Raw genomic sequence first — 72,089 nt, 5'->3', positions numbered from 1 at the left:
CGTCTGTGAATCGGTACTTCGTACGCAGCATCCCCGTATTTTGTTGGTTATATTGTGATACAAAGTGAGTTTAGTGCGTGTTTTTCGGAATAATATCAACTGAATATGTTGAAATTTTCTTTCGCGTGTGAAAAATAAATTCTTTTGTTTTTTGTATGAAGTGATTTTAAATTTTAAAAATAATTAATATGGTATCAAAAATAAATATAAAGTGTTTGTTAAATAACGTGCAATCTTTTTAAATGTGAATTGAAGAAGATTATTGGCAAAGGCGCTTTAACTATCGCTATGGAGACAGCACACAATTGGTAAGTTTTCAAATTGTTTTATATATGTATTTTACTTTATTTAATTATGCCTAATTTTTTTATTTTAGTGTAGTTTGTTTATTTTAAATAACATATTCATTTTTTTTTTTGGTTTCAGTCAAGGTAGGAGATTTAATTTAACCCGCGGAGATTATTTACCTGTAAGCATGTTTTATTCATTTTTTATATTTATATGAATTTCGCTAAAGCTTTACTAATATTTATTATTATAATATTTCAACGAACAAAAAATTCGTATTTACATTTTTCATATATAAGTAATTTTAAAGGTTTCCGTATAAGATATTTGCGAAAATACATATGCACTTATATTATATTAGTGTAGAAGTGTCTACAAAAATACTTTCCCTCGTGGCGCATGTTTTCTTTCATAGTTGTTCAATTTTTACGTACATAGTGGAGAGAGTGAAGAGATTGAAGCATTTCCATAAATGGACTGATCGCGTAGCAAGAATAACGATGGACGAAAGAAGTGCTCGAATGGTGACCAAGAGAATTTAAAATAGTAAAATGAAGACTGCAAGGAAGATTGGTACACGAAATTAAGAAAATATGTGGCAGACATGAATGAGAGTTGCACAAACCAGAGACGAATGGAATTGTGTTGGAGAAGCTTTCATCCAGCAATGGATGATGAATGGCTGTAAATGATGATGATGATGATGTAATGGCGAAGGTAAATATATTGAAATGGCAACGGGCGAATCACGTAGCCAAAAGAACTAAAAATAAGTGCTCGAATGATACCCGAGAGATTTTTGATCAACGTTTTTTGCCAATGATGACACTCAAAGAAGTGTGAAGTGTGTATGTACATTTGTATGTTCGGCTTAACGATGAAATAAAAGAAACGGAATACGTCAATGTGAAGTATGACAAAAAGTAGTTGACATAGTGGTGAGAGTGAAGAGATTGAAATGGCAATGGGTGGATCACGTAGATGGATGAAAAAAGTGTTCAAATGGTACCTGAGAGAACATTAAAGGTTGCAAGGATGCAAGGTGGATTAAATTACAAAAATGTATGGGATGAGATGGATGAAAGCTTAAAACAGAGACGAATGGAAGCGGTTGGAGAAATCAACCAGCAGTGGATAGCGAATGGCTGTGAATCATGATGATGTTCAATGGCTTCCAATTATTCTTGTCATTGACCTTCTTTTATTATCTAAGTTCTTTTTAATATTCACAAATCTAAAATGCACTATTCTCAACTCAAAATTTTTAATCATTAGGTAAAATAAATAATCTTAAAAAATTACAATGTTTCGATGCGTTCCGCAATATACTTTTTTACAGTATTAATACTATATAATTTATATATATACGTATATACTAGCTGAACCCCGGCATGCGTTGCAATGCCATAATGACGCATGCAATTCCCGTTCCCGTTCCCGTTCTCTTTCTCATTCTCGTTCCCGTTCCCATTTGTCGGAAAAACGCAGGCATCGAACACATTTGAAATTATTGCATTGCAATGACACTCATTCCCGTTTTTTACCGTTTTTTTTCACAGTAATCTTCCCGGACATGCATACAACAAATCCTGAAAGTTCCATCGTAATCGGTTCAGTGGTTTAGGAGCTTATTCGAGACACACACACAGACATTTTTATATATATAGATTTTGATTTTTATATCAATTTTTCGGAACCAAATTCTACTGCCGCGCCGCATCTTTCTCAGTTGAGAACATAAAAAGCTTCCAAAATATATGTAAATAAAACCTTTTTCGTGGCCACTGTGTATGTCATTGCTTAGTACAAAATGTCGCCGGATGATCCGTCATCGTTAAATTTTAACGGAGTATAAAATTTATTGCCAAAATACGGCCCGAGTCCGATTTCGCATGACAGATACTGATTTTATAACCCTTAACCCTTTAAATGCGACCGGCAAGCTGAAGTTAGCAGCGCATAAAGATAAGGAGAACGTATTCCACTCATCAATAGTACCTTTATATTGCAGCAGCGAGCTTTAAACGATACTTGGCGAACTCGCTTCGATTCGATCAACGACTCTTCAACCCTTTTGCAACCTTGCATAGTAAATTTTCGAATCGTCAAAATTGCGTATGAATCCACCTGCACGTGTGCCGATGCACCATTTTCACGTAAGGTCGGAAGTACGTGGGGATTTATTGAAAATAAATTTGGCGCTTACCCCAATGTGCCCTAGCCTAGTGGGTCTGGCTAGAGAAGACAATTTCCCCTCCCCCTCCGTCCATTGAAATATATAAAAGCGTCTGTAAAGATGGGTGGTGGAGAAAAAGGAATGGGTAGCTGAGGAGACGGTGGGTAGGAGATTCTACTTTATAGCCGAAGTAAAGCCCTAAAGTGGCCATATAAGTCACTAGGCCGCACACTTAGAGCTTTAAGTCTGGAGCGCTATCTCGATATTTAAATTTGGCCGAGGCACACTGTCCTACCCCTCCTGCAATACTTTTTGCTGACTACCAAAGTTAAGAGGATGGGGGGAGCAGACACCCCCTAATAGTATTTTCTTGAGACGGTGTAAAAAATCTGTGCTGATCTTGAAAGTTGCACCTAGAATGCTCTTCCCCCACTTCGTTCAAATTTATCAAGCCACTTCCTGGAAAATACGATGATTGAATTATACGTAGAACTATAATACATCTGGGGATGAAAGATAAACTTAATTCAGTATGTAAATTTGTGTCATTTCATTAGTAACAGTTTCTCCAATTACTATCGTACTCTCATTACTTTTGTTTTTTTGTAGATTTGCTTGCATATAAATAATTTTATTCACTGATAGTGTTATTTTTAAGCTACAAAACGAAGTGGAGCTGTTTGCTTCTGTATCTCAATTTACGCTGATGCAATCGACCCTGAATCAATCCGTCAAAACAAGCCATTTTCATCACATTCCCTTTCCCTCTTTAAACATCTCATCCAACCAGTTACGATATTAAGACGCAATATACATACATACATATATGAATCATTAATAAGCCTCTCCAGTACAATACAAGTTCCAATATTTGGACATTTTTCGGTCATCTAAAACTGTGTACTCTCTACCCAGACTTGGAACAGGATGTAGTTCTAAATCGAAATTTCTGAGGGTGTTATGAAGTGTTATGAATTCAAAGTAATATTTCCTAGTTAGAAGTGAGTGATTCATTGGTAGGTTTTCATCCGACTCGGAGGGCCGTATACAAAAGAATTGCCGCTTTCGAATAATCAGTGGGTTCGTGATGGTACCTATATTAACCTATGGATACCTCGTTTCGAAATGAGAGGGTTAAATGGTTAAAATGGAAGGGTAAGGTTCGCGGCGGTTTCAAGTCGGCACTCGTTGCCTCATCAGCCCCCCGTTGGGCGACCGCAACGATGCGACTATTAAATAAACACGTTGACTAATTGCATCTGCTTGCAGGTATTTTTTCACGTCAATGCAACCTTTTGTTGGCCCGAGAGCTGGGCAGGGATCAGCAACCGGTAGGTTCATTGTAAAAAACAAATCCGCTCGGAAAATCAGCATGTTGGCGAAAGGTTTAATTTGACTAATGTTGGGCATAATTTATTTATTTATTTTTATTTGAATACTTTTTGATACGTCCATTTTGAACTTAGGATGTACTTAACTTTAAAATATGTTATATTTAAAATCAAAGGTTGACTATCGCAGATTGTGAGCACGCTTTACAAACGCTTCCATTTGTATCACAATATGAAAATGTTCTCCTTTTCAGTATAAAATTTATTGTGCGATATTAACGAGACGAGCTACCTTACAGATTAATTTTATGTTAAATTCAAATCCTCGTTATAATAATCGTATAATCGAGATATAATTAAATATCAGAATTGTAATTTGTATAATCGGTTGTTTCGAAATTTATATTAATTTGTATCTCTCTTGTGATACTTGCTATTGCGCGTACTAATTTAGTAATTGAATACTGATAAAATAATTGTTATCGTTAATGAATATTACTCGCCAATGAGTGGATTTTATATCCATCGAAAAACACCTGGAAAAACTTTTTTTTATTATATTAAATAACATTAGCTGATTAAACGTAAATATTCACATAATTATAAAGTATTCAAAACTAAAAAAAACGTATAAGTTTAGTACCTTTCTGTGCAAAAAAATGTGTTTTAAATTAAAATAATGCAAAATCTGCGAGGTTGATAATTGTAAGCTATAAAAATAATTTAATCGTGTAATTTAACGTCGAATAGTATAATATAAAATAAGTGCAAGAAATGAAAAAAAATAACGGCCGAAGAAGAGCCGTCATTCCAAGGTGGATTTCATTCTCACATTGACCGTTGAGCGCGGCGTACTGAATTTCCCCTCTATCTAGCAATTATGAAGCACGTATACAAGGGGCTTCTCGCGAAAATAATTATTTATATTGATATTCAATCAATGTTTTTATTTGGTAATGACAGCATTCGAATCGTAGAGGTGTTGATGAGGAATACATAATATATGAAGACCCTGAATTCAGTATATTTGGAGAAATAAAACAAAATATAAATCCTGGTCACTCTCTAACCATCACAGTGCGGCAAGTGTTAATCAAGGCTACAATTCAATATGAGAATGTTATGTTCGTTCAATTTATTATATAAATGTAATGTGGATATCATCATCATCATCGTCATTCACAGTCATTCGCCATACACTGTTGGTTGAAGGTATCTCCAACATGCTTCCGTTTGTCTCTGTTTTGGGCGACTCTCATCCATCTCACCCCATAAATTTTCCTAATTTTGTCTACCCATCTCCCCTGTGGCCTTCCTTAAAGCCTACATATTTTTTTACATTCTCTCGGATACCGTGACACGCCCATTGCCATATCAATATATGTATGTAGTTACTATCGCCATTACATCAACCACCTTTGTCATACTTCTAACCAATGTATTCCGTTTTCTATATCTCCTCGTTATGTCAAGTATACAGTTTTCCACACTTTTTTAGTGCACTAAACCTTATATTGTGCATGTATAGGAACTGAATCATCCTCATCGTGAGGCATTCATCTATTTATGTGTATAATAATTTGGCCAAATTACCTCAAGTATTGGATACTCAATGTATGGAAATACAATTATTTGTTTTTAGAATCTGCTTCAATATGTTTCGTATGCATCACATGTACGAATGTTGAGCAGAAACGAAAAAAAATTTAGGCTTTAACATCATCGATCGACAGTTCACCATCGCTGGTGAGAAGCGATTTCCATAAGTGCTATGCAAATTCGTGCCACTTGTTAAAGATGTCATTAATTCCTACAAGTTGTTTTCGTGCAAGTGAGCTGCATAAAGTATTTTAACGCCTCTCATAAATGTCATAACTCACTTCTGCCGGTTAAGTCCTACAACCGACCGGTTGGCTACTTTAAAATTTATGTAGATGTATGTAGTATCACCGATTGTGGCTTTCAGCGAGCTACTGCTTCATATCAAGTTGTGTCGGTTTTTGAGAAGTGCTGGCGGCACTAGCTCACCCAAGAGACTCGTCAATAGCATTTGAACTAATAAACATTGAACTATGTCTCACGTGCACGTCTTGGGAATTGGGTCGTGGTTTGAACTCGCCGACATTTGGCACTCGAGACTGTCGTTACGACTCCAGTTTAGTCGTGTGTGTCCAATGGGGGATGCAGTCTCAGTCAGAGTTGTTTGACTTACTGCACCATCTGTATGATAATTTTGGTTAGTCAGAATTTTACATTATTGCGTCATTATAGCCACAAAGTTGCCTCGGACGGCATATTATTTAGCTCATTATTATACTGGCAGATCTTAAACTCAATCTCAGTGAACCTCGATTAATGTTTTTAAACAGTTTTTGGAAAGATAGAATTTTTTGATCTAATATTATAGATATATTTGTTGTCAGATTTGAAATCACGATACAGATTCATTATAATTCCGAATATCTTGAAATGCAACCTGAGTGGTTCTGTATACATACATATGTCACAGTGAAATTATAATTTCACTGACGTTTCAGTGAAATCATAACCAGTTACATTTTCACTGGGTGTAGTTCAGTGAAATCATATCCAATTACATTTTCACTGGCCCCTATTAGTGAAATTATAATTTTTGACAGTTGGATGATAGTGCGTCGCCGATACGAATCGCGCCACCCCACGTCACAACCCCGCTCCTCTCCATCCCCACTCCGATGCCGAATTCGCGCTCACACGCCCTTCTCGCAACCCCACTCCTGTTCATTCCCAGTCTCCTCATGCTCCACTATCTGTTTCGATTTGGCTTTTTTTGATGCCGCTTGTGTGGGATTGGATGAGGAAGCAAACACACCATAATATCTAAACAGCCAACACTTATTTATTTTAGGTAAGGTTCGGTTAGATTTAGTTGGGGATGGTTTTATTTATTTAAGATTTGGTTATTGGGTTGTTAGTACGATTATGATTCGAATTCGTACGTTGTAATTCAAATTGAAAATTCACTGACATTGAGAAGTAAATTTGTAATTATATTGTTACATTCATAATCACTGCTTGAGTCAGTGAAAATATAATTTCACTGACATTAACAGTTTCACTGTGACATATTATATATGTAGTTACATATATAGCCCGTTGTATAGTTCGGTGGTTGCGTTAATGCTAAGCACCAACAGGTTCCCTAGTTCGAGTCTTGGGTTGACCTTGATTGAAAATAATTTATTCCGAGTATAAAGGTGGTACTGCTGGTCAGATTTGGATATTTGCGATTCCAAGTCGATCGTTTCCAATCAGAATTTTACTAGCCAATTTATCTGATTTCATTGTTGAGACGGATCCTAATCAAAAATAGACAAAAAAAACCTTCTACCTACTATTTTTTCACACCATTTGAATATGATTTCAAAATTATAATCTGTAAATTTATATTTGTACAAGTTTAATACCATAGACATTTCTCCGAGAAAAACCGAAATTGCATCATGGAAAAATAGAAATATGCTTATAGAAAATAGAATTCATATGATTCTCAAAATGCTTAAAATATCACGATCAAATTGACAGCGCAATTAATTGAGTTCTCATATTAATTGAGTACTCTCCGAGTATAAATAAAGTCGATACATAAAGATTAAAGCTTAAAATCGCTGTGAAATATTAATTTTTAGCTCACATTTTTCTTTAATTAAAAAAAAAACTAGCGTCCAATTTTCTGCATACGTATATATATATATATATATATATATATATATATATATATATATATATATATATATATATATATGTATATTATATTTCGCTTACATTGATAATATAAAAACCGCGTGTTTGTACGACGGGGTCGGTATTTTGGTATTATTAATTAATTAATTCACAGGTATTTCTGGATGCATTTGACTTGCAAAATAGGCGTATGCAAAATTTTACACACACGTACACACACTTAAGTCATATGTACATACATGCACATGTGCGAGTAAAATATTGCTTTTTGAATTGCGTACGAATATGAATACTCAAACTTTTTGCTTTATTTAAATTTCGAAGCAAAGTTATCCCAGAAAAAACGTTTATTTTTTATTCGCAAATAATTTGATTATAATTCCATACGAGCTTTATTAAAAGTTTAACAAGAAAACCATGAAAAATATTATAAACCTAAAGTAAAACTCATATAAACCCTACTTTTAGGACCACATGCAAATCGACTACATTTGAGAGATTGTATTAAAATATTTAAAATTATATATCAAAGATAAAATTCTATTTTTAAAAAAACATATGATAAACAAATACAAATACAAATATAATACAGTATATCATAATGCAAAAATATCGGCAAGGTAACAATAAATTAAAATTTTTATTTTCTTTTCCAAATTTTAGCATAATAATTCTTTAGAAACACAATAGCATTGAGAGACTTATCCCCTATATGGATGAAATTCTAAATCTAGCCAAATTTCGGTACGCCGTATCGTTTTCGGTATTTATTTTCAGTATTTGCAAAATCCGTTCCATTGTTCGCAGTCTTTTCAGAACTCACAAGTCGTAAAATCAAGTTCTCGAACAAACAAGGTCACATATGAATCATGTAAACGCAGAATCTATAAATAACACATACGTATTTGGATATTTTCAATGTATCCCGGATCCCGAATCCGTGTTAATTTGTAGTGCTGTTTACGTGCAGTTGTCGGCTTGACCTGTGCTTTTTGCCAAACACGGATAGCAGATTCGTCCAATTTACCTCTCCTCAATTCGACCTAAATAAGTCCTACATACACAAATACGCTTCAAATTCAATTATTCGTTTTTTTTAATTTAAATATCATTGCTGGAATTTTTTGAAAAATCGTCCAAGCTATGCGCGCGCTTGATTTAGTATCTCATCGTGGTGATTATGGATAGTGATTCTGAATGCAATTTCTTTTCCATGCATTCGACACAATACGTATTCAATGATTCGGGAACTCCCCGCGGGTTCGATAACTATAACAGACCCTCGTAAAATACGCCGTTTTGGTGTACAGGGCGTCACAAAAGTAACGTGGCATCCCGTAGCGCTTAGAATCCGAGGGCCGCGCATAAAATCTCGTTCGCAGCGTGCGGTGACCACCGCTTCCGCCATAAAACGCGGGACAATTATTTATTGTTATTTATTATTATTTTATTGGACCCCCACACTTCGGGCCGCGGAACAATCGCACGCGAGTACTGCGTGCGTGTGCACCTGACGTTTCTCACTTTTATTAACGAAAACGAAAAGTATTGCATTTTCGTGGCCCATAATCATTTTTTTGGCATTGTAATTTTAATGTGGGCTGTTTTGCATTTGAAAATAATAATTGCTAGATTATTATTTACGAAAAACTTCAACTGTGCTAAGAGTGTCAAAATTTATCGTCACCACGTATGTACATATGTATGTATGTATGTATGTACATACAAACGTTTTTAATTACTTTTAGTATATGAGCCGTTATAATTGAAAGTGGCATAAATTCACTTTTCTTCATTTCGAGAAATATTTCGCAAAACATTAAATATATTTTTTTTGTTTCGCAATATTTAAAAAGTATGTGGCTATTTGTACATACAGCATCAACGAATTATTGGCTATTTGTACATACAGTATCGACGAATTATTGACTATTTTTATATACACTATCGACGAATTATTGGCTATTTGTACATACAATACATAGTACATAAGAAAATTATAAGAATATTAAAAAAAAAATTGTATTTGCAGATACCCGAAGAGTATGATGTAAATAAACTATTTTTTGAAGGAAACAAGAATGGTAGAATATTTTCCCAAAATAAAAAAGATTCTCTTGTAGAATATTTTAGTAAAAATTGGGATTCGTGCAGGGAAATGTGGGTACATTGTTTTCGAAAGTATCTCCCAATGATGGGTGATTCTACAACAAATAATTCTTCGATACTGTATGTACAAATAGTCAATAATTCGTCGATACTGTATGTACAAATAGCCAAATCCATTTAAAAATACTGGTGGTCTGAAATACATTTATTCTGCTTTTCCGAGATTCTGAACATATCGGATTAAAATAAGTGATAGCAATTTGGGAATTAAGTGTTTTTAGAACTGAAAATTTGACTTCCGCCACTTTCAAATATAATGGCTCATTAATGTAATATTTATTTCATTAAGAGAGAGACATTTTATTTTACATCGCTTATTTTATATTATGAATCGTTTTTTGTTGATAAAATGAAACTTGAATCTTATAGTTAGCCACAAAGCTATTATGAATTTTAAGTAGATTATAGCATTGAAATGAACATACGGCCTTACATACATAAATATGTTGGATGAAGGCCTCTTCAATACGCTTCAATTTTATTTTTGTTTATGACAACTCTCATCTATCTCATCGCACATTTTTTTATATCCTCTGTGGCCTTCCTTGCACCCTTTTACAATCTCTCGGACAACATTCGAGCTCTTCTTTCGCCCATATATCGTCCATTCTTCTAGCTACGTGAACCGACCATTGTCATTTCAATTTATTTACTCTCTCCATTATATGAACTACATACTATGTACATCCACATATCATCATTTAAAGCCATTCACAATCCACTGCTGGATGAAGAATTCTCCAACACACTTCCATTCGTCTCTGTTTTGAGAAACTCTCATCCATCTCACCCCACTAATTTTTCTAATTAAGTCCACCCATCTTCTTTTACATTCTCTTGGGTTATATTCCAGCACTTATTTTGTCCACCTTTCATCCATTCTTCTATCTACGTGACATACCTATTGCCATTTTAATCTCGACACTCTTTCCAGCATAGAGCGTTCTATTCTTCTTTGGGTATTTCATATAATAGAAATTAATTAAGACTTTTATAACGATTTGAGAACACCAAATACGGCGATTCTAATCTGTAGATTTGCATAGTTTATCTAAAAAGTGATAATAATTAGGTAGGACATACTAGACAAATTGTTAATAAAATATGAGACCGTGTAGGATTAATTTTAAAACTTGATAGGTGTGCTGAATTTTCCACATTTTCTTTGATGAATTTTCCGAGCTTGCAGACGAGACGATTAATCGAACCACATTGACGTTTAATACGACATTTCACAAATAAACCAAGCATTATCAATTTACACTCGGTCAAATCAGACCCTCATCTTTACGGCAACATCTTAATAAACAATACGGAACAATTCCCGATCGATAGAATTGTATTACAGTCGGTTTCACAACCCCAACTTCACATCTGTACACCGTCGACGTACGTACATATATTATGGATATCGACGTCTTTCCGGCTGATTGCTGCCGTTTATTATACACATATGTAGAGTCACAGGTACGTATTTGTAGATTCGCACTTACAAATCTACATATTATACATTCGCGAAGCACTGGGACGCGTTGTTTGTAACATTCGGGCCGCAAAGTCCAGGTATGCGCATATGAAATACCTCGGTATGTTCGCGTCCGTCGACCGAAACAAATATCCGACCGACCCCAACCCCCCCGGCTGCCATGGGTGTCGGTGTCAGGGGGTCGTGGGGGTGTGGGGGTCGTTTAGGGTCTTTTATCGGTTCGTGGAAGAGATTGTTCAAGCTGTGATCTGAATCGTTGACGCGCGTCATAAATCAAAAGCGTTTTGACGCGAGACGGCACGTGAATTTTCACCGACGTTAAATGATGGCCGTGCATTTTGCGGGCTGTTGCGGAATCGAAATGAAATAAAATTGTATGTATGTTTGTGTGTGTGTGTACAAATGTATATATGTATGTATAGTGGAAATGTGTAAAGTTTTATTCTGGTTGATTTTTTTCAAAACTGATTGACAAACCCTTCGGTCCATATGCTATGTCGCTTCTCTTAAATTTTTTAAATAAATATTAGGTGATTTAAAATGTACGGTTAAATTTGAATGATTGTATTTATCTATTTTATTGTACAAATATCATATTTCTGTAAATTTTTAATTTATGTAATAATTCAATATATCGATGGTTTGGTGCACAGATATTGTGTGTTCATTTTTGAATATAATATTTATGTACCAAACTATCGATATAATAATCATAATGTCTTACACTATGTGTGATATAATATAAGAGAATTTCATAACAAAGTACAATATTTTGAATATGTATTTATATACAATCGATTTCGGCTAAAATGAATTCCGAATTTTCAACTATAACGAACTTTCGTGATCCTAGTCAAAATTACTTAACATCAAAGTTTCATTACAAGGAATATTCTGTACATAAATTGAAATAATTAAATAAGTTTGTTCTATAGAAATTTTGCTGTATTTATTTTGAGTAATATATTTATAAATAAAATAAGGGTTTTTTATATGCCGATATGATACTTTCTTTGATATTTATTTGTATAAAAAATGAAAAATCTTATACGGAAAATGTATTGTTTATGCATTTTCTATATATTGTTTATCATTTTCTATCTGATGTATTTTCCGCCTTTTATTCTACTCTTTTTTTCGACCCTTTAAGTATGTATTTTCTTCGCGAAAAAAATGCAGTATAATCTACATATTTCATGTAAATAAAAAAATTATATATCAAATTTGATTTACCGGAAGTGGGATATTTTCCTCGTTTAAACGTCAAATATGTTGTTACTACCACACGATTTATTTCACACTACTGAACGCTGCTGAAAATTTATATTTGCATTCTTTATGTACTATTTCATATTTGATGAGGTTTTGGCTAAATTTTTTTAATTATGATCTTTCTAGTGTTTTTAAGTAATAAAAAAGTTATGAAAAAAATCCGACAGCCGGAAGTAGAACTTTTGTATTACCGAAAATCGAAAATGTGTAACTTTCCCTACATACTACATATATTAGCGATCTGATGAGATCGTTCACATAGTCTTAATATCGAATTTGCTTTTTGACACTTCTTATATTTCTCAAATGCATAGATAAAGTCTTGAACTGGTCACGTCTATATTCATAATGATTTTAAATAACAAAAAAAAATTAACAAAATTCGACAACCGGAAGTAGAACTTTTGTCTAGAGTAGGTTTCCCTACTTTTGCGCTCAATTTGTATCGAAAATGCTCTCATAGCCGGTATATGTGGATGTGTACATATGTATGTATGTTTCATTATCGAATTTTGTTTTTTATACTTCTTATATTCCTCAAATACATAGTCAATGTCATGGTTTGGTCACGTCTGATTTTTTTTTATTTGCTCTGATATTTAGTATGCTTCAGAATAAATTAGGGTTATTTCTTCTGAACTATGTTGTTTTATATTTATGTATGTATACAAAAGTTTAATATTTTAAGCAGAAAGAATTATTCATTTTAAGTTTGGACCATTGTAGCATTACAGGAATTCCTAAGACGCCACAATGGTCAAAAATATAACAGAAAAGAAACAAAATAATAACCAAAGAAATTAGACATGACAAAAACAAAACATATATGTACATATATACAAACAACACATTTAACACAATCATTAAAATAATAAGCTATATAATAGCGGATAATAATAATAATAATAATAATTACAAATTATAAAAAACAACAAAGAAGAGAATGTCTTATAAAAGAAAAAAGAGAAAAAAAAATAAATATAAACTTATGTACATACATATGTACATATATACACAGAAAAAATACATTTAATATATTTAGACATGCCCTTTAGATTTTACATACATATATTTAGTAGATATAAAAATATGTAGTATAATTTCATTTATAGAAAATGAAATATAATATAATAGAAAAACCAATTTATATATGTATCAACATATGTAAATATGTAAAAAATGTCTAGTGCTTTTGATTTCTAAATGCAAAGTAATCATAAAAAAATTATTCTATATAACTCTAAACTGAAGCTATTATTTGTTTTCGTAAAGTCAACATTTGTAGAACAAATTCAAACATGTTATACAATTTTAAAACGTTAATTAAATTGTATAGTCGTGTTGGTTTTATCAAAATAAGTTTGTGCAGTCATGCTCTTTACACCCGTTTCTCCATTGGTGTTTGCTAAATTTGTTTAAATATACGAATCGTAGAGCCTTACGCTCGCGAGGAAATTAAACAGGCGAAACCTTTCCTTGATGGTGTTGTGCAAAACTTACACGAAAACTAAAGCGAAAACGTTTATGGCGCGAAAATGTGCCGAAATAATTAAAATGCCATTCGGATTCAGTTCAAGTGTTTCTGAAACGCAATTACGGGAATTGAATCTGAACGAGTCTCGCAGAAGTCTATTGAATTTTCACTGAATTGGTGGATATACATATTTGTGTGAACTTCACTAGCTAGCTGCATTCCATATCGCGGTTGGGCGTCGATTGACCGCATTGTCCGCGTCCATTTTGATATATGCCCCTCGACCACATCTCAATTCGTTAGTAAAAATAAATAAAAAACGAAAAATAAATGCGGTAACATCAATTTGGTCGGTTAACAAACACGCCGAATTAAACCCTTAACGGCGCCCGGTAATTTATCGACTCGGTTAGGTACGTATATGTACATATATAATATCTCTGGTCGACCTACCTACGGTGAATATCTATCTGGTGAGGTATAAAATTTGATGGCGGGCTTTTCCCTAACGCCTCGCTTAACGTCGATGTCCAGTGGCGTTAAGCGCACCGCGCCATTATCATGTAAAATAGCCCGTTCCGTTTCATTGAATGTAATTCCACGTAATTTGTGTGAATTATAGTCGGTCGAGTGGGTTTCAGGTGAATACGGGTGTGTCTCACTTAACGTATCATACACTTTCATTCGGATTTCTAATGGGAATGTATCAAATGCATAATAACGCACGCACCCGCGTGATATGTAGTAATGAAAGGGCAGGATATTTTTATACAATTTGTATCTACATACATACATACATATCACTAGGTTATACTTTTGTATTCAAATTAGGTTTAGATTTGTTCACTTTTTACATTTCTTATGGTTTGAACACCCATCATCGCTTTCAGAGATCAATGGTGATGAAAGTCGATTGACGTATTAATGCAGTATATATTTCAAGTTTAATTTTAATATCAATTTATTTTCAAAACCACCCGTTGAAAAGTCAGCGGGCTAAATATTGGTAGAAAATAAAATCAAAGAAATTTACAAATGGAAAGCAGCTAATATATTATTATGAAGGATTACACCGGGCAACAGAAAAAAATTAGCGGAGCGGAAACTAATCAATCTACATATACTAATTTTAAGCCAATTAATTCGAATACGGCAATAATTTTTGTTGGCTTCTTCTCGTTTATGAGATATAAGCGTTTAAAAAATTTTTTGGCTTTTGCAGTCTTTAAATCAAAATCTAGTATTGCTGTGCCAATAGTGAGTACTGGGATTTATAGTCAGATGTTTTTTTATTGATTGTGATTTTTTATTGCTTTAAAATACTTATAATTAATTATCTAGCGAATTTTAAACGTTGAAAATATACTTTTTTCTTACACATGTATATTCTGACCTAAAAATCGCTATATATGTATGTAAATAATTGTAAACATTTTAAAGCAATATAAAATTACAATCAATAGAAAAAACATTAGAATATTGATTCCATACTCACTTGTGGCACAACAATATTACATTTTGAATTAAAGACTGCAAAAGCTAATATGTCAAAATTTGACGTTTTTCAGACGCTTATATCTCATAAACGAGAAGCTAACAAAAATCATCGTCATATTCGAATTTAGTTGATCAAACTTAGTAAAGATTGATTAGTTTCCGCTCTGGTTAGAAAAAAATGTGTTTTTTTGTTGCTCAGTGATATCAGTCACTTTGATTTATTACAAACTTTAAAACTGCCCTGATTAGTCGAGTTTTATTGGCATCTCAACTTTTCAGTGCTCTCGGGAGGTTAACATATTACAGAATGGTTGATTTTGATATCTAATTATTATTAAAATTAGTTAATATCTGTTAATATGTACATATATACAGTTTCAATGGCTTTTGATGGCTACTCAACCTGCCATTTTATTTATATCATTCACAAATGTATGCACATTTACAGATCCCGGCTCAAAGGTGCAGCAAGCTAAGCACAGTACCCATTTTTCTTTTTTTGATTATTAAATTGAAAAAAAATTGGCTCTTTTGAACTTATAAAACGGGTCTACGTGACGAGACAGAATGTTAAATTACACAAAACACAAATATCGGAAGGCAAAGATCGAAAATCGAAAGATCTTAAATCGAAAGATCAAAAAAAAAATGGTGCATGGTAAACGGTACATACTCACTTAATTTGCGCGAGCAGGATACAACAGGAACAAGAGGAACATGCTTTTCCTCCCGTATTCTGCGCGCGCACATTAATTCGGGAGGAAAAGCCTGTTCCGAATAAAACTGTTGTCGGTAAAAATGGTAATTTGGAATTGTATTTTATATTATATAGAAAACCGCTGAAACATATGTATGTATATATACATACATATATATCAGGGATTTTGATTTGCTTCACAAAATTAAATATCTTAACCAATCATATTCGAAAGAAAAAATGTCACCCTATAAAATACTTCAATTAATTGTTGAATGTAAGTTAATGTCTTCGTTACCGAATTTATTCATAGTTATCCGTATTTTATTTTATTTTATTTTATTCATTTTTGTACATGTACATATGTATATGGCTTGTACATATACATATGTAGTTATTGTAGGATTTGATTCTGATCAGTGAATAGTGTGATGGCATCGTTGTAAGAAATACTTGAACATTAAATATAATATTATCTTACGTGCGTATATCAAATGAGATTCACATTTGTAATCTCAAAAATATTCGTTAAAAAATGATTGACGTTTAGGCATTGTAATTGCTTCTTGATTGATAGGAGGCGATAATTTAACCTTTAACGTATCAATTAATAAAATACATTCACCGTTTATATACATATGTAATATTCAAAATTACATTTGTGTAACATTAGATTAGACGTGGTAATTAATGGGAGATATAGCTTGTTTTAATTTGCATTTTTACAGATGGACATTCGGATAGAAGTGTAATACAAATCAATCTACGCCTTTTCGGCTACGTTTTCTAGTATTGATAAAATCGTTACAGTTGTATTGGAGTTTTTTTTTTCGTTTTGGTAAAAGCTGCGTATCTGGCAATAAAAGCGCGCCTTATAAATAACGTACGAGTAAAAAAAATCCGTTCAGGTGAAATAAAAAATACAATGGTATTCTGTTGTGTGGGGTAGTCTCGTTTTAAACAGTGTTTATTGTTTATTGGCTACTAAATTACACGGCCGGTCAGATCCAATCTGGGTTTTTAATTAAAATATTATGTCCGTAGTTAATTGGTTGGGGAGGTGAGGGAAATCGATGGTAGCCGCCTTCGACCAGCGGCGCCGAACCTTTTTTTTTTGGTTGGACGACGGCCGCATGATGTGTGTGTGCAATTGCCGCTGCACAATTGCAATAAAATGGTCGTTTAAATTGGTATCTGAGAGCTACAAGAGATTTTGCACGGCTCGGTCGTTAATTTTGTTTTGCAGCTGTTGCATGACTTTGTATTGCGTTTACATTTTGTTTTTTATTCATGTTAAATTTTAGCCATTTTTTTTAATTATTTGATATACTTTTTATGGGATTTGTTCGCATTTGAAGCTATTATTATTTTTTTATCTACTAATATTTTTTTATTTATTAAAATTTTCATATTTTTTATGAATGCCAATTAATTATTTCATTAAATTTTTTTATGATATAAAATTATTAAAACGAAACATTTTCCTCAGTAACGAATACTTACGCCATCTATGAATAAAAAGAAACCTTTTACATTTTTATCATATTTTGTTTGAGTAGTGTACATATATGTATGTAGATGTCACTTTTAAATTAAATTTTATAATAAATGTATAGATGTCTCTTTTCATTCGAAACGGATATAAATAAATTTCTGAGGAATAAAATGATAAATTTTTCGTTTTATTAATGTACCAGTTCTGTACATAATTGTTAAGATTTCTTTTAGTTAAGACTTTATTTTCAGTAACATTTAGTATATAGCCAAACAGCTAACAAGTGAAACAAAGTAAAACTTGTAAAAATAAGAATATTTCAAATGCGTTTTATTTAAATAAAAACACTTTATATTTAACAGTTTTTTTTTATTAAAAATTTACAAATATATTTACCGAACAAAACAAAAATAAATATATACTACAGTGTGCACTTTCGTTTATAATATTATTTATATTGTAAATGCAATACAATTACGATAATGTAACTGTCGACATAAACTGTACAAATTAAAATCACATGTTGATATTATAATGCTCAAGATTTGAGACAATCATAGTTGACGGATTGCACTTACATAGAATCATATATTTTTTAATAATTACTTGAGCAATAGGTATGTGAAAATTTTGATTTAAAATTCAATAACATAAATTGTGACATCATTAAAAGTAATTATACAAACTTTTACTGAAGAATTAGGAACACCGATCAGAATATAATATTTTATTATTTCACAACAATTATGTATGCATTTTGTATGGTGAATTAGTAATTCTTTTAACGTTTTAAATACTACCAAATTTATTTCAACATAAACTCAGAGATTTCATAGAAAAATTCGAATTAAATTTTATTTTTCTTTTTAATTATAATATTAAATATATGTATAATATGTAGTTCCTACTTTTATACCCTATCGTCACGATTGCTTAAATCCCAGTATAAGTACAGTCATTCAATTCTATATACATTATTAAGTTTAAGAGAATTTATCAATTGGCATTGGTGTAACAATACAGATGTCCGATAAGTGATAATCTGTAGAGTGACAATTATCTCACTATATTTAAGTTATTTTTACAAAATGTACAGACAGTGTATATACACAGTATTATATCAATTTTTTAAACACGCAATACATATATACATATACATTATTTCATAATAGGAATCCGTAGATCTTAAATAGAAATTTTGGAAAAAATATATTTCACAATTTTAAATAAATAACAAGAATAAATGCTCACAATATATAATGGATTGATTTGATTGAAAATCATAATTATTTATTGCTTTTGGATTTTAAAGTGGTATACTACTATATCAGGACAACGTAATGGGAATATTAAACAACCGTTATAAATACAATATCTACGCATTTGTTTAACAATATCATAAATTTTATTTATAATAATATTGTACATATATTAAAACGATGAATATTTCCATAGAGATAGAAGTCTTTGGTTATATTAAGATGATTATAATTAATTTATTATATTACACCGTGGACAATTGTGGCATAATATAGATCCTACAACACAACATGTTAAGTATTATACTAAATATTTATTCTGAAATCAACGTCTTGTAGTCATTTATTTTTTATATAAATAATAATTTTACCTTAATAAATATATGTATCACTTGCCCTGAGTTTTTTGTCCTAAAATAAAAAAAAATGTTTATCAATTACTATGAAATTAGTTCACCATTGTTTTGATTGCAAAACTTGAAATATATAATAACACAAAAAATATGTAAATTAGTGGTTTTTAGTTTGGTTAAAGAAAAGAAAATGAAATGTTATATCGGTGAGTTATCAGTGTACTTCATTAGGACGCGGTTCTTACCGTATCACCGATTTATTCCTAAACATCTATTTCGTTATATTTTAACGATCCCTGTTCACTATTTCTTGAATTAGGGTTATTCTTTCTTTGATTATTATTACAACTAACTACTTCACCGTATCGTTGATTGTTGCTCAACGACCCGTCAATAGTCTCGTGCTCGGTCAGAGCAAAGTTTCCGTACAGTTGTCTATTCGAGTGTACGGTGTTTTTGAATTTCATGTTGTGGTTGCTTAGCGCCAAATCGGCGTACACTAATCTCTTCTGATTCTTTGCCTCTTTTGAATTCTTAATGGCGTCTTTGGAGTGTCTGCCCTGGGTGAGTGAGCTCATCGTGTAACTGTACGACGGAGGATAGTTTCTCTGGGGATTGGTGTTATGATTACTTTTCAAGAAGTGTTGAAAGTACGAGGCGGGAGCTTCCTGAGTCGAAGCCAGAAAATCGTTCAGATTCGAACGGCAGTTTCTTCTGTCGAAGCTGTCGGTGCTGTGACTGCCGACGCACGAAAGCTTCTCGCGTAGACTCTCCGACTTCTTCATCCTGTTGGACTTCTGACGTCCCTTCTCTCTGCTTCTGTCTAGTGTCTTTGTATAAAATTGTGGATCGTACGATCCATGTTCAGGCAACGACTGAACGTTGTTGCCGCATTGATTGTCCGATTGTGTCGGTTGAAAGTAGCAAAAGCTGTGATGATCTTGAGTCGGTATTTGAAAATTCTTTTTTCCCTTGTTTTTGATCGAGTTATTTTGTAAGAAGTTAGAGTTTTGAGTATATTGCTGCTGCTGAAGGTTAGTATTCTGTAATGAAGGTGAACTTTAGCTAGTTTGTTAATGTGTTATTGAAGCCATGCAAAGAAGTACCGTGCTTTTATCTCACAGTGATACTATTTTTTTTTATCAATAGACACAATATCTAATATTCTTACAATTATTTATCACAAATACAGTTTCTATTTACATGTATTCATTTCCTACACATTTAAACCTACCCAATGAAATTTTTAAAGTATGCCTACGTGAGATAAAAACATTGTATGTATGTATTTTTGAGAGCTTTTTAATTTCATCTCAATTTATATTGCTAAGAATTAACATACTTTAGTAGGGGGTACATGTTGAAGGCCATGAAAAGTTAAATTTTGGTAGGTGTCTCTCTCATCTGGTGCTCCGACTATTCCACTAGCACCGCTGCCAGCGCCCCCTAAAAATTTGAAACAATTTACTTAATTAATTAATACATTTGTAAGGGATGGATAGAAAATTTTAGCTAGAATTGCCAAATACAAATTTAAGCACATAAAACCATATTTATAATTGGCATTTCTAATTAAATTTCAATACGAAATTAAAAATAATAATAAAACGACTAGAAAAGTTGTTAAAACAATGTCAAATGTGTAAAAATTTAAAGTTTTTATTTATAATGCAATAAAAAAAATCAAATAAAAATAGCTTTTGTTAATTTTTAGGAGTGCAGCAAACAAGGTAAGTTTTAAAAATTAAGCAAATATTAATCAGAGTACTAATAGTGGTATTGCCATTATTACACGATACATATTTAAATTAAAATAATGAGAGCTTCCTGTTAATAATACCTGTGTTAAGTGAAGTTAGCCTCAAAACGTCTGGTGTTAGTGCCGTTAAAAATCTGTTCAAAAACATACACCGCTCGTTATGTACAATTGTCATTAGTGTCTTAATTAATAACTTAGTTTATTTGTTAATTTTGGTACAACGGAGAAAAATAAATTTTGAAAAATAAAAACGAAAGGAAAATTTTGAAAATAAGCTGTGCTATGTCGATACGACCATGAGATGATGTATTGGCGTCACTGATAGATGATGTCATGTTTATGCGAGCAATCATTAATCTAATCTAAATATATATATATATATATTTATTTTAAATATATTGTTGTATCGAATTATTTATAATATGAAGAAGGCAAGTAAGTGTTATTAAAAATTTTAATTTCAAAACATTTTTAGTGGTTTTTTAAAACATTTTTTAATGAATTTCAATTGGTTATACACGATCTTACGCATATGTCAATTTTAAAACATGTATGTGTGAGTTATTTGTTCTAATAATGGTTCAAATTGTGTCGGCTGCACGTGTTAAAGCAATTTTGAATACTTTCTCTGCTATCGACTTACTCGGTGGCATTGTTAAATTGTGCCAGGAGCCTGCCTTCTCCAAACCTGACGCTGCCAATTAGACAAACGCATAAATGTTCATTTAAATTTCATTTCATAAGACTATTTAATAACTTAAACAACAATATATGTATGTATGTTATACTTTTTATATGAATGATTTCATGTTAAAATAATATAATGTAATTGAGTCAAAAAAAATGTTAAAGCGTATGGGAAAAAATTCATGACATACAACATGCATTTTAACATGTATGAAAATAAATGGTTATGTTGAAAAATAACGTTTTATATTTTAGGAAATAAGTATTGGAATGAAGACATGCATGCGATAAAAATTTCATTTTATTACAAACGTTTTCTTTCATGATAGCAATAGATATTTTCAATATTTCGACATGGTAGAAGGTGTTTAATTGACGTTTTAGTTACTTTGAAATATATATTAAGATTATTTTTAAATAAGGTGGCCATTCGAATTGGTTTTATCAGTACGGTACTGGGTTTTTCGATTCTGTCCTGGTAAAATCCTTGTGTTAGTATAACTCTTGTGTTTAGTACAAATATGTATTCAGAGATATTCACATAATTAGATGTGACATCAATACATTATGAAAAGTTAACCTAGTGTGATTTTATGTGTATAAAAATATATTAAAATCCATTTTTTTTATTTTCATAAATATGCATCCATGATTTTCTAACGTTCACGTTTTTAATAACCATTAATTTTATTTTATTTTACATAGATATATACCAGGAAGGCCTAACAGGTAGACCCCAATGCTCCTAGACAATTAATTATAAATTGCTGTATTTCGAGAGGCTGAAGAACAATGAATTAATCCATAGAGATATCTATGGATTTAGACTTGTACGTACATTTTTACATATTGTACATAAATTAAATTAAAATATTTGTGACAGCGGGTAGGATGATTTTTGCCAATTTGACGAAGGAACCGTTTCAGATAAATTGGCAAACTCCGATAAGAAACGATCTACTTGGATTCACAAATATCCAAGTCTGACCAGCAGTATTAAAGATTAGCACGGGATCGAACCCGGTAACCTCTCGGTGCTAAACATAAACAACACAACCATCGAGCTATACTGCTGGCTATTAAATATTCTTTTGAAAAATATGTCCTGGTTTTGTCACATGTAAAATAGTCGCCTTATTTTAAAATACTTTTTTATTGTTTTTATACAAGACACATTCCAAAATATCGCAAACGCCAATTTTGTTATAAATTTAATAAAAGTAGTTGTTATAATAAAATACAATAAAATATTACTTACTTTTCACGCTCTTCAATTTCGACAGGATTATTGTCTACATATTGTCATTTATCATGCAGCGTGACAAAAATTTTAAAAGCAACACATTAAAAATCTATTACATTTTGCGTACGATGAAAATTTTGTTAAAATGAATGTTTTATTAAAATATTTCATCATTTTATATATATATATATAATCTATTAAATTTCTGTTTATTACATGTGTATGTTACAATCCAAGTGTACATTTCCTTCGTTCATCAACACACTAGTTTGCTCATACACGAATCAATCTGGCCAGTTATATTGTGCACAAAATAACAAATTGACAAACGAACTAGTTTGTTCATGAGCAAACTATTAGCCATAAGTTTAAGTATTCTCAATCGTTTGTCCCAACCTTTATATACATACGAATACATATGTATGCTTACCCTGGTTTCCATATAAATACTTGGCGTTTTGACATCTCAAAAGTTTTGATAGTTCAAAAGTTTTGACAGCTGAAAGTTTCATGCGATAAAGGTCTATTTGTAGCTAGTTGTTGGCTGTTGGCACTTAAACTAAAACCAATAGTTCGTGTATGAACAAACTAGTACGTTCATGAACGAACCAGTGTGAACACGAACTGTAACGTGTTCATATATAATAAAAAAATATGTTCTATGGTGTATTAGTAATGTATGTATGCTAAATGAGCTCTTAGAATAGTGTAAATCAGAATGGCCAGTCCCCATTGGCAAAGGTGAATCCTGTGTCTTTCAATCCTCACCCGGCTAGTGAGTGGCACAGACTTCACCTCAACGAGGACGGTCATAAACTAGTCATTCTGGTCTACACTGTCTTACACTTATCAGAATTTCGCCGGCGACAGTAGCATATGAGAGGGATGCAAAGTAGCAGCATGATTAGGAGAAGTAAAGCAGCGGCTCCGGCTAACAGTAACGGCTCTTGTTCCCATCGACGCCACCACGGCAAGCTACCAGCTAAAATAATACAATTATATAAATTCCATTTGATTCAAACAAGATACGTACAATCTTATTTTAATAAAACACAGACTACACTTCAACGACTTACTAATCTTATCCAAGTTAGCTAAGACAAAAATAGTGGATTGAATTTGTTTTCTTAGTACTCATATATGTAATATGTATGTATAATTTTGATAGTAAATTGAAATATTATACCTGCTACATCTCTTTCGCAAGGTATGCTCGATCCAACTTGATTGGAAGCGACGCACAAGTAGGTTCTGAATGCTTGAGCTGCTGGATCTAATTTCAAAATGGATTGATATCCACGCTGCCTAACCTGCTCAGCGGCTCCGAACGAATCGTTTTCATTTTTCAGCCTCCAAGTGAATGACACCTAATTGAAAATAATCATCCAACGTTAATTTCAATCATAATAAGAAGGCTACTAAGGATTTAATTTGGGCATAACTCACTTCCTTGGGATTTGCATTGGCCGTGCAGACAAGCACTTGGTAGCCTTCTATTTCGGTTTGTGTTATACCACACTCTGGTTTATCTGCAATGATTAACACATTATTATAATCAAATTGCAATTGAATTTTGTATTTGATTTGAATTAAATTGTACATACACATAACGTTTAATTGTGTAGTCGTTGTCGCTGATCCGTGCTTGTTTTTCGCTTCGCATATAAGATCACCACTTTCCCATCTTTGCACTGGTCTATCAAGGACTAAAGAGTTCCTCTTGCTTAAAATTCCATCTTTGAATCGTTGATGTAACGAATCTGCCGACATGGTGGACGTCTTTGAATTGGTCTGCTGATTTGTAGTATTCGACAGCCTCCATATATACAACGGATCTGGATTTCCTCTGTAATTTGTTGTTGAGATTTAACAATAGTTTCAATTCATTCAATTTAAGCTAAGAGACTATATAATTACTTGGAGTAGCAATGCACTTTATCCGGAATGTTGTTTTCGACCACCGAAATTACTTTATTGGATACCGTTATATTCTCAGGAGGATCTGAAATGACATTGTCATATCAATGATGAATACAATTTCAAATTATAATAACTTTTATTATTGAATGATTATAAACTATCGATGATTACATTCTACACCGAATACAGTTGAACTTGTAACAGCAGATCCGACACCATTATCAGATGACCTGCAAGTGTAATTTGCATTATCTCTATTTCTATCGAGGACTCCTCCAGGCCACTGAGTAATATTCCATACCTGTAAATTGAATAAACAAATTAATATAAATAAAATACATCATTTTAACTAAACTTAAAAGAAAGCATATTTACTAATTGTGAATGTATCGATTCAAAGTCATTTGTCCTAGTATCAGGTGGAATAGGTGAATCAACACGATAGTAAGGAGCTGATGGTGAAATTGGTCTTCCATCTTTAAGCCATTGAACGGTACAAGGTGGAGAGCACTCGACTCGGCACGATATATTTATAGACTAGAATAAAAATAAGATTCAATTATGATTCGCCATACAAATTAAAATAACTAGAATAGTTCTTACTCACATCAGAGTTATACAAAGCTCCAGTGTATGGAGGGAAATTGTTGATGAAAGCCGGTGGTGCTGAAATTCGGAATGATAATTGTGTGAAGTTTGTATATATGTATGTATATGTCTACTCAATGTCAAATGCTCTAGATTCAACGTCAAACCTAAGACTTCTAATAAAACAGTAGCTGCCTCTCCCATTCCAGCTTCGTTGACGGCTCTGCAAGTGAAATTGGCAGCTGTCTCTAAAGACACTGGGTCGATGGTCCACGTCGGTGTTACGACGTCTGCTATGGCTCTTGCACCCCGGTACCATTGATATCTTAAATGATTACAGAAGAGCATGATTAGAACATAGTTTTATGATTTAAATTTAATTTTATATTTATATGTAAAAATTAAAATAGCAAACCTTGAAGCAGCGGGTCGGCCAAGTTCTTGAACTCGGCATGTCAATACTACAGAATGTCCTTTGATGACTCTGGTTGGGCTGTATGTCAATGTTGCTGGACCAGGTTCATCTGAAGTTATGTTATGTTATGCTATATGTATTATTATTATATAATACTTAATAATTTAAAATACATTTTATCAGGTATTAATAGATACATACATAAAAAACATATGTATGCATAGTAAAATTTATATTAATTGATTTACTTTAATGATAATAAAAATACTGTAATTATCAATTTTGAGTTTTAAATTTTAATCAATGAAATTATGAAAATTAGATATATGTGCATGAGTAGTTTTTTTAGTTATATGTAAATTTAAGAAGTATGGAACGCTGTATGCTCGGCATAACGAGGAAAGACGTGGGTGAGAAGTACAAGGGTAGTGGACATAGTGGATAGAGTAAAGAGATTGAAATGGAAATGGGCGAGCCACGCGGCTACAATAATGGACGAAAGGTGGACAAAATAAGTGCTTGAATGGTACCCGGGAGAATGCAAAAGGGTAAAAGGAAGACCGCAGGGAAGATGGGTAGATGAAATTAGGAAAATGTGTGAGGTGAGATGGATGAGAGTTGCGCAAAACAGAAGCGTGTTGGAGAGGCCTTCATCCAGCAGTGGATGGTAAATGGCTGTAGATGATGATGTAAATTTAAATAGCGACTCACCTTGTATCGACGATTTATCTTACAAAACGTATGATATTTAACGTTTAAAATTCAATGTATTGACGAACTTCGTTACAAAAACTAATAAGTGATTTTTGGGTTTTTCGGGATTCTTTTAAGAAACATGCAACAAATGTCAGCGCTGCTATTTGATCAACTATACCGAGAAATACGAAACGTCTTCAAACACTCGTGCATCATCACAAGTGTCACGCATATGTAAGGTGACACCAAACCTACGGGAGTGGCAATTAACTGGTTAAATTATAAATAGGTACATATGTAAGTATGTAGTGTTTTTGTATTACAACTCATTCACATAAAGGCGCGTATTTTAGGCCGTAGAATAAAGTCTTTAGCAATGAACCTTGCTACTAGTTTACTAGCGCTTGTTGCTCGTCGACTACTAGTTTACTAGCGCGGATCATCTGATCGCGCGTTCGCGCCAAAAAGGCCTCAAAGTATACAACAGCCAATAAGGTCTCGCGACCCATCGACCAATGATATTTCCGTGCTGAGAGTACACGCTGTCTATAAACATTTGGTGGATTTGTTCAGCGATTCATTCGGAGCAGAATCGTCGACGGAACAACAATAAACTACCACTACTTGCTGCATCTTTCACACCGATCTTGGAAACCCCTCTTCACGTCCACGATTCAATACATATTTATATGTAGGATTTTTTCAATCATTGGTTATTATAACAGTTTCAATCAACACGTATTGCTTTTTTTTTATAAATTTTAATCTTTAACCATTGCTGAATACGCCTTCGTATGCAGTAATTAATATTGATTGCATTGAAAGTATTTTCATTAGAAAATTGCTTATATTTGTATTTCGTTACTTCGAATGTCTAAAATAAATATCTTCACCATGCTTCAAGTATACAATTAGGCGAGTGCAATTTTACGTCGCCGATAAGAGAAACCCTCTCAACCCTAGAGATCCGGTTTCGGCACGTCGTAAGCCGGACTCGAGCCGGATCATGACGCCATAATTAGTCGGAAGGGAGAGATGAAGGGAAGAGGTTGGGGCAGTGAGGGGTGCCCCGTATACCAAAGTGATATTAATGGATTGTCAGGTCCTTACAATAGGCGAGCAATTCTGCTGACTCAGAAGTAGGACCCCATCCCGCCGAGTTTTCTCCTTCGCACGAGTAGTTTCCATGGAAACCCCTACTAGCCTGTTGTAGCAGCAGCCTCGAGGGGTCTATGTCCTCGCACATGTCTTCAGCATCTGAAAAAGAAAATCCTCAATCACTCGTCGCGTAACATAACACGCCTCTTTCTAGTTTCGCTATTATTATCACCGGTCGAAGATTCATCCTGCTCAGCGGTCGTGTTGCAGTCGGGAAGCTGTTTCAGTAGATCCCCATCCAGGAACCATCTAGCTCTGGTCAATATCGGCGGATTTCCATTCACCACCTCACAGTGCAGTGTGACGTTTTGACGTTCACTTTCTATCACTGGACCTGGAGGCTCCATCCAAATCTTCACTTCGGGTTTATCTGTAAAAATATATGTATTTTTAACCCTAGGTACGGATACTGTAATACAATTTTCTAACAAAAACGGATACGGTAGGTCCGTTGGATCCTTGCATATATCGGCCTGCTTTTTAAATGTTTTATTGTTCATATGAAGAGTAATTGGTTATAAAAGTCATAATATGATCTCTTTTGATTAAATACAATATATTTTAATTCAAATTAATAAATATCACTTTGGAAAAAATAAGTAAGTTGAGTTCCATATTATACGGGTATTACTTTGATTAAAAATAAAAATAATTTATTTATATCAATTAAAATAACGTCTCACATTAGAGTCGTGATAATCAATCTGTGGCCGAATGCGGTCGTTTGGTGGTTAAATTTCATACTTTAAATAACTAAATTTTATTCCATATTTTTCGGAGGTTTTTTTTTAATATACATATTGTCGAAATGGACATTCATTTATTAAATTCATTCGGACTCGTGATTACGTGAAAGGAATGAATGATCATCGAATATATAGTTATCTTTGGATATAATTTTTTTTCTTATAATATCAAAAATCTGAAATAGTATTAATTTTGTATATTTTTCTCATTTACATTTACTAATAATCCCATAGTAATTGCCTTAGTGGGTCCAACGGATCCTTGTATCAGGTTGCGTTGCAAAAACTTGTTACGAACGTATAAGTTTTAAAATGTTTTATTATAATGAAGAAATAAGATAATTAGTCAACAAAGGAAGTAGTAGAAGGATAACAATAATTGAGCTATTGAAATTTTAAGAGGCGAGCACCTCAACATTGCGGTTAATAATTAAAAAATATATTATGTATTCATAAAATAAAATAGAATTACAGTGTACGTCTACGTAGATACTTGTAGGACTAGTAGCTGATCCAACAGAGTTAGCTAATCTGCAAGAAAACGATCCAAGATCTCTGCTGGAGCTGTTCCTTATCACTAGAGCTTGCTGTTCAGTGGTTCCATCTTCATATCTCCATGGCTCTGCTGCCAAATTTAAATCCCGACCATTTTGCACCCTTGACAAAAACAAGCGATAAATAAGCTTAGAATTTAGTGAGCAATTAGAGTATATAGCTATCGTGATAATTAAACGTACCACGTCACGCTGGTTAGCGATGCTGGATTGGCTTCGTATTCACAAAAGAGATATATGTCTGCAGTTTCGTTCACGGTTATGTTTTCTGGTCTGACCGACACTATAGGCGGATCTGAAACATGGAAACATAAAAAAAATAAAATAAAGGTATTCGATCGGATTAAATCGGTCAAATTTATTCCGATCGGATCGTAAATTGTCCGGCGCTGGCTCAATTATCGGCCGCCGGATACCATTAATAAAAGATGGACAATCGCTGGCTCAGTTCCCGGATTTGGAGTGTGGTAATGAGCGTGACGGGATTTATGCTCCGGTCCAAATTCGTCCGCCGAATTAGAACCTGTCCATTCGAGGTTTAACTATTATTGAAGTTTGGCGGGAGCTAGCTTTTAGCAAACTCGACGGATACATGCATGTATGTATGTATGTGCATACATATTGTACATACTATCAACAATGCATATTTTCCATAATTTAGAATGTGCATTCGCACAGGGCAGTGCAGCAGGGCATCATTAAACACTCTCCAATTACACTGATCAACAAACATTTTTGAATGATTTTGAATGAAATTTTATTTAATTTGACCCACTAGATTAAAATATGACAATAATTTTGGTCGGTTTGCTCTTGTTTATGAGCTATGACCGCTTTAAAAATGCACAATTTTTATAGTTTTTTTGGCTTTTGCAGTCTTAAACTCAAAGTTTAATATTGATGTGTTAAAAGTGAGTTTTGGAATCAATAGTTGAATGTTTTTACTATTGATTTTATTTTTTTATTATTTGAAAATAATAAATTTATATGAGAAATGACAGAATTAACTAGTCTAGAATTTTGTCGTCGTATTTTATTATTACGACCCATATTCCTTGTACTTCGTGGAATTGTAAATAATCCATTAACTCTTCAATAATTTAGTTTTTAATGTACCTAAAAATTATTCTAGAGTTAGTAAATGCGTAGGTACGTACGTTTTAAATTGAATTTTACCTGTAATAAATAAATATAATAAAAAAATGTTTAAGGGTATGAAGAATTTCATTATTCAATTGAGCATTAAATATACGAATATTCATTTGTATATTGAATACTCAATATCTTACTATGGCATATGCGAAAAGGAGCCACCGTTTTAATTGGTTTTCGATGATTATCTCCAGGCTTAAGTGCAGTCCGCTAATAATGGAGCCCCCCGAATTGACTTACTGGTCGGTAAAGGCACTCCCGCTAGATTTCTCAGAACTGACAGCGTAAAAGCGTGGGACTGCGTGCCGAGACCGTGTGGCTGTATATCTTGTACGTGACTATACCAATAAGTAAATAAACGTGTCGAGGAAGATGCATTGAGCGACCTGCCCTTTATAAGCAGGTACTTAAGCCATACCAAGGCATTCTGGACGGAGCACTGGTGGTGGGTGGATCTCTTTAATCACCCAATAAATGCTGTGAAGCGACTTTGGCTTTTTATTTGGATCCTCCACCCACCCCTACGCAACATTATCAATAGTTGAAAAATGGAAGATTTTAGAATTTTATGACTCCCACGAAGAAGTTTAGTTGTTTTGAATACACTCTTCGTTTAGTTTCGAAAACGGGCTAAAGTCCTGTTACGTGATAAGATAAACTCACACTAGACTATATATTTTATTCCAATTTCAAACCGAGGATTGTGCAGATGTAAAGCTTCAAAATTTAACGACCGTAGTTATGAAGTCGAAGTGGAAAACAAGTCGGGAAAAGCCGTTATGGGAGCTCGAGGACCACACGTATAAGAAAATGCAGTATTGTGGGCTCGTGGTGCTCGAGCGTATTAAGGTGTTTGCGGATCGGGTTTGTAAACTCGACACCCAATTTGAGAAGCTCTCCGGATGAAATTTCAGCTGAAGGACCCTTGTCTAAATGTACGGGCAATTATTCAATTTACTCACTCCGCCCCGCATCCGTGTAAATAAATGAAGAGCTCCTTGAGAATTCAAGTGCGTCGCATACATTTGAATACGAATCCGCCACATGCTACATGGCATGAAAATGTTATTGCGAATAGTGAAAGGTGAAAAAAGTGAAGAAATCTCTCTGTATTCCCGTGAAATTTGAATACGAAAATAAACATTTTTGCAGTGTGTGTGCTAAATCGAATATTAAAGACTTACATAATATTTCGAGTAGTCTTGTTGCGTGGAGTGGCTTTTCAGATTCCTCTCTGCTCACAATGTTTTCAGCTTCGCATCTGAAAGCTTGTCCGTTCTCGTACCGTGTGGCCACAAAAGTCAAAGACGACTGTGTATCGTACGTTCCATCAGCCTGTAAAAGATTTATTCGATTTTGAAAACCATTCCTTTTATGTAAAATGCGAATATATTTTATTGAAATCCTTCTACGACACTTACTGTTTGTATAACTTTCGTTTTGAAATGCTATCATGAAAGCGTGTAAAAAATGCAAAATTTCAAATTCAATGCTTTTATTGTTACAATAAAATTAATATATGTATGTTAAGCTGAAACTCTCCATTCGTGATTGTAAAATTTCTCTTGTATTGAAAATTCATTGAAATTAAATATGATTATAATGTTCGCCGTGCTATGAAAATTTCATATGTATTATATTTTTTTATGATTCTTTTTACTTTCAAAATTACTTCATTCTGCAGTAGGGGTGCCACTAGGGATACCAAATATTCGAATATCGAATATCGACAAGTAGCTTCAAATTATTTAGATTAATTTTTAGAAAGGTAAAGACATTATTAAAGTTTGATGAGAATCCTATACTGGTACATTAAATAGAATCAAATTTGCTGTAGATTGAAAATAATAAAAATGTTTGTTTAAAAATAATTCGAATACACGGATTTGTGATCCCTAGTTGCCACCCCTATTTTCGGCTAGTCGTATCCAGGTGCCAGTTTGGAGTGTTATTTCTAAATTTTAATATAATAGTTTTGAAACAGCCATTCAAATATTTTCAGTTATTACCAATTTCAGAAATACCAAGATTTTTTAGATATAGAATTAGATGCCGATAAATTGTATGATGCAATCTGCCATCTTAAATACATATATAATTACATACTTCCATTAAATTGCTCGATTTGCCTGCCGAAAAAAATTATTTCACTGAACATTATTATTTTACATAATTTAGAAATGTGATTTTTTTTATTAATAATAATTTATATGAATAAAATATATGTATATATATATATATATATATATATATATATATATATATATATATATATATATATATATATATATAATATATATTAACATATGTCTAATTTGTATATATAAAATATATTAATATATATTTTTTCATAATCTCCGGGTGAGACCTGCGACTAAGAGGGCAACCCTATTTGCAAGAAAGAAATGATGTTAAAAATGTGAGAATTTTAATATGAAAGAATTGAGAAAAAAAAGAGACGGTCTTTTCAGTCGAATGAAATTAAACGTAGAGCGAACGTATTGAAAGTGCGCATTTTACGACGTGATATGCTATATAATAATATATTATTATATAATACATTTTGGAGAAATTTCATAAAGGCGTGATACTATTCAAAGAAGGAGAAATAAATCAAATTTTCGCGCGTTGAAATTACACCGGTCGAAAGGAAGCAGGGAGGGAAGGGGAGGAAAGAGAAAAAAAAACACTTTTCTGGGTAGTTCCTGTCGTCGTCCACGACCAGTTTCAAATTAAAAAGTTGAAATTGTGCGGTGCGTGTCGCGAAAAAATTGAAAAATTAACTTCGATAAAGAAGAAAAAAGTTGAAAGTCCATATCTGAGCGTAATTAATATGGACATGTCGTCTCGCATTTCGTAATTAATAAAGTTGAGCAAACAACGCGAAAAGTCAAGATTTTCATTTTATTCGGCGAAGACGAATTTTTTTGTGCCTCCGTTCCATATATTTTTAATTAGTATAAAAATTTGTATTCATCGCGAAAAGAACGAAGATTGTTGAAGAGCAGAAGGAAGAGAAAGTGCGGAAAAAAGGAGGTGAGGTAGAAAAATAAGCGTCGTGGAAACTCACCGAAAAGCCTTTCGATGAAAATTCGAAGCGGAAAAAAAAATATTTTTCACAAATAACGAAGAAAATCTTTATCAACGCCTGACGTGAATCCTGATTGGCGTAAACAAAGTTTTACGGCTTATTAACCCATCTCCGAGGTGTTGTAAACATAGATTTGAAATTCGTTTTAATTGCGTACATCACTCGTTCACTAAACAGTCATTAACTAGTGACGAAATATGCCTGAAAACAAACCTCGACCGGTCGCCGAATATTCCTATTAATACAAAACCCAGTTTTATACTTGACTTCTGCCATGATTGACGCTGAGAAGGATGCTGGGACATAGTTGACACTTTCCAAAACGCTAAATTTAAAACCACTTTGAACCCAACTATACATAGAAATAACCAAACTAAAAAAAAACTTTATAAGAACTTATCCCATTGTACAGATATAACTATGAACATACAAACATGGCTGTTTAATTTTGAACGTGTAGTGTTTGTGTAAAGTCTACGGTACATTTTGGCGGCAAAGTTTATATCCAAACTTTTTGATTAATAAGCGCAAAATTGGCGCCCAGACAAAGTGTAATTATTCATTTTTATACATACTATACAAACAGCGGCCAAGACGAGAGCTTTTAATGAAATTAAACATATAGTATAACCCTTTCCGGTCGGGGCAAACGAAAACAAATTTGTTATCCAATTAGCGGACCGAATTAACGCGCGTATAATAATAGTACTTACATACGTGTATGAAAATTTGTCAAATCGGAATTAGCGATTGTGTAACGTTTTTGCGTAATGCAATTTAATGCAAATAATGAAATAATTAATCTTTCGCGGACGATATCCGAGTTTGATAATTAGTAATTGATGCGGTAGTACCCGGCGGGTAATTAATGGCACGGGATAATTAATGGCTCGCACGTCGATTGCTCGAATGGCCGGGTACGAGAGAGAGAGAGACCCTTCGATAGTTATCTTTTGGGTATTCGCTTCTGCGTATATATTATATATTATACGAGTATTATAATAATGTTTGCGTGATATATGAACGGAGATAGGAAACTATTTTGCTTTGAAACTGCGGCGATAGAAGTTTAATCGCCAAAAAAGATTTGCGACGCGGAAAGGGTTAACTTTTCTATGTGAATGGAAAATGTGTACGGGGCAGCGAATAATATCCCATAAAAATATCAAATAAACGTACGTATATATTCAGACTTTTATAATAATAAACGTAATATGTATAATAATAAAAATGTGTTATATTAAGAGAAATAATTCGAACGTGACCAACCCATGATGTTATCTACGTATATATTTATTTAATTAATTTATATTTTACATATATACCAGGAAGGCCTTACAGGTGACCCCAATGCGTCTTCCTGGTCTATTACAAACATTGCAGCATTTTTTTTTTATTATACAAGGCGCTGAATTACGAGACACTGAAAAACTCGCAAATTAACGAGACATCTTTGAAATTATACATAAATTTTATTGTACATTAATCAATCTCAAATAGTGGTAACATAGTAGGTAGGAAGAATATTTAGCCAATTTTACCGGGAACCGTTTCAACAATGAAATCAGAGAAAGTTGGCAAACTCTGATAGGAAACGATCGACCTGGAGTTACAAATATCCAGGTCTGACCAGCAGCACTACAGATATACTCAAAAAAAATTTTTCAATCGAGGTCAGCTCATGGGATCGAACCCGGCGCCTCTCGACGCTAAGCAGAAGCTTAAGGACCGAGCTATGCTGCTGGCTTTTTTGAAGAATATATGACCGAGCTATGCTGCTGGCTGGATGTGAAGAATATATTAAGTATAAAAAACAAAATTCGATACTGATACGTATATAAGAGCATTCCATACACCGGTTATAAGAGCATTTTCAATACAAATTGAGCGCAAATATAGGAAACTTACACAAGACAAAACTTCTTGTTCCGGTTGTCACATTTTATTAAAATTTTCTTTGTTACTTAAAATTAATATAAATAATATGAATATAAGCTATCAAGAATATATAAATAATTTAAAAGATCAATATAAAATAATTAAACATTGTTTTAAAACTTACTTCTTCCGGTTTACGAATTCTAATCAACTTAACCTTATCAACCTTATCAACTCTAAGTTAGTGCATAAAAAATACAAATACAATTTTTCGGTTTTATGCGTTCGATGGTGTGGAAAAAATCGTGTGCTCACAAGATTTTTAACTTTTCTAAGAGGAAATAATCCCACTTCCGGTTATATTATATTAATACAAGGATTGTACTTCGGTTTTCACATGATGACCACACATAAATATTTAAAGGATTGAAAAAAATAGTGAAAGAATAATCAAATAACAGTTAATTGCCATTTCCGGTTGATGACTGTAAAATTTATATATAACTTGGTCTTGAATTATATGTACATAGTCTCCATGTATAGTATTTTTTTTTCATTTGTATTTCAACAACTTATCAATTAAAAAGTTTGGAATATATGAGGGAGAGAGGGTATGCCGATTTTATAGTATCCAAAACAACGATTGATTTAGATAAATTGGCAAATTCTAACAAAAGATGATGGATCTAGATTAAATCACCATTTAAAGTTTGCCAACCAATTCAAAACCTACACGCAATCATCAAGAAAATCGAACAATTTTTCAATTTTGGTCACGATTTGAACCAACGACCTCTTTACTAGTAAACTATTGCGTGAGATACGCTATGTATACTCAAAATATAAATAAAATAAAATAAACGTTTACCACTGAACAAGTTTTTAGCCTTTGAGTTGCAAAGGGGCGGTAGGAAGCCGCGTTTGGATAGTTAGTTGTCATCGCTTCGATCCGACACAAAATTCCGATGAAATTTTTAATGAGAGACATAAGCTTACTTCAATGTTAGCTAACTCTCGTATCTCGGTAAAATATCAAAGTGATTTAAAAGAGTGGGAGTGGCTCAAAATCAGATCACAAAATTTTGACGGACAGAAATTTCATTGAACTAACGCAATAAATTTAAATGAATAGCTTATAAAAATGTGGATCGCTGCTTGTTTATATATCTAATATATAATTTCGAAAGAGACTTTGCATATACATATGTATGTATATATGCATATATGTAACATTGGTTGGGAATTCTCAAGCAACACATTCGATTTATTCTTTTTTCGATTTATGGGCGCCGATTTGATTTTTTTTTCGATTCAAAGGATTCGAAGTCCCCGGGGGCGAAGTCCCGAGGGGCGTCGGGGGGAGGGGGGGGGCGCCGGATTCTGGTATATATATAATTTCGAAAGAGACTTAGTATATATGTTTGTTTGTTCGTGACAGTCAATTTAATAAAAAAAAATGAGTTTTCAAATAAAATTTATATAAGATATTCAAATAATTTTAATAAAATGTTAACTATTAGATTATTCATGCTTAAGCGGTTTATATTACAAATACCGAGCGAAGCCGCGTAAAACCACTACTATATTACATATATTCTAGTTTATGCTTAATGCCGTCCCTGAATCATTAATGCACGTAATCATTATAAAAACGAAATACATACATTGAGTAATAGATGTAAAACTTAAAGAATTCCATGAGTTCATATTTTTTTAATTATAATAAAAAAAATAATTATCATTTTCATAGATGAAAATGGTTGACATAAAATGGTTCACGCATACATTAGTTCAGTGAAGTGCATAATTTAATCAAGCGTAAGTGATTCTTTCAATTAAGTTGAAATTTATTAGTCCTTCCGGAATAGATAATTATGCACAAGTCGCATTCTTCAGACGCCACAAAAATGTATAATCAAATTATAGACGCAGTTCCGGCACGCGCGACTTCCGGTCGTAATGGTACACGTCACGCAACACTCTCTCGACCATTATTGCATAAAAAAAAATAAAGCTAGTAAAATCTAATCGGGCACGCACTCCATGTAGTACTTTGTATTCCATGTTGCAATATACATATTTTGTATACTTTTTAGCGCGGATTCTAAACGCTGTTTTATTCATTATTATACATAATTATTATTCAGTTAAACGGAATAAATTAAGTTGAACAAAGAAAGCCCAATGGAGTATAGCTCCTACAACTTATACCCCCTATCCTATTTAATCGGCCAAAGGGAAAATTCTTACGAAGAGGGATTGTAACAAACAGTTTTACAAGTTACTAAGATCGAGGCATATATTGGATGATTGAATAAGCTCGTGTACGATTTTCATACATGGGGGTAAACGTTTTTGCAAGGCAGTGCCGATTTTTTTTGTCGTTATTAATGGTTAGTATGTAATGCTTTCAATTGAGTGGTCATGGGTTCTATTCCTGGTGTATGCTACTGGCCAGACCTTGGATATGTGACTCCAAGGTCGATCGTTTTCTATCAGAGTTTGCCAATTTATCTGATTTCATTGAAATGGTTCCAACAAACTGGCATCTATCCTGTCTCTCTCGCAATTTTTTTATTATTCAGTATATCGATTTTCACTGATTTGTATAAATGTCCATAGATGTAAATCGTTGTTTATAGTTGCCTTGTATAATTATAATTTATTATATTTGTATTTGCCTCGTATAATAATTTAATTAATATTTATTTAATTAAGTTTTAGTTTAGTAGGATCCATGTGCCATTACAGGAGTCCCCAATGGTCGAAAAAATAATGGATATATAATTAATCACTCTTAATTTGTAACTTTTAATAAGTCTTAATAGCACACTCGATGCATTGGAGCAATTGTGAAGCAATCTGCATAATTGATTAACAAAAAAATAAAATAAAGTATCAATTTCATGATTTATAAATACTTAATTTAGTGTCATATCATCATTATTTACAGTCATTCGCCATCCAATGATGGATGCGGGTTTCTCCAACACGTTCCCATTCGCCTCTGTTTTGGGCCACTGTCATCCATTTCATCCAAATATATTTTCTAATTTCATCCACCCATCTACTCTGTAGCTTTCTTTGCATATTTTGTGACCGATTTTTTTTACGATTCAATTGATCTGATCTATTTTAACTGCCAGAATAGATATGTAAATACTATAACTATACATATTTCAAAAGTTTATATTATCACTAAGGGACGGATACTTATTAGCAGGGCAACTCGTCTTGACGAGACATGGGAAGTGAACCTCCTAAGTCACAATTAGTGGGTATGCGTATTCTATACTTATTCAACATACGGTGGGACAATAGTATGTATATACACTTGTTTCCACCGAGCCTGGTGCGTCAACGATTTATTTCGAGCGTATTTTGTTTTGTGCTCCTATTTTTCATAAAAAATGTCATACAAAAACCAATGAGTGTAAAAGAGAACATTAACGTGAATGGCATGTGAAACGGATATATTTTCATACGAAAGAAGGCTCATATGGGTCACAACTCCAATATTACGATTTTTCGCGAAAATCTCAAATCACCTAATCGTGTCTTTCAGGTTTTAAGTTAGCGACTTATCATCTTTACGAATAACGAAAAGCTCGTTGGTAGTTTTAATTTTTGAAACTAATGAACTTCCAATGTAATTGTTCACCTGCCAAAACTGCTCATTATGCTCATTATGACAAATGCGTTTTTTTTCTGTTTTGCTTTCAGCACTGTTGAAACGTGTATTGTTTTTTGGGATTGCCCTAATAACTATCCACCCTCTAACTATCAGTTCCTCTTTACACAACTGGAAAATTTGTAGAACACGTAATTAGCGGTTTCCGAAAAGATGCACTAAATTGCACTGAATAGTGGCGCATTTTCGAGAAGTCCTAATGTTCAAAAGCGCTCAAAAAGAACTTACGCAATAGAATTCCACAAAAAAGGTTAGCACCCTCGGATAACAAATACCCCTTGACGATTTTTTGTGGAATTCCATTGAGTTAGTTCTCCTTGAGCATCTTTGAAATTTTGGATGTCCGACTATCTCGAGTGCATTTTCCGGTCACCCTAATTAGCATATCTGCAAAGTAATCAAATTAAAAATTTTATACTCAATCTTGTGATTTTTTTTAATATACCAATGTAAACTTAACTTTAATTCGCATGGAAGTAAGAAGTTTTCCGTATTCGATTTTTCGATGTGCGGCTTTTTCATGTTTGCATTTTTCTGATCGGTTTTGTTCGTGACGTCTTAGAACCTTCCGATATATGTACATACAAACAGAAATGCTGAAATGTGATGATCGAAAATAGAGAACATCGACGCGTATGTGTGTCAGTGGGGAAAACGATTTAACCCATTTAGTAAGGGTCCCTGGAGGGTCCACGGGCCGCGCAATCAGCTTCCCTGACCCATTAGCCTGGCGTGTGGTTTGGGACGTGTTTGTGCCGGCGTGTACACACGCTCACCGCTAACTTCTCGCACTCGCGTAAGAATAATTAGCTAGAGAGGGCAACACATACACGCGCACGCGAACCGCGGTTTGGGAACGTGTGGTCGCATCCCCTGCCCTCACCCTTGCCGCTCTCCACCCCACCGAATGGGGCCATTCGAAGCGAAGACCGCTCGGGTGATAGTAATTTCGCACTATGTAGATACTGGGTGTAGTAGTATTCCGACACTTTCCATATGTAACGGTGAATTTAGTTGTGCTTTCCCAGCCTAAATGATATGCTCGGTGTTTTAAATTGCGTACAGCGTAAAGTGTCGGCATTCTTGTGGAAAATTGACGCTTTTCCATTTGAAATGAGCTACATTTAAAACTACGCATCATGTCTATGCGTATGAATTGCATTCTAAAAATTTTAAATAATAATAAAAGACAGGAACATTTTTGGATCAAAAAATATGAGTTTAGAGCTTAAGAGGGCTGGACACTAGCGCCTTGTCCATACAAACGTATTACACTTCTCCCTTCCTCAATTATGGCACTAGAGAAATTATTTTTTTAATATGCTATGGATATCCACCATTGGCATGCATCTAAGCTTTTATTTTTATAGGAGCTAGGAGCCGCCGAACATCTATAAAATCGCCTCTTTTTTACACCCATGAAAAGAGTCCAGCGTGCTTATTTAACGGTCGATTTTAAATAAAATACGCGCACAGTTGCATAGAAAATATTTTTCTCATACCAATGATGATTTTTTTTTAAAAATTGGTCCAGTTTCGGAGGAGAAAATTTGAGAATACGAAACCTTGGTTTTTGTCGATTTAAAATACGTATTATCTGGCCAAAGCGCAACTGTCGCATTTCTCTCAATATATATATATTGATATATATTGTCGCATTCACTCAATATATATATATATATCGAAGAAAGGAACGGCAAAAAAATTAAGGTTTCGGGTGTACAGCCCTCTTAATAGAGAAGGATTCGAGGTTAGCCACGTAACAAGTGAAGATATTAAATTTCTCAAAGGCAAGAGGTAGAATTAATGAGGAGATTCATAATAAGGAACTTAAAGGTAAGTACGGAAAGTGGAAATCATTCAGTTTTGAAAAAATGTACCAAATGTGAACAGAACTCAACTGTACAGCAGTTTGTCTTAGATCGAATGATAAGCCTAAATTGTGCATCCAAATGGAAAACACTGGCTTAAAACAAAGATGGAGGAAATTCTCAGAGGAGGCTAAGACTTGCTCTGAGTTGTCAAGTTAAAACAAAGATAATGATTCAACCGCGTTCCCTCTTTATTTAGAGCTATATATGTATGTATGTATGTATATAGTTGGAGCATTCTCTATAGATTAGTGGATGAAGATTACTTTTTGAAGCGTTTATAAACTATATATGCAGTGGTGCCACCACAATTTTGGAACAACGGGTTTCCAAATTTTGAAAATATATACATACATATATGTATATATACTTTTTTTTTCGCCAAAGGCACTATTACACGAAAGTTCATTTAATTTTCAAGATTTATAATTTTTGACAAAAATTATATGGATTTTTAGACTAATAACGGTTTTCGAAAAATTTTTATGGAAACTATTAGGGTGACACCACTGATATATGTAGCCATTTCGAAACAAAAAAGTATTCCAATAGGGTAATTCGAATGGCTTCGGAATGATATTCTATTAAAGCTTTCAGATAAGCTTTTATTGAGGAGATTATAATGGCAAGAATACATTCAAAATTCCAGCACGGGATGTGCACGTGAACTACGCCTGTCAGAGGTGTATATTCATGTTATTATAAATTCGTATGATCTTATTATTTCAACAAGTTTTCCAACATTTCTTCAAATATGGGAATCAAATATATCGTTATATAAATTTAACGGCTCATATCTAGAATGTAATAAACAGTTACGATAGCTTGATATCTGATATTATCTATGTAATAGCGGACATGTCTACAGATCTGGAACGTGGAAAATTTTTGTCAATTATGGAAAATTATGAGGGACGACACAACCGAGTCGAAATATAATACATAAATACATAGGTAGCATATAAACGTAAACGTTGCGGTGTTGGATGTAAGTGACAGTTTAAATTAAGGTGACCGGGGATCCCCGGTCTGCTCATTGGGTATTCAGCGAGCTGCAGGTTAATAATTCACCGCTTCTCCTCACGCTGGCCCTGGGTTTTGCGAATTAACGGAAGCCCCTCCTCGGGTTCCAGAAACGGGAAATTCGACGGGAAAAGGGGGCCGAAGAGGCACGGGGAGGAGAGGTGGATTGGACCGGTCGGTCCTGCCTTAAGACGTCGGCGAATAATTAAAACCGCGAATGGCGAAGGGACATACGCCGATGAAAAGCGTACCTACCCATCCTTCCAGAGGCGGTTAAGTCACTTTAATATTTGATATTGCGACCCTTTCTGGTACATGTGCAATTGTGAGTAACACATGATTGTTTATGTTGAGTTGATACTTTGACATATATGTAAGTAAATGTGGATTTTTAAATATATATTTAATCAACTTGTATGAATACTTACCAGTAACGGTCAAGATGGTTAAAATTGTAGCATTATTAAACATATCTATTACGATTATTTTTCAACATCGAATCAGAAACGATTTAAATTTCCATCGTTGACCAAACCGCACAAAATGGCAAAGTTTCGAAACCATTGGAAGACTGTAAGAAAAGATACTGAATCGTTTGCGAAGTAAACCTAAGTAGAGGCCTTGTAAAAAAATATCAGGGAGGAGACTAATCAATCTTTATTAAGTTTGACCGACTGAATTCGAATGTGACAATGGTTTCTGTTGGCTTTCTGTTGGCATTATATGCTGACCACTAGTTCATGCTGCTGGTAAATAAATATAATATGAAAATATCAGAATTTTCAGAAAGAAAAAATATTTATTAAAAAATCAGCTGATAACTAAAAATAAAACTATCACTGTTTGATCTGTGTACATATGTATGTAACTTGTATTGGTTACAAAGTTTGTTTTGGAGGATTAAACAATTAAATTTGAGGTTATGAGTTGTAGCCGGAGATACATACATATGTACCCTCATTTATGCAGTTAAGAATAGGTTATTAATACTAAGATTGCTTTAATGATTTGCTTTAAGAATAGATTATCAATGAGTGATTGACCATAAATGAGTTTATGTATTTACAGAAATGAACTTTTCAATCATCATATAAATTAAATCAGCTGATAACTAAAAATAATTGTATGTGATGTATGTATGTAAGCTTATCGTAAAAAACTAAATGTATGTAAGCTTATTGTAAATCATATTAACAATTAGATACAACATAACTTCTTATTGAATACTTATCTCGCAGATAAAACCGACCGAGGATATATACAGTGAAATGACAGATTTGACATATTTGGCCAAAAATCAATATATATCGTGTATTACATTACATGAAGCTAGACGCCAAATTTGAAATTTATATATACATATGAGAGTTAAAACTATAAATATTTAAATATTAGAGATAACGAGAACCTATAGAGCAAATTTTATAAAATATAGAGTGAATTATACGCGTTTAAACAATTAAAATCTGAAATAGCATATCAAGGCGAAAAGGTTGAAGATAGATTATGGTAGCCTTACGTACCGTCATAAACGTCACCGTATCCGAGATTCTGGATATTTGTTACGCATTGTATACGATATTTTATCTCCAACGTAATGGCAGACGATACATTTACGTATATTGATGACCAAAATGAGCAATATGGCAAAGTATGAAAACGATCGGATAAGAGATAAAAATGACCACTGACACGAAAGCCATGTGAAACATAAAGGAGGTATGTAAAAAATTTCAAATAAAAATGCTTCAATTTTTCATAAAGAAAAGCATAGACAACAATGAAAAATAAAATTTTAAGGAATACTCAAATTAACTTTACAAAAATGAACAATATGAGTTTTAATATAACGTACTCATGCGTAAATGAAAGTTATGATGTTTTTTAAAATATTGCAGTTTCAACACAGTACCAGACAGCTAAAAAAATATGCTATTTTATTTATCCGCGACCGACGCTGAGGAATAATCGTCCATTATTAATGTGGACTCAGCCCAGCTTACAAGAGTTCCGCGACTTCAGCCACCCGGGAGACTTACGGGAAAATTGAAATTCTCGCGTTGATTGATTAAAATTTTATGTAACTGAATTATAAATAAGGGATAGGCACTCGCGCAGCGTCGCATCTTAAGGACAGTTTAGGCGAGTTCTTCCGAACGGGGGCGGCTGTGATCTAATAAAGCTTTTAATTTTTTTTTGATAGAGGGGAACACTAGCGACGAGCTTTACCGGAGGGATGCGTTCCCCCGCCTAAAAAGAAATATATATATATGTAAGATGAAAAAAGCGTATGATTCATGACGTCTTTAATCGGCTTAGTTATATTTTTTCCGGGGTATCCACCATATCCGCCCTGTCCGATAAAGCCTTCATTCGTCAAAATTTATCTCTTATATTTTTTCATCAACGCTACGTCTTCTATAATCTATTTTCTGGCGTTCGTTATTATTCTATTTGTTATAGTTGATATACTTTTAGCCCTCGTGAACCTATGTATGTAGTCACACGTACGATACACCGCAAACAAGATGGTGGATTGTTTACGTGTGTGTGTGTGTGTGTGTGTGTGTGTGTGTGTGGCAACAAATATATAATACAATGTACACACATAGCATACATATGTTACATTTACGGAAAGATTAATTGATAATCAAAATACGGCAAAAGACGTCGGGGGACGACCGCAAATCCCCAGGATAAATGATATAATTAAGACAGAATTAATTCGGTAATGTACTGCGATAGATAAGAATGGGGGAGCTTTCCAGGGGAGACATTTATCCTGAAGGGGATCGAGCACGATGATGACGACGATAATGATATGTATATATTAGACAATCTTTTTGAATAAAATTGAAAAATATTGTATATGTTTTTGTATAAAAATATATTATATAGAATTTTTACATTTTTTATTTGTAAAATTTTCAAAATTAATTACATATTTTATATACCATTTGGTAAACGTACATATGTACATATACATATATACTGAAAATATAATATTTTCACAATTTGAATTGGTACACATTATAAATAACTAATATTGTGCCCGTTTTGGAAAGGAATTCATAAGCAAACCACACTCCAGGCTATTGACACTTGCAGTTTTACACTACCCCTTCCCTACACCACCCGTGCTTCCCCCAGAATGCTGGCCCAGCCATAATTTTAAATATTTTTTTATATAAAAATGTACATACATATATACTAGGAAAGTCTAACAGGTTAACCCCAATGAGCCATCCTGGCCAATTGCGAACATCGATAATCAGTTTATAGAGTGATTTTACAGAGCATCATAGACACATAAATCAATGGATAAATTTGCATTTTTGCAACATTTTGTAAATCGCCGAATTTGGAATTTTTCAAGAAATAAGACAACGTTTCCAATTTGTTATAACCGTTTCAATGAAATCAGATAAATTTGCAAACTTTGTTAGGAAATGATCGAACTTAGAGTCACATATCTTTAACCAGCAGCACATTTAACTTTAACCAGCAGCATACATATATAAAATATTATCGTGTAATGCTTTCAATTGTGTGTTCACGGGTTCAATCCCTGGCTGTGCTTTTGGCTAGTCATTGGATATGACTCCAAGATCGATCTTTCCTAACAAAGTTTTACAATTTATCTGATTTCATTGAAACGGTTCCAAAAATTTGGTATATTTGGTAATATTTTTCGAAAAATTTGAGTTTTTCAACATATCTAAACTTGGCAATTTACAATATGTTGTGCTAAAATCCAAATTTATTCATAGATGTATGTATGTACATATGTATCTATGATGATATGTAAAATTACTCTATAAATTGATTATCGATGTTTGTAATTGCCCAGGTAGGCGCGCTGTGGTTAACCCTTTCTGGTATCTATGTACATATGTGCATATGTATGTAAAAAAAAAAATGTATGTGTGGACGAGCTGCTGTGCTGTGTTCTTGCCCTGCACTGCTGGATAGTATGAATAGACTTTAAGACGTGGCATACGACCTGATCTGATGAATTCTTACGAATTTCTGATAATTTTAGTATTTATTATATGTTTTATATTTATCTTAAATGTTTGGTCAAATGAACTAATGTTCTCCTACTTATCTGAAATACATACATGTATATACATATACTGTGATTTATAATTTTCCATTGAAATCAATTTGTCAATTTTATATGATAATGTAATTTTATATGAGGTAAGATTTCGCAATGTACATATATTTTTCAAATATTATACATACATATATGTAGGGGAGAGTGGTGTACCTATGGACGAATGTACCTGTGGACAATGATTTTATTTCGGTCGGGGAAAATATTTTTGCTACACAATGTTCTACGAAATTATGAACATCGAATATTGGCAACATTCAATCCACCTTTTGGTGCCGCCAGATTCGAGTTTTTTCGAGAATTTCGTTATTTGGGACCCAAAAGTAAATATTTACCAACGAACTGTTTGTTTTTTCATATTTATTAAAATAACTTTTCATACAATATATGCATTTAGTTTTGTATAGTGGTTATTTAACTATTTGGTAACGACGATATATGTGTTAAAACGTAACCACAAAGAAATGTATTTTAATATTAGTTGAATATTTCGTTTTGTTGTACCTTTGGACATTTATTTGGTTGTACCTCTGGACGCGTCCAGATGTTAAGGTTAGAGGTTCTTGTGAAATTAACAACCAAAAAGTCTTTCAAGTATTATGTTGCTGAAGTTATGAATAATCCAATCGAAAATGATATTGAAATTAAGTATTACAAGAAAATATCGACAAACATATTTCTTGTGGTCGATGACAAAATTTATAATATTTGTCAAGAGGAAATTTCTGGGAAATTGCCTCCTCCTCGAGAGGTAGGCCAGTCTGGCAGACTCAAATCACAGTTGGAATTTAATGTAGACCTTGAGAATTTCAACATTGGATGAAATAGTTTACTTTGTATAAATTATCATATCTGTCTAAAGGTACAACATACACTGTCCATAGGTTCAACATAGTGTTGAACCTTTGGACAATATTTTGTCTCTATTATTTTTGCAAAAAATAAAAAACTGTTATGCTATCATTCATTTTTCTTTTTTAATTTTAATCTTGAATATTCAACCTATCTAATGAAATTAAAAAGTTTGCATAAAACAATAAAGTTGCTGAGCTATGAGTGAAAAAGCGAAAATTGTCCACAGGTACACCATTCTCCCCTATACATATATAATATTTGATTTTTGTTTCGGTTTATTCAGCGAATTTTAAAATAGGATTACGTTCTTCTCGCAAACGAATCAAATATTTATGCGAAAAGTGTAAAATACTTTTCTAGAAGGCTAAATAATATATATTATTCGGTTTTCGTAACGGTTTAAAATAAAAACGTCTAAATACATTACAGTCAATTAGAAAGTCTAGACTAATTTATACTTTTTGCACACACAAGAAGATCACAATGGCGAAGAATTTAAGTAACACTAATGGCAAAGAACACGACAATCCAATTAGACGTATTGAGACAAAAATCACCAACAATTGGGATTATATACCTGCGTCTAGACAAAGTCGATACATGTCATTCTATACATAATAAATGTGTACATAAGTAAATACACCTTAGAAGGCACTCAAATTAAAGTTAGGAAATTTATTACACATCGAGATCGGCGAATTCGCAAGATAAACGCGCCGATTCTATGCGAGTTATTTAATCGGCATCGAGAAATTCGCGGAATTCGATCCTGTCCCGGTGCATTGTATGCGTTCGTGCATTGTGCAACGCGCGCGAGATGCTTTCGTACATACATATGTACATACATACGTATCGGTTAATTATCACACGGGATCGTGTTCCGGTCCAAAAACAAAGCGCAAACCCGCAAACTGAAACAATGGCGGATGCAGTCAAATTTTGCCGAGATGGTGTTGCTGTGATTGTATATACATATATATATATATATATATATATATATATATATATATATATATATATATATATATATATATATATATATATATATATATATATATATATATATATATATATATATATATATATATATACACATATACATACATACATATATTATGTAATGTGGATGATAATAACACGTGTGCAAGATTTTGAATCGACAAAATGGATGGTTGCGAGCTATTTATCATTTGTGCATATGCTGATATGCATCATTAATCTCTATATCATTTACATACTAGTTTAATACAATACATATATTGTATAAAGTTCATGGCCGATTTTCATGTTTTAACGGTAAGCGGGCTCGAACTTTGTATTTAAATATACAAATGTACATATGTTACAATTAAAGTACACACATTCCGTTCATTCATAAACATACTAGTTTGTTCATACACGAACCTATCTTGCCAGATATACATACATAGTGTACATAATAAATAAATTGACAAAGTAGTTTTTTCATGCCAATGAACTACATATTAGGCATTCATTTAAAGATGCAAAAAAAATAAAAATAATATCGTATTTCTAGTCTGTGCCGTCACGATTTTCTCAAAATTCACTCCCTGGATTGTTTTCGGTTATATTTTATCCTTGTAATTACATAGGTTTAACAGTGATCGTAAATGGTGATTTCCATATTTAAAGAAATGTAGGAGAAACAATAAGATCGTACGAATAAGAACGACATGAAGACACGCCCAGCACAGCTGGAAACGATGAGCACATCCATGCTGTACGATTCAGTGTGTTCTTACCATGAGTATTATCACTCACTTATTCGGTTCTCTATGTACTATGCTAAGCCTAGATTGCTTGTTTTAAATGAGCGGAAACGAGAACCCTATTTCCAATACTTGGCATTTTGATATCTTAAAGTTTCATGCGATAACAGGTAAGTCTATTTGATAATTGTATTTGACTATTAGCACTTAAATTAAAACCAATAGTTCGTGTATGAACAAACTAGTATTTTCGTGAACGAACCGGAGTTTATACTTGAACTGTAACATATACAGATGTATGTATGTACATACATATAATAGTTTTTATGAATGTTTTATTTACAAAAATTATTTATTTATGATTTTCTTTCCACAGCCATTCCCTTTAATTGAAAAAATATTACAATTATTTTCGTATAGTGCTTTTTTAATTGATTTATCAAAAGAAAACTCATTGATTTTCCTATAGTTTATTTAAAAAAAATCATTATCTGAAAGCAGTTGATCCTTTTTAATTATTTGAATTAATGTATAGATTGAAATTAATTCCAAAGGAATTATTATATTAAAATATGTATTTAAAATGAAAACTTTCACAATGTTGTAGCTCTAGTTACGTACGAAGTCTCTCGCAGTAGGGTTTATTTCATAATTATGGCCTAATTGAATTATATTCCTATTTGTCTATTCATTTACAAAACAAAGTCTACATAGTTTGCTAGAGTAAGTTTCTCAATCATTGAGAAACGCAATTATTGAAATATGGTTACATAAACTGTGCAACTTTATATATAATCTATACATCTACATAATTGAATTGAATTTAGTTCAATTGTTGTATAGCTAGAAATTCTTCCCGATAAGTATAGAAATTATGAAAAATAACATACAAATCCTAATCTTCATTTTTCAACATTCCTGTCTACATTAATCCATTATTAAACGCTTTAACAGAATTGTAAATAGGTTTTTGAGCTCGTTTTCCTATTATGCTGTACATTAACATTTGAATAATATAATACTATTATATATCTACGTATGTACATATACATATATGTATATGATGATGACTAACAAACATAAAATAAAATTGTAAAAAATAGAAAATGATCAGTAGATCAGTAGCAATTAAAATAGCTATAAGATGCTTTGTGAACATAATTAAGTAATAATAAAAATTATTTAAAAAGAATAAAAAAAATACCCTTGGATCATTATTTTAAAAACTTTCTTATCTTTCCAATTCCTGATTCTTTTTCCCATCCCTCCTCCATATTATTTATTTATTTATTTATTTAAGTTTGGACCGTTGTAGCATTACAGGAATTCCTAATGCGCCACAATGGTCAAAAATATAACAGAAAAGACAAGAAACAAAATAATAAATTAGACATAACAAAAACAAAACATATATATACACAAACAACTAAAAATAATAATAATTATTATTATATATCGTTTATCGTCTTGAATTCATCCTATGTTTACAAGGTTTTTGTATTTCGTAATATTCTTTCTCGATTATGATTTTCAAGTTATGAATTCCATAAGTCCTCACCAGATAGAGTTTCAAAATTTGTCATCCGGACTGACCGAAACCAATCACGACAAGCAAATAATACACCACCACCACGTCGATCTACTCTATCGCGACGATGCACCCTCCAGGAAGAATCAAAAAGTTCAGCATCAAAAAATGATGAAGTCAACCATGTTTCCGTTAGTGCTACCATATCATCACAAATAGTAGAAACGGCTGAATTAAACGCAGCCAGCTTTGTCCTGAGACCTCGTACATTTTGGTAATAAATTACCAATTTTCGGTCTCCCAGTTTGGCGCGTGACTTTCTTTGAGACAAGAAATGGCAGTTTTGATTGAGTCAACGGAGGTTGAGCCAATGGAGACGAAACGGAAGAGGAAGCAGAAGAAGAAGCCAACACAGTCACAACAGAATCACGACTATCAGGACCATTTGAGCAGGCAGATGTAGGAGAAGAGGCAAACATCGACGTCACTGCGACCGTTTCCATAGAAGATTCACTAATACTTGCAGACGTAGTTTTAATATCAGGCTTCAAACATCTAGCAGCTCCCGTACAAACATCAGCAAATGAAACACTTGGGCGCAGCTCTAATGATGAAACAACGTCAGTGGCAGACATAGAAGTAGTATTAGTATTAGATTTTATATTCTTAATGCTCATTCCCCAATCTTTAAATCTACCAAAATGAACACCAGCAGGCCAAGAACCAGCAGAAAATAACAGGCCATTGATTATTGATTTTTTTTATAAACCATTCATGTTTCTATCTTGCTTTTATAGTGTACTAGCTGAACCCGGCATGCGTTACAATGCCACAATAACGCATGCAATTCCCGTTCCCATTCCCATTCCCATTCCCGTTCTCGTTCCCGTTCCCGTTCCCATTCCCATTCCCGTTCTCGTTCCCGTTCCCGTTCCCGTTCTCTTTCCTGTTCCCTTTTGTCGGAAAACCGCAAACAGCGAACACATCTGAAATTATTCAATTATTTGTTTATTTTACCCTAACAACGCATGTCGCGATGCGAAAACATTTGGAATTATTGCGTTGTAATGCCACTCATTCCCGTTTTGCCGTTTCCGTTCCCGTTTTTGGCAGATTTTTTTTCACAGTAAGCTTCCCGGACATGCATACAATAAATCCTGAAAGTTCCATTGTTCCATCGTACAATTACGCATGCAATTCCCGTTCCCGTTCCCGTTTTTCGATGCGTTTCAATAAGTGAATGTTTCAGTTTCAAATTATTATTTAATAAGCAAATTAAATTATAGTAAATTATAGGAACGCATATGTGACAGACAGACAAACATTGATTTATATACATATGTAGGATTGTTATGAGTGGTACGTAATGTCAGGTTGGTATGAGTGGAACGTAATTGTACATTGGCATGCGTGCGCGCAAGTCGGTTACCAACGTAAGCATTTCTTTAACTACACACTGGCGCTTCATACTTTTTGCGTCGATAAAATCGTAATTACGAATAGTATTATCATTAAGAGGTTTTATCCCGTTTTTTTTCACAGTAATTTTCCCGGACATGCATACAACAAATCCTGAAAGTTCCATCGTAATCGGTTCAGTGGCTTAGGAGCTTATTTGAGACAGACAGACAGACAAACATTGATTTTTATATATATATAGATATAAAATGTAATTAAATAAATTGATGAATTCAATAATATGGTTCCGTTCGTATGGATTAGTTATCTACAGATGGTTTATAAAATATAAATGAAGCACAATATAATTTTGTTCGTCAAAGTTGTTTCATGGTGCATTCGGTCGTGGTTGGAACGTTCGTTAGTCTTTGAGACCGAGTTGCAGTTGCACGTAAATTCATAATATGATTATCTTGCATTGAAATAGCACAGATTCTAAATATTATATTTACTAGGCGAACGCATAAATATGTATAATAAATTTATCTTGCTTATAATAATTTTAATATCAAATTGAATTTTAGAATAGGAATGAACATTTTTCATACCAGTATATGATATAGAAAAATAAAGCCAGTATAAATACTTTTTAATATAACATACATTTTTTATATTACTGATTGCAAGGGGCGATTTTATCAGGGGAAATCTTCTTCGACATTGGAATTAGTGAAATAACGAAAGTCAAATTTGACTACTGAATTTAATCAAATATAATCTTTAATACTCAGAATGATCGCGCCTAATTAATCATACTCAAAGAACAATTACTTAAAATTTATATTTGATACAGTACTAGATTTCATAATTTTCATAGATGAGATTCACAGAAATGAATACGTAATATTTACAATAGTGATGTTTATATGTATGTATGTACATAATTTAGGTGAAATATTAGATTCTGTCGAGAAAATATTAAGAAGACGTGATACAATAAACACGGCAGGCACGCAGCCAGGATTTTTTTTAAGAGTTAATCTAAATATTTCTTATTAAAGTGATTTTGGTAGGGAAGAATATTAAGTTTAATAAAAAGGACAGTTCATATAAGTATTCTTCTTACCTAATTGCGATAATAATACACGTCAATCGACAGAGTAAATCAACAAAATTAAATACAACAAAGAAAAACATACACCAAAAAGTTCGTCAATACATAGAGAATATTTATAAATGTATATTTAAGCGAGATTTAATCAATGTTTTGTCGTCGCCGTCGAGTATCCATTTCTCATGACAGCGAATCCGTTGCCTCCGGTCCTTTTGCGCCCCTATTTATCAATGTAAATTAATTTTACTCGAAAATTATTAACAGTCTGCTAAATATTCAGTAGGGGAGAGACAGAAGAAACATCCACACTTTTCTTTTTTTCCCATTTCCTATCTTGCTCCTCCAATGCCGCTGCTCCGTCTTATTCTGCTATTTCTCGATGAAAATTTCCATTTAGATTTATGTAGAGTCTGTTGGTATATGTAGTTCGTTATCCAAATAGAAAAAAATGGCAGATAGTCAGCCAATTAGCACATTTATTGGGCATAATGGCGTGAAATTACTTAACGCAAAGGAAATGAAAGGATGGTCGATAGTATACGAGGAAATTCTTCACTGATAATTAAATTCTTCTCTTACAGTTTTCAGTCGATTCAAATGGTGCATTCAACGGTTTTTATATAAAGGATGGTGCAATGAAGACTATTCATCCGTTCTCAATCGCTTCATACGAATGAATAAAGATAAAACTGTAAATAAGCACGATATATGTACATAGTATTCTTCTTCCTGAGTTCTACAACTTTATACAGGCCTTGGTCTGGCCTATAATCATCATCCACATGTCATGATCTTGTGCTATGGTCGTTTAGTTTTTTCAGACCTTTGAGAGGTTTCCATTTTGTCAGTGTTTTAGCTTCATTTCAACATATCTTCCCCATCTGAGTCTTTTGAGTTTATAAAAGCTGGTAGTTTCCCATGATTAATCAGATCCTCCAGCTCGTGATTCTTTTTAAACCTGAAAGTTACATCCTCATAAGTTCCAACCACGATGGGAAATCCTCTAGCTGGGTATATTATTTCTGGGTCAGGCTCCAGGTCTCACTTTATATACTGGATAAGCATTTTTAAGCTCCTGTAAGTAAATGCTTAAATACATATGCCCTTTTTTCTACTGATGCGTGTCTATTAATTCCTTCTGCCATTTTATTGTGGTTGTTAGCTTTTCAACGAAATATTTCTTCTTTTGTATCAATTAGATTTCCAGAATTTAGAAACGTGACGCGAAATAATTTATCACTGCTGAAAATAAAAGTAAAAGCAAAACTGAATCTGGGGACTGAAATCGTCGATAGATTCGTTTGCTACGCCAATTAGTCAAGTTTTTCATGTGGAGGCGAACGCCAACTTTAGCAGGTGAAATAAATCTAATTTAACACGGCTTTGAAGGGGAGAAAGGTGGAGGAGAAGGAGCAGGTGGAGAGCTTTGAAGAAGGAGGTATGAAAGCTCTTTAGGGTGGTTTTCGGGGTGGACAAGCTCCTCAAGGGGGTGGTGAAGCTGAAGTCTTAAGAGCGACCAACTGGGTACTGAAACGGATAGGGGACTCCAGGAGATACGTTCGATTGCTTGATTGAGCAAATCTCCAAATGGAGGATATCCTCCGTAAATTGTGTCTGTTACTGTTGGAAACATACCGAATTAAAATAACAATACGACGCCATATTAAAGCTTATATAACAACGTAACCGACGGGTGCTCATAATAAAAGCGATGATTTTGTTTCCGTCGCTTTTTCACCACCTCTGATTTATGTTTAAGGATCCCCTTAACAAGAGATAAGCCCCGAGGCGAAAAAATTAATGCGTCCTGAAAAAACGAGGAGGTGGAGTGGAGGCTGCGTTCCCGTTCAGGGATCCCGTTTGAAGGGAGTGGGGTTGAACCAACCTCGTTCTTGATGATAATAATTCTTCGAAGGGAGAGTCTTCGGTAGCGTTGGACCAAGTTGGCAGCGGCGGGGGGTATCAGAGGACCCCCTTGACACCCCAGCCTCCCGGTGCATCCAAAATGGCAATTTGAATATTTAAAAACACTTTCGTGGGGTGAAAAATATCCCTTTTTAATTTTACGCCCGTTGGAAAAATTAATCTACCATTATGTTAATCAAGGAAGAAGGGAGGCGTTTCGAACACTCTTTTTTTTATTATTATTCCTTGTTAGTAGGGCTTTTTTCGCATTAAATTTTTTTTTGTCCCACGAAAAAATGGCACTGTAAATTTGTCAGTATTCATTACACAATATTTATAATTCAAACGACGCCATAAATTCAAGTCTTCAGGGAAATTCAGTCTGGAATTCTCCAAGCTATCTAACTACAAATGGATTCGTATGACAAAAAAAATAAAATCAATTTAATTTTAAAAAGATAAAATCAATTTAATTTTAAAAAGATAAAATCAATTTAATTTAATTTATCTTAGCTATTAAAATACAGGTATATTTATTATATCATATTTTATACTCATTCACTAAATTTGTATTCAATGAAAAACGATAAAAATAATACCAACGAGATATGTACAGCGAAAGTGCATACATAGATATATAAAAGTATAAGTAATATTATATTTCTATTGTTGATAAAAATTTGGTTGATGACTTTACAAAAAGATATGTACATATATGTACAAGATTTGTTTAAGAACTAGTGGTGCTACCCGGCTTCGCTCGGTAAATAGAAATGCAGTCTAGTATTAAGAATAGTTTCGAACCATGAAAATAATCTTTATTTGTTTTTTTATTAAATTTATTAGAATTGAAAAAAAAAAATATTATTTAACGACCGAAAAATCACAAACGTCTTTGACCTATGCAGCCAATCAGAAACGACTTTGACGACAGCCAATCAGAAACGAATTACAGACGCCGTTTTGGTTTTATATATAAGATTTTATTTATCTACATATGTACTTTAAATACCAAGCTAAATTCGAAGAAATTGGTTTATTTTCCTATCGCATAGCTTTACTTATGTGTGCGCAAACTGGATGTAGTCATGCAATTACTTTACGAAGAATATTTTTGATAAAAAGTGGTTTTTTTTCAAAAAAAAATTAAATTTGGTGTGAATCTTTTCACATATATTTTTAAGGAATGTTTCTCTTTTAATTTAAGATGAAAATGAATGTTGATCATAACCTTTCCACCATATTAAATTAGCCCGGAGCCTGCACCAACTGAGTCGTATAAAGAATATTAAAATCTCAAATCTACTAACACTTGAAACCCTTGCATATCACAAAATTCAACCCTCACCTGACCTTTTTTTCACTTTTTACCATTTGCTTTTATCTCTCATTAAAAATCCCTTCATATACATTTTCCTCCCGCCCGAGTAGAAATTTATTATTTCGCTGGCGGAAAGACTATCTCGTGTTTAAAGAAATGCTTAAGGGTTTTTACCCAACTGTGAGGGACGGGGGGGGGAATGGGGGGTTGGAAGGACCCCCGGCGTTAACATTGAGCTGACACTGATCAAGATAACTTTGAATTACATGAAAACCGCGTGAACTTTGGTCCGAGGAAAATCCTAACCGTATCTTTCGCGGTAGGGTAAAAACACGGTGAAATTTCAGGATTGTTTCAGTTTCCCAACCGAATGAAACTCTCACTCTTCCCCCTCCCCCCCCAAATGGTTCGCTTACAATACAAAAGCAATTTTGAGTCGCCATTGCCTAACACTCTCCCGCTTTTTTCCCCGTGTCCGTGAAATATGATAGAAAATAAATATGAGAGAGTGAAAAAAAAGCCATTCTCACTTAACGCACCGTGAAAATGTTTCGAAAACAATGGGCTTTATTAAGTTTTAAAATTGTATTTTTGACGTTTTTTTTTAATATGAAACGCTGAAAATGCCAACTCGTCTGTGCAGACTGAACGACGCTTTACAATTTTTTTATATTAATTTTATACAAAAGGAAAAGGTCATTGTTTGTGCTTGAGAACAAAACCCTTTAAAATCTAATCTTAATAGCAAATACAAAGTATCGAATTATACATCGCGTCTCAAACATAAAAGGTCAATCTACACTATCCTATTTATTATTTCCGCGTATATATACATGTGTATATATATATATATATATATATATATATATATATATATATATATATATATATATATATATATATATATATATATATATATATATATATAATGCCACAATAACGCCTCCTTAAATTATATATACATATGTAGGATTGTTATGAGTGGTACGTAATGTAAGGGTTGGCATGCGTGTGCGCAAGTTTGATACCAACATACACATTCCCTTAACTACACACTGGCGGTTCATACGTTTGCTTCGATAAAATCGTAATTACGAATATTATCTACCGTTAGTAAAATTTTATTTAGTCTTGTCAAAAGTCCATCACACTTAATTAAAATTGTGGCTTGTGATATGCAACGGAATATGTAGATTTGTACTGGGTGCGTTTATACTTCCAGATATGAGATCAATTGTGGTCTAATCGGAAGATTTATTGATAAATTTTTTGTTAAATATTATTTAAAAAGGTAAACTATATATATATATATATATATATATATATATATATATATATATATATATATATATATATATATATATATATATATATATATATATATATATATATATATATATATATATATATGTAAATGATGATGATGATGTTATATATATATATATATATATATATATATATATATATATATATATATATATATATATATATATATATATCGATATATATATATATATATATATATATATATATATATATATATATATATATATATATATATATATATATATATATATATATATATATATATATATATATATATATATAACATCATCATCATCATTTACAGCCATTCGCCATCCACTGCTGGATGAAGGCCTCTCCAACACGCTTCCACTCGTCTCTGTTTTGCGCAACACTCATCCATCTCATTCCGCACATTTTCCTAATTTCGTTCACCCATCTTCCTTGCGGTCTTCCTTTTACTCTTTTGCCTTCTCTCGGGTACCATTCAAGCACTTCTTTTGTCCACCTTTCGTCCATCCTCCTAGCTACGTGACCCGCCCATTGCCATTTCAATCTCTTCACTCTATCCACTATGTCCACTACCCTTGTCATATTTCTCACCCACGTGTTCCGCTTCCTGTCTTTCCTCGTTATGCCAAGCATACAGCGTTCCATACTTCTTTGAGTGCATTGGATTTTATTTTGCATCTTGGCGTTCAGTGTCCAAGTTTCACATCCATACGTCATCACTGGCAAAACGCATTGATCAAAGATCCTTTTCTTCAGGCAGAGTGGCATTTTTGATTTAAAAACAGCATTCATCCGTCCAAATGCACTCCACCCTAATTTCATACGTCTCTTTATCTCTTCATTTTTACTACCAGACATGTCAATTATTTGACCTAAATATAAATAATTATTTACTACTTCTACTGGTTTATCATCTAAGGGGATGCTATCAGGCATGCAATAACTATTGAAAATTAGTTTAGTCTTATCTACGTTAATTTTTAATCCTACTTTTCTACTTTCCCTGTCCAGCTGTGTTAGTCTGATAAGTAGGTCAGCTGAATCACGAGCTACTAAAACTATATCGTCTGCGAACCGAAGGTGACTCAAAAAGCGACCATTGATGCTTACTCCGGCTGTATCCCAATCCAAGTTCCTGAAAACTCCCTCAAGCACCGCATTGAATAACTTGAGCGAGATTGTATCTCCTTGTCTTACTCCTTTTCCTATGCTAAATCTATCTGTACCTGAAAAAATTTTAACCGAAGCTGTGGCATTCTTATATATTGCAGCTAACAGTCCCACATAGGGTTCCGGCACTCCCTGTGTTTTTAGAGCGTTAAGTACTGCATTATAACTAACTGTATCGAAGGCTTTCTCATAATCGACGAAACCTAGGCACAATGGCCGTTGATATTCGTTGGCGCGCTCGATTAGTTCGCCAACTACTTGGAGGTGGTCCATTGTGCTGAAATTTGCCCTAAACCCTGCCTGCTCTATAGGTTGGTTCTCGTCGAGGATATTCTTCAGCCTTTCTGTAATAACCTTCGTGAAGAGCTTGTAGACCGCTGAAAGTAGAATAATGGGTCGGTAGTTCTTGATATCGCTTTTGTCGCCTTTTTTGTGTATTAAAATGATAGTTGCGTTATTCCATCCTTCTGGTATAGCTTGGTTCTGTATGCATTTGCTGAAAAGCCTAGCTAAGATATTAATTAGGGGGGGGGCCGCCACATTTTAGTAAGTCAATGGGAATATTATCTTCCCCTGGGGTTTTACCGTTCTTTGCAGTTTTTAGCGCGGCCTCTACTTCGCTAGGCAATACTGCAGGAACCCTTTGGCCGTGTGTCGATTCCGGAGCGGGAAATTGACCGTTGTTGTTCTCGTAAAGTTTTGCATAGAACGTATAAACTCTGTCTATGATCTCTTCTCTATTCCTAATTATTACTCCGCTCTCTGATCTGATTGCGATCATTTGGCTTTTGCCTAAGAAAAGATCTTGTTTGCACTTTTTCAGGCTACGGTTATTCTTAATGGTATTTTCTATTAGCATATATGTATATATATATATATATATATATATATATATATATATATATATATATATATATATATATATATATATATATATATATATATATATATATATATATATATATATACGAGACCGTTGTTGTTCTCGTAAAGTTTTGCATAGAACGTATAAACTCTGTCTATGATCTCTTCTCTATTCCTAATTATTACTCCGCTCTCTGATCTGATTGCGATCATTTGGCTTTTGCCTAAGAAAAGATCTTGTTTGCACTTTTTCAGGCTACGGTTATTCTTAATGGTATTTTCTATTAGCATATATGTATATATATATATATATATATATATATATATATATATATATATATATATATATGTATGAATGAGACCTTATATTAATGCACCCAAATAAATTTCTGGCTTATTATTTTCTACAGTTTTTAAGATATAGCGTTTTTAAAACAAAGTGTGCACATGTCTAGCCAGATCTGCAAACAGCCACACTGTGCGGCCTAATGTACATATGTATGTATGTATGTACATATATGAGCATGAAATATATCATTAACTTATTCATAAAACCATAAATTTGAAATTAATATGAAAGACGGTCTTATTATCAACATGTATTAAAAAACATCCTTCATTATATGTATGTATTTTGTTACACACATAAAATCATCTCTGTGATTATAGACTATATAATAGAGCGAAATTATTACCAGCACCTTATTTTATTCATAAGAAAAATAAATGAGTTCACATCAAATTTCCATTATATTATATTAAAAGTACGAACATAGGAATAAACGCCTAAAAATAGGCATCTTTTCGTGTTGTTGTAATTTATTTATTAACGGCAACTGTTTCATTTATAAACTGTAAATTTATATAAATGTACATATATATATATGTATAAAGTCTTCAATTAGATTCTCAAAATTTAGCAAAATATCTTTAAGTGTTCTTGCTCGAATGAATTTTACTTTCATACATTCTTATAAATAAATGTAATCATTTTTACAAAAAAATATTTAAAAAATAAATGTAATGTTTGTACAACTGGATATTATTTTTAATTATTTTCGTGGTCATCTCGAATTACACAAGTAATGATTTAAACGCAATATATCCGTTTGTTTTGAAGGAAGGGTGATGAAAGTATAAGGCTGGGAGGATGGTAAAGGTAAAAAAAAAGAGAGAGAGGACACCGAAAACGGATTATTCCGGGAGCGTTCTCTGCCGTTCGTCGCGGTTTATTCAAACCGGAACGTGATTTATTGAATAAATTTTTGTATATCTGAAACGTTTCCATTTTGAATATTCGCCGACCCTCTCCCGACGAACCCCCTCACCTCCCCCCCAACATTCGGATGCATCCCCAAAAACCCGCGCGAGATAAATGGCGTGAGGATATCGCCGGAGAGTGAGCTGAATATATGCGACCGAATATACAATCCAATAAATAAAAACGAAAAATACAAAGCAAATGTCATACGTTTATCCGCGCGGGTGTTTGCGAGACTCGAAAGGATGGGAGAGGGGCCAGAAGATCTTGGTTTTTCTTTTTTTTTTTTCAAAATATATATAAGAGCCGATCCTCCGCCACTTTCCCATTCAGCTCAGGGATTTCCGGAATTTCCGTCTTTTCCTACGACACCTCCCCTCCACTTCTCCTCTTTCGTTCCTCTGGTCCCCGTTCCCCCGAATGGAGCGGTAACGTGATCGCATAATCCGAATGGGTCTAAATCGGTTCCCATCTTTCGTCGAGATTACTATTTTTAAACAAGCCCGCGGATAAGAAAGAAATATCCGGTATGTGCGATTTTCGCGCTTTCCCCGATTTCCTCGCGGAATACGTGCCGATAATTTTTGTCATCGGAAAACGCTTCGATTGCGAAATGCCTATCATTCACAATTTCCTCTTTCTATACAGAGAAAAGTACTTATGCGAGGTGATTCCAATGAAAACAGCAAAACGTCATACATATAAAAAATATATATAAATAAGATTTTACATATCCTATATTAATAATAAACGAGTCAATCTTGTCAATCGAATTTTTCAATTGTATCTTGATTAAGATTAAACTAGATGAAACCAGATCTGTGGGTTCCAAAAGGCTATTTAGTAAATCTCATTTACAAAGTTTTATTACTAGATCTATCTAATACATATGTTATCATTGACATAATGTTATATAAATACCTGAACGTTTGCTATTTCAGTCACAAATTGTGGATCGATAGTTGTTGATCCGTTGTACCAAGTCAAATTTGCAGCTGGTCTCGCACCTTGCACCAAGCACTCCAAGGACACTTTGCTTCCTTGAACAGCATGCCTTTCCACCCCAGACAAGGATATCTTCGTCGGTCGAACTGCAACAAGGAGAAAACATGTAGTAGAGAACTCCAAGATAGGTATCTATCGAACGTAATATATGTGGCGAGGACGAATTATGTTCGATCGTGCGATAAGCAAAGACTGCGCTTAAAGGACGAATCCCGAAACCGACTTAACTATAAATCAGGGACCCTAATTGGGATCAGTGTTTAGGACACTAAGAGCTCTCGATCGTATCCCGATAAATAATTTGCTCGAGCGATGGGCGAGAGCTCGTTTCGCACATGCAAAAATTTATTGAATTGAATTCAGAGCTATTTAAACCATTAACTGGCCAAAGATAGATCTCGGTTAAGACTTTTAAGTCTTCGCTAAGCTATTGAGTCAAATAATTTATTCAAAGAGTATTCTAATACTCATCAATAGTATATTTTGTAAAAATTGTCGTATAAAATCTTGCCACTAGCCTGTAGCCTTTTATGTTTGACTTTCCGCCCCTCTCTCGTTTTGTCAGATTTTAATTGTTTAAACGCTTATAATTATAACTTTTTCACATTATATCTTATAAAATTTGCATTATAGGCTCTCATTATCTCTCATTTATATTTTTACTTCACTAAAAGGTTATATTATGAATGATAAAAATATGTCTTTATAAAATTGATATGGCTGATGTGGTGTTTGTACGATTATAGTTTGACGTTTTGTGACCTATCTGTGTTTTGGACTTTGCATATGGGTCGCCTTTATATAATATCATATCCTCAAAAATCATCACAAAATTATTTCCGTAGATTCATCTATATCACCAAAGGGACGTAAGGCAATTTTGGGCAAAGCAACATGCCGTATGCCGTTTCGATTTCATTTGACAGTCATCGGCGAACATAACCTAAAATTTGTAAATCGACCTAATTTTACAGTTTCAATTTTCTCCTGCATATTTATGTACATGCTTGCGTTGGACCAGAAATTACTTTTAGTGTTAAAGTATTTCTAGTATTAAGTATTTTAGTATTAAAACTAGTAAAAAAGAGTTGTTTAAAAACTGGGATTATATTACTTTTGTATAAAAAATATTAAAACAATATATAAAAAAAATATTAAAATTAAATTATAAAATTACAGTCCGGCTTAAATGATAATCTTAGAATTTTTTTTTCATGTGATTCCAAAGTATTATAATATGTATACTAGATGATTAACGTATAGGATTAATGTAATTATATATATTCCTTAATACCTTCGGTCGCTTTTATATCATATCTTCCTTCGCGAAATGAAATAAAAAAAATATTATCAGAAAAAACGTGTATAAGCATTATGAATTCCTAAAATTGCCCACAGTTTGTGAGGTGAATCGTTGTTGGAGTTTTTAATTATTCTGCGAGCACGAAACCGCAAAGCCTACGTGACAGAGGATCGTAATTAACTTGACCAATATCCTCGATATTCAGGCTGCAAAACGACCGGACGACAACGCGCCAAATTTCGAAACACACTATTGCCATTTATCATCATAATATTCGCAAAAGGTTAGCCGCATTTTGAACGGGAACGACCCGAAAACAACAAATCGTACAAACGAGCCGAGAATTAAACGGACGCGAGTTAAGTAGTAAACAGAAGAAGAACGAGTACCCTCGATTCATATACATATGTATAATATATAGAATGTACCTCGTATAACATGAGCACAATGTTATTGCTTCCGAAGGTAATTTTATTCATGTATTCCCGGACAGTTGTCGAAGGTCGACACGAAGATGAGAAACCGGTGAGGTCAAACAGGAGCTGACAACTGGAGAAGTTGTGACTGGATCTGTATACCTACGATATATTTAGATGACGTTGCACGTACATTTGGAATGTGTTCCATATATAAAATAACATGGCGACATAATAAAGATTCATGCAAAAATCGCAATATCTTATATATCATCATCATCATCATCATTTACAGCCATTCGCCATCCACTGCTGGATGAAGGCCTCTCCAACACGCTTCCACTCGTCTCTGTTTTGCGCAACACTCATCCATCTCATTCCGCACATTTTCCTAATTTCGTTCACCCATCTTCCTTGCGGTCTTCCTTTTACTCTTTTGCCTTCTCTCGGGTACCATTCAAGCACTTCTTTTGTCCACCTTTCGTCCATCCTCCTAGCTACGTGACCCGCCCATTGCCATTTCAATCTCTTCACTCTATCCACTATGTCCACTACCCTTGTCATATTTCTCACCCACGTGTTCCGCTTCCTGTCTTTCCTCGTTATGCCAAGCATACAGCGTTCCATACTTCTTTGAGTGCATTGGATTTTATTTTGCATCTTGGCGTTCAGTGTCCAAGTTTCACATCCATACGTCATCACTGGCAAAACGCATTGATCAAAGATCCTTTTCTTCAGGCAGAGTGGCATTTTTGATTTGAAAACAGCATTCATCCGTCCAAATGCACTCCACCCTAATTTCATACGTCTCTTTATCTCTTCATTTTTACTACCAGACATGTCAATTATTTGACCTAAATATAAATAATTATTTACTACTTCTACTGGTTTATCATCTAAGGGGATGCTATCAGGCATGCAATAACTATTGAACATTAGTTTAGTCTTATCTACGTTAATTTTTAATCCTACTTTTCTACTTTCCCTGTCCAGCTGTGTTAGTCTGATAAGTAGGTCAGCTGAATCACGAGCTACTAAAACTATATCGTCTGCGAACCGAAGGTGACTCAAAAAGCGACCATTGATGCTTACTCCGGCTGTATCCCAATCCAATTTCCTGAAAACTCCCTCAAGCACCGCATTGAATAACTTGGGCGAGATTGTATCTCCTTGTCTTACTCCTTTTCCTATGCTTAATCTATCTGTACCTGAAAAAATTTTAACCGAAGCTGTGGCATTCTTATATATTGCAGCTAACAGTCCCACATAGGGTTCCGGCACTCCCTGTGTTTTTAGAGCGTTAAGTACTGCATTATGACTAACTGTATCGAAGGCTTTCTCATAATCGACGAAACCTAGGCACAATGGCCGTTGATATTCGTTGGCGCGCTCGATTAGTTCGCCAACTACTTGGAGGTGGTCCATTGTGCTGAAATTTGCCCTAAACCCTGCCTGCTCTATAGGTTGGTTCTCGTCGAGGATATTCTTCAGCCTTTCTGTAATAACCTTCGTGAAGAGCTTGTAGACCGCTGAAAGTAGACTAATGGGTCGGTAGTTCTTGATATCGCTTTTGTCGCCTTTTTTGTGTATTAAAATGATAGTTGCGTTATTCCATCCTTCTGGTATAACTTGGTTCTGGATGCATTTGCTGAAAAGCCTAGCTAAGATATTAATTAGGGGGGGGCCGCCACATTTTAGTAAGTCAATGGGAATATTATCTTCCCCTGGGGTTTTACCGTTCTTTGCAGTTTTTAGCGCGGCCTCTACTTCGCTAGGCAATACTGCAGGAACCCTTTGGCCGTGTGTCGATTCCAGAGCGGGGAATTGGCCGTTGTCGTTCTCGTATAGTTTTGCATAGAACGTGTAAACTCTGTCTATGATTTCTTCTCTATTCCTAATTATTACTCCGCTCTCTGATCTGATTGCGATCATTTGGTTTTTGCCTAAGAAAAGATCCTGTTTGCACTTTTTCAGGCTACGGTTATTCTTAATGGTATTTTCTATTAGCTTGCTGTTAAAATCCCTGACATCCCTGACTATTCTCTTTTTAATTTCCTTATTTACTAGATTGTATTCTTGCTTATTATTATCCCTATCTAAATTCCTTTTATGCTTAATTAGGTTTTTTGTTTCCGCTGAAATTTTGCTTAATTTAATCTGTTTCCTGAATCCACCTAATTTCTTACCTGTTGAGGTTAGAACCGAACTAATTACAGTGTTCAATTCCTCGATGTCTGCTTCTGGGTTTAATTTCCCGTATCGATTTCCAAGTTCGAGTTCGAATTCCTTTTTCCTAGACCTTAGTTGAGCGAAATCTGGAGAGTTACTGCATCCTTTTATTAATTTCCTACGTTCGCAATTTATATTAATGGCCATCTTGGCACGGACTAATCTGTGATCGCTACCTACATATATCTACTTTACTTAAAACACTAACGTCTTTAACGGAGTGCAGGGCATTTGTTAGGATGAAATCGATCTCGTTTCTGTCTCCTTTAGGACTCTCCCAAGTCCACTTATTGTTGGTGTTTTTCCTGAAAAATGAATTAGTGATAAAGAGCCTGTTGTGTTCTGCGAATTCTATGAGGCGATCGCCTCTGTCGTTTCTTTGGCCGGTACCAAAATTGCCTACTGCTCTTTCAGTATTTGCCTTTTGTCCTATTTTTGCGTTAAAGTCGCCCATGATTATTTTAAAGTGGTGACGGCTATTATCGTATGCGTCCTGTATTTTTTCGTAGAAGTCTTCTATTTCCTCGTCTGGGTGGCTAGATGTGGGGGCGTACACTTGGAAGATTTGACAAGTGTACCTGCTCGAGATTCTTAATACTATATAGCATATACGTTCCGATATGTCGCTTATTTCTATAATATTTCTTTCTATTCTCTTATTGATAAGAAACCCTACTCCTCCTATTCTACCATTTGGTAGCCCTCTCCAGTAGAGACAGTTACCACTTTTTAGGATTATTTGGTTTTGCTGTTTTCGTCTTACTTCACTAAGTCCTATTATATCCCATTTGATATTTTCTAATTCATTCTCTAATGCAAGCACACTTCCTTCACTCGATAACGTTCTTACATTGTACGTGGCTAAATACAGGTTTCTATTAGCTAAGCTATCATCCATCGTCACTCTTACCTTGTTGGAGGTTTGGATATTATTTTTCTCGCATTTATCCAAGATGTGTTGAGAAAAAGGCGGTACTTGAGAGAGATTTCCATTCAAGGAGTGAGTTCTTACCGCCATAGACTCTTCTCTGTGGTCAGCTTTGACAGATAGTCATCCTAGGTATCACTTGGATCACTTATGAGTTATTACATGCCATTTAACAGGGTTACTTTGTAAGTGAAAGTAGTTAGTTATGATAATAATAGATTAGCAATTGTTATACTACTTTTTTACAGATCTTTATCGTGAGACGCCTCTTTGGAGACAACGGATTTATATATGTGAGTGCGGTTTGCAATTTAATATTTTAATAATAAATTTAGTAAAGAATATAAAATTACACGAATTACTTTAATATAAATTAAATATGAAAAAGAACTATTAGACAGTTGGGAAACACCGTTTCTGTTTGCTATTATTCTATTAAGTAAAGTTCGTTAAAAATTTTTGTCTGAAAGCAATTATGTGGAAGATTTATTGCTTCTGTGGGACCGAATTTTGACTGGCGAGCAGGGACCCTTATTTTTTTTGTATTCAGGTAGGGAGATGTATCTCGTTCGTATACGCTTTTGTAACTGACACAAAATTAACACAAAATTTTTCGCAATCACTGATATTAAAAACGCTGTTAACGGCCGATCGTCTGTTTATTTTTACACTTAAATTATACTAGGATGCAATTAGTAAAATAAGTGATTAGATGGTTAAATTTTTAGATTAAATTTCGTGCAATAGCCGGGTTTAAGCGAGTAATAGCGGGAAGAACGCAGAAGCACGTCTTCCCCGCATGACACGAAAGACCGAACTCCATCTTATATATATACATACGTAATTCAAATATGAAAATATTTCAAAACCATAAAAATATTCATATGATTTGCGTTCATGTTGAAAATACTATATCAATATAATACGAACAATCTCGTTTCGCTTTGGTTTAAATCCGTACATGACTTGAATTTTAAATAAATTGGAATTATAGTGAAATTTGAAATTCGTATTATTGACATTCATACTGTCAGTGATTCGTCGAAATTTGAAATTTATGTAATAAAAGATTATATCTTTGCATGTACATTTGTATATTTTATAGACACGTCAATTTTGTTACGTAGCTACGTAACAAAAATTGACGTGTAATTAATTTCTACCTACGCGTAGGTACAAATTAATTAAGCCAAAAGCTTTGAAATGTCAAAACGTAAAGTATTGAAAAGGGAACTCATATGAAAATTACATTACAATGTTGCTATAATTCTCGTTTCCGCTAATTTTTAAAATATTGCAACCTATGGTAAGCATACATATGTATGTACACAGAGGATGGGGCAGACGATTGAGAATACTTACGCATGCCTAAAACTGGCCAGATTGGTTCGTGTATGAACAAATTAGTATGTTCATGAACGAATGAAATGTACATTTGCATTGTAACATATATATATATATATATATATATATATATATATATATATATATATATATATATATATATATATATATATATATACATATATTTTTAAAATAAAATATAGCTTAAGTGTGTGTCAAATGAATTATCCAACCAATTTCACGGCGTAATCTCATTACGATACATACATATTTGTCAGTAAATATTGATACTGCTTCGAAAACAAGCACAAAAGTCGGTCAAAGGCTGTAGAACATCTCCAGTGAAGATTTCTCAACGGGGCCGAGCGTTCCAAAGTTTCAACCCAGTTTGCGAACTAGCGCCAATATATCACGCGACGATAACGCCAACGCGAAAAAATACGCTAATGCAAATTTTGTTTAGACGTTTCACCCTTTAGTTTTTCCACACCCCTCCTCGTGGCCTCTTTTTTTCTCCCTCCGCAAGAAAAGGAGCTTCAACAGAATACTAATGTAAATATGACCGCAAAAGCGGTGGAGGCTTTTTGCGAGCTTTCGCGCAAAAGAGTGAGGCATTACGGCTCGTCGTCGTCAATGGTTTTGTCGAATTGAAATCGGTTCTTAGGAACCGAGTGAGGGGAGGAGGGGGGAAGAGTTGGTCTTTTGTATACGCCTTAATATATATTTATATATACGTTTTGCTGGCTTTTCAGTGTTGCCATTTTTGATAGGCACCGTTCGCTCAATGGCCGCATTATTAACATTCAAAAGTTCTCTCTCAGGTTCGGTTTCAAAACACTTTTGATACAGGCGGATGTCGTTCTCCCGACCACCCCAAACCTCCTACCTGCTTCGACTTACCTCGCATTTATTGGGAGATTCTGTGTGGGGGATTTCTCGAAGAGGCTAAAGCGGAATGGTAGAGAAGGGGTTGATTTAAGAGGCCTGTCGCAGAATTTACAGATTAAAACCAGATATGGGACATCCCAGTGTAGCAACGAAAGTGCGACACATTCACTCTGGCTATCCTTTTTATTATTTTGAGTGCTTATACATATGTATGTACATACATACATACATCGATATACTGGTACGATGTATCAGATTGAGAGCAGAAAGAGAAGAGATTCAAATAATTAAATTAAATTATTCCAAATCAAATAGTCTCATTTTGCTACTTTGACTAATGGATTCTTTAAGTTCTTCATCATTATTGCATAGCAATTGTACATATAGGTACATATGTACATATGTATATTAAAATTGGAATAAAAATTTTTAACTTTCAAATAAAATTGTTAAGAGCTTCTTTTATTTTTTTTTCTATTTAAGAGATTCCATGTAATAAATAGATATATTTAAAAAAAATCCCTGCTGGTTCACTTTAGGTACCAGTGCTCAAAAGCATAAATAAATACACTATACTAAAATTCCTTACGCAAAATCAGCATAAAGATAAGAAATTTAATTTCATGTGATGATTACATAAGTTGAAAATTTTCGTGAGGCGTTCAAAGCAATTTACTATACATTTAACCAAGTTTTGTTTCAAAAACATTTAATTTACATATCTATGTACATTAATATATACACAGCAACAGTGTAATGCACTGGTAGAGCTATTTCATACCAGTAGAGAGGTTCTGGGTTCAAATCCCGTCCAAATGTAAAATAAAACACAGATTGACGGTCTCCTGCGTTATAATTTTCCAATTTTTCTAGCTTAATTGTTGTGACGGATTCAATAAATCGGTATTTTCCCCGGTCATCGTGCGTACAACGCACACAACACAAAACCGTGCTCCACTAGTACGAGTTTTTAACTTACAATTTTACCGATTTAAAATTCAGCACACTTCCAATTAACCCCTTTATGTATTAAAATAAATGTATTAAAATAAATGTTGACTGTCCATAGATATCTCCAATATATTCTGTTTTAAAAATTGTTGGTACTTGTACAAAAATAATAAGTGACAATAGATGTCGTGTTGGGTTGATTCCTGTCATAGCACATGTGATGTATGTATTAAACATATGTAATAAAATAAATATATTAACCATATCCAAACCTCAAACAGTTAATTTTCATCTGTTGAAAGCCCGCTGGATACAAAATCACGAACCGCATAAAAAAGTAAAAGCATCATGAATAACAGAAAATGTCAAAATTTCACATAGGCGCATCAAATGATTCTGCGGTCCGTTTGATGCTACGCAACGTCTGAGTTCCCACATACACACCATCGTATACCATTCACGGTGAGTGCACTTAATGGGAATTTAAGTTTTGACGCTTTAATGCGATTTCGCAATAGGGTATTCCCGCAGCGACGCTTCGTCAAATCATACTAGATTTGCGTTGTTAACTAAATTCTGACGCAGAGCACTGCCACAAACTGCATTATGAGAGCGGTGCTGCACCGGCTGCAGCGTTGCAACCTGCTCGGAGAGTTCACCAATACGCCCAAGTTGGCGATGAAGTGCAACGACGACCGAGGGAGAATGTTGTGTTGCACTCTTAACAATTTGCGAGTTCGATGAAAAGCTCACCGTTATCGTTAAAATTAACATAAATGTATCGGGGGTTGTATATGATTGGACAACCTATAAATGGTATAACTTACAAATAAAGCTCTTCACTACAAAGCATAAGAAGTTGTTTCGTATATGTACCAATATATGAGCCGTTGTATTTATGTATATATGTATGTATGTATGTACATATATAAGTTGCGGAAGTCCAATTTTCCGTTCCAAAACACTATTCTGTTCATTTTTTGACTTCATTCTCAAATTACTATCACTTATTTTAATTCGATATGTCCAGAAACCCGGAAAGCAGAATAAACATATTTCAGGCCACCAATATTTTTAAATATTGCTAAATGTAAAACAATATATTTAATGTTCGAAATGAAGAAAAGTGGACTTTTGCCACTTTCATATATGTATAACGACTCATATGTACCACTATATACCATTTATTTACATCTATTTATTCTAACTAATAAGAATTCGAGTTTATTGGTGATTTTATTCCATATTTTTATGACTTCTGACGAAGATAAGTTCAGTCTATTTGAAAGTGTAAGTTTGATCGAATGAAATGGTCAGTGAAATGCTTACCTAAGTATGAAGATGGGAATGGAGGGACTGGGAAACGTTCCTGCTCTCTCTATCTCACACCTTACTACTTTTTTTCATACAGGCAATGGCTAAGACATCTAGTATTTTTGCCACCAAACCGGTCCTTGAATTTGCCGTCAAAAATGATGATTTTTAGTTTACGATAAAGGTATTTTTTCAAATTACCCACTCGATTAACAATTTTCTAAATCAAATTCAAATAGTGGTGACATACTGGGTAGGATGGTTTTTACCAATTTGGTGAGGAACTGTTACAATAATGATATCAGATATATTGGCAAACTCTAATAAGAACAATCAAAGTCAGACTAGTAGCAATACAGACGGAATACACGGAATAAATTATTTTCAATCGAGGCCAACCCAATCGATCGAACCCAAAAACCTCTCGGTGGTTAGCATTAACGCAACCACCGAGCTATGCTACTGGCAAATATCTATGTAAATATAATTTCTAAGTAAATAAAATTCTATCATTTATTTATTATTATTATTAGTCAAAAAATCTATCAATCGATTGATTGTTTTATTTATTTTGAGGTTTTATTATTAAAAATAATATATATAAAAACGGAATGTATATGTGTGTGTGTGTGTGTGTGTGTGTGTGGATATGTATGTACATATATACATATGTATGTGGTAAGTGCATTTATTTTCGAAACACTCGTTGAAATATCAACGGACACAGCACTAATTCAAAATAATTATCATTGTTTAAAACAATTTGTATTTGTATATTTTCTTCCGAAATTTATTACTCATTTAAAAAAAAATTCTGCCCAACCCATCATTCTAATCAGCAAAGATTGCTGATTAGAATGATGATAATTAGTCACCAGACCCAGAAGGTGCCGCGTATTGTTCAAAGGTTGTAAATGCACTGTTAAAGGTTTAACGAACCTTTTTTACAAAGGATTTACAACAATGGAACAATGGATAGCACTGTGACTATCCAACCTCTAATGATAATAATATAGGGTGGCCAAACTTCAGCCATTGGCAAATTGTTAGTAGCGAAACAAATTGAAACAATTCAGTATGCGGGCGACTATGACAGTGTAACCAATTTACTGCTTACCACCGACATCGTCATTATATCGCTAAACCTAACAAAAATTCGATACCTTACTTTGAAAAGGTTCCAACTAACAGTTAAGACAGGTGCCGTTAGAACCCTTTCAAAACAAGGTAATTAATTATCAAACAAATCGAATACAAAAGAGGATTTCATCCAACAATTATATGTAATTGATTTTATCAAATTTAATATTCATCGGGTAGCACATTTGAAATTGCATCTAGGGCTTTTCGCAGCGCTATCTGCACCCATTTGGTATATGATTTGCGCCGTATGTCACCGAAAGAGGGTATCCAATATCTCGACGGAGCTCGCCGAA

General features: G+C 33.6%; 1 protein-coding gene across 1 annotated transcript; it reads right to left on the bottom strand.

The window, feature by feature from the left end:
* Positions 1-19,483: 19,483 nt before the first annotated feature.
* On the bottom strand, positions 19,484-68,407 carry LOC143909108 (nephrin-like). Its single transcript, XM_077427010.1, has 19 exons — positions 68,401-68,407; positions 61,197-61,366; positions 31,323-31,473; positions 29,170-29,281; positions 28,926-29,089; positions 27,859-28,056; positions 27,639-27,785; positions 25,833-25,941; positions 25,585-25,742; positions 25,437-25,495; positions 25,205-25,366; positions 25,001-25,130; positions 24,827-24,911; positions 24,514-24,755; positions 24,356-24,438; positions 24,096-24,276; positions 23,754-23,891; positions 20,563-20,666; positions 19,484-20,263 (listed from the first exon to the last, which is right to left on the bottom strand). The coding sequence occupies exons 1-19, from the start codon at positions 68,405-68,407 to the stop codon at positions 19,484-19,486; spliced, it is 3,180 nt and encodes a 1,059-aa protein (XP_077283136.1).
* Between the last annotated feature and the right edge of the window lie 3,682 nt (positions 68,408-72,089).

This window comes from Arctopsyche grandis, chromosome 3 (genome assembly GCF_051622035.1).
Source record: "Arctopsyche grandis isolate Sample6627 chromosome 3, ASM5162203v2, whole genome shotgun sequence".
Taxonomy (NCBI): Eukaryota; Metazoa; Arthropoda; class Insecta; order Trichoptera; family Hydropsychidae; genus Arctopsyche; species Arctopsyche grandis.
The sequence above is the reverse complement of the archived record's forward strand: the minus strand, read 5'-3'. Positions and strand labels throughout refer to the sequence as shown.

What these genes read in the sequence shown, in the direction of transcription:
- LOC143909108 (XM_077427010.1), bottom strand. An exon ending in GGCCGACCCGCTGCTTCAAG is followed by an intron (nt 25,743 to 25,832) that starts GTTTGCTATTTT and finishes TAATCATTTAAG; the next exon opens with ATATCAATGGTACCGGGGTG. An exon ending in AATCGATACATTCACAATTA is followed by an intron (nt 25,131 to 25,204) that starts GTAAATATGCTT and finishes TTCAATTTACAG; the next exon opens with GTATGGAATATTACTCAGTG.